The sequence below is a fragment of the Juglans microcarpa x Juglans regia genome, chromosome 6D (genome assembly GCF_004785595.1).
Source record: "Juglans microcarpa x Juglans regia isolate MS1-56 chromosome 6D, Jm3101_v1.0, whole genome shotgun sequence".
NCBI classification, from domain to species: Eukaryota; Viridiplantae; Streptophyta; class Magnoliopsida; order Fagales; family Juglandaceae; genus Juglans; species Juglans microcarpa x Juglans regia.
In genome coordinates, this window is record NC_054604.1 from 13,214,026 (window position 1) to 13,286,114 (window position 72,089).

The following is a 72,089-nucleotide window of genomic DNA, read 5'->3' on the forward strand; positions in this document are numbered from 1 at the left end:
CACAATTTTAGACCAATCAACAGAGCCCTCAATTCAGCTTCATTGTTTGTTCCTTGGCCAAAAGAACTAGAAAAACTAACAAAAAAACCACCAGCAAAGTCTCTAATAACTCCCCCTCCACCACAACTACCTGGATTGTCCCTACAACTTCCATCAATATTCATCTTGACCCTCACTGCATTCGGCTTCCTCCAGTAAATAAGTTGCGGACATGAACGGCGTTCACATGACTTGGGAACGCTAACTCCAAAATCCTCCATCATAGCAAGGTCCCCAACCAATACTCCATCTGATATATTAATTTCCTATACAATATTTATGAGACCAGCTTTGATACCTAACCAAACTCCATCCACCGATTCCATAAAATCCTCCATACGAACCTTACAATGTCTGAGCCATAATCTCCATGTTATCAAACATGGAATTACACCGAGCAACCTCCTTCTATAAGTAGATTTTTTTTTGCAATCTGAAACCAAGCACTAACTCTCGACCACCATGAAGAATGCTGACTCGAAACCATGCCCACTGCAGTCTCTGCTTTGGTTTAGATTCTTTTCACAAATTATCCTGAATTTAGAACATGATCCAGCATTTCTGTGAAGCCAGATGAGCAGCAATTGCACTTGGATGCTAAACTGATTCCCATGGACTGAATATTTCCATCCACCGATAAAAAATTATATCTAGCCTTCCAAACACAAACCGACATCTTTTTTGGCAAAAGTCCATGCCAAATCAGTCCATACCTTGCTGTAAGGGAGCTCTTATTCGAGTAAGCTCCCATGCATTTGGCAAAGAGAAATTTCCATCTGTTAGAAAGCACAGCGGAAAAATACCTCAAGCTCAGCTTATAAAATTGCTCCACAAGTTTCTCCAGATTGACAAATCACAAGCGTTTCCTCTTAGTAGTGAAGTGTACTACGTAGTATAAAACTAGAGTAACACTTAACAAATCCATAGCCTAAATATCTTATCAAGAGAGAGCTTTTGTGTATTTCAGATAGTTCCAAAAACCAATTGCGGAGGACTATATATAGTCCACCTACACACGGCTGGCCTTGAAGGCCAGCCATTACACTGCAATTAATTTTGCAGACGTTGCAAGCTGCAACGGTATGTAACGTATGGCATTAAGCCATCCGTTACAAGTCAAGTAACGTATGTCTTAATGCCATACGTTACTACAAACTGAAGGGAGGGGTTCAGCCCATGTGGGCGCCCCTCCTACCCTCCTGCTAACATCTCCTACTCGTACACAGTGGGCATGATCCCATGTTTGCATCTCTCTAATGTTCTCAATCTTGTTCATACAAATAAATAGGTCGTGCGACCACCAAGCACATATGTAGAAAGGTGGGAGTACATACACCAAATCAGTCTCAAGGAAGACCAGCATAGTAACATCCCTAAAGCGTCTGGTCATGTCCTAGACTCATTCGATCGCATCAAGATCAAGCATTTTTGAACCCTCTTGAGTTAAACAACTTAGAATAATGCTTGACTACCTCTAAATCATTTCACTGTGTTCACAGCCTTTAGATGTTACTAAGATGTAGCGTCATAGTTTGGCATTAGTAAACACTATCGAAGATACGATATCGAAGACTCTTCCCTTTGCACTCATATCACTCAATTTTGGTAGAACCGCTTTCCCAACAATGCCTCTTTAGACTGTATCAATCATGGCCATAGACAGCATGCCAAAGTAACAGACATCACAACCTCTATCTCATGACATAGTCAAAAGTAAAGGACATTTAAAAAAAATGAGACTCATACAGTGAGAAAGAGGGGAACCTTTTACTCGCTTACTCATATGGTCGTATAAGCACATGTAGTATGAAAGACATGCTACGGTGGATTTGTCTTTTTCAAAGAGCATATGTCTATATCAACACCGTACAGATCTTAGTCTAGTCACTCCTTAAGCGTCTAACTCGAATTCCTCTATTTGCACGCCTCCAAGGTGTCAAAGAGGAACTCGCATATGGCTAACTATAGGCTACATGGATGGTGGGGTAACCCAGGCATAGTCCTATCAATGGACCTCATCTTAGCTCCCACTAAGGCTACATAACTTTGTGTCAACCAACTTATCCCTTTGGACAAGTACATAGGGACACAATGTCTCATCTCTACTCGCTACTTAAGCGCTAGAGGTGATCGCTCGTGTGAGTGAGCCAATCTAAGCCTGTTGACATATCTTGTGTGTGTATTAGAAAAAACAATACAATAAAGACAAGAACTGAATCATATTGTATTAATATCCTAAAGGAAAGGTTACATCTCAATGTCATTTGAAACACAAATTACAGTTACAGTCTACGTAGTCCTAGATTTCTAACATGAGCCTCAAAGACGTCTCTTGCAATAGGTTTCGTTAAGGGATCAGCAACCATGCGACTAATAGAAAGGTGTTTCAGAACCACTTCCTTTTGCGCTATCATGTCTCTGATGTAGTGAAATCTGATATCTATGTGTTTGGTTCTTCCATGATAATTTGAGTCCTTAGCATATGCGAGAGCTGCCATGCTATTGTAGAATATTGTCACCGGATCTGAAGTATCCGTACCAATGTCTAAATGCTTGAGGAACCTCCGTAACCAAATAGCTTCTTGAACTACTACAGAACAAGCTATATATTCTGTCTCCATAGTGGATAAAGCTATACATGGTTATTTCTTGCTGCTCCATATAATGGCGCCTTTATTGAGCAAAAAGACATACCCAGTGATTGATTTGCGCTCATCTAGGTCACTGCCCCAATCGGCATCACTGTAACCTCTTAGCTGCAAATTTGAACTCTGATAGCACAACACATAGTCTGCAGTTCCCTTGAGATATCGCATAATCCTCTTGACTGCTTTCTAGTGAGCCAGTCTGGGGTTAGATTGAAACCTACTCACTAAGCCAACTGCATAGCATATGTCAGGCCGAGTACACATCATTGCGTACATCAGACTACCCCCAACATTAGCATAAGGGACACGGGCCATATTTTCCTTTTTTCTTTGAGTCTTAGGACACAACTCTTTAGACAAGTTCTTGCTTCTTGCAATAGGGGTGTCAATGGGTTTACATCCATTCATTAGGAAGCGCTCAAGAAATTTCTTTATGTAAGTCTGTTGGGACAAACACAAAAATCTCTTTGAGCGATCTCTGTAGATTTTAACTTCCAGAATGTATTATGCTTCACCCATATCCTTCATCTCAAAATTGAAGGATAACCATTCTTTTGTGACGACTATCAACCCTTTATCATTTCCAGCTGGTAGTATGTTGTCAATATACAATGACAACATAATGAAACCCTTCTTGAATGTTTTGACATAGACACAATGGTCCTCTGTGATCATCGTAAATTCATTCGAGAGAATGGCTCGATAGAATCTGAGGTACCATTGTCTAGATGATTGCTTTAGGCCATATATAGATCGTTTGAGCTTGCATACTTTGTGCTCTTGACCTTTGACCACAAAACCCGTTGGTTGATCTATATAGATCTTCTCATCTAGTTCTCTATTGAGAAATGTTGTCTTAACGTCCATCTGGTAGAGTTCCAAATCCATGTTTGTTACTATAGCTAGAATTAGGCGAATTGAGGCAAACCTCACCACTGATGAAAATGTTTCCTCATAGTCTATACCCTCATGTTGGGTATATCCTTTCGGTACTAAGCAAGCTTTGTACTTATCTATTGATTTATCCGACTTGCGTTTGACCTTAAGAACCCATTTGTTCCCAATAGTCTTATGCCCTGTCGGTAGATCAACCAGATCCCAGACCTGGTTAGTCTTCATAGACTCAATCTCATCATTAAGAGCTTTCATCCACTCATCTTTAGTAGAAGATGAGAGAGCCTCATGAATTGTCCTAGGCTCGTCATCATCATGCGGAGTTACCATAAAAGCTTCCCATTCAATCTCAAAATGACGATGAAGAATACTTTCACGTGTGCTTCTACGCGGCTGAGGTTGTTGTGATTGATTGACAAGTGGTGTGCTCCCACTCAGATTCAAATCCTTTTTATAATTTGTAGGAGTTTGAATAATTTCTTCCTCATTCTCAACTAAATTCCTTGGAACACTTTCCTTTCATTCCACAATCTCTTGAAGTTCTAAACTCCTATCAACCTCACCTTTACTTGGAAACTCATCTTCAATGAAATCCACATCTCGTGACTCAATCTCAGTCACACTTCCATAAGATTGTTCACCTATTAACACATATCCTTTAGAGTGTTCTTAGCACCTTATAAAGATACACTTCTTCCCTCTAGGGCTGAACTTCCCATACTTATGAGAAAGATCGTGAACAAAACCCATTGAACCTCATGGCCGCAAGTCACTCAAATTGGATTTCTAGCCGGTCCATAGTTCATATGGGGTGGAAGTTATTGATTTAGAGGGCACTCGGTTAAGAATGTAGGCAACAATCAAAAGTGCATCCCCCCCAAAAAGAAATTGGTAGATTTGTTTGCGCCATCATTGACCTAACCATCTCAAGTAGTGTTCGACTTTTCCTTTCCGCCACACCATTTTGCTACGGCGTACTCGACATCGTCAACTATCTTTTGATTCATTTTTTATCGCAGAGCTTTTTAAATTGCTTAGAGAGATATTCTCATCCTCGGTCAGTTCTTAGAGTTTTTAAACACTTCTCTAACTGATTCTCAACCATTCTTAGATATCGCCTAAAGCATTCCAATGCTTTAGACTTACGGGAGATTAAGTAGATGTGACCGTAACGTGAAAAATCATCTTTAAATGTGATGAAGTAGACACCTCCGTGTCTTGCCCTCACACTCATTGGACCACAGATGTCTGAGTGGACTAATTACAGTGGAAAATATGCTCTAGTGGCTTTTTCAAACGATTTTCTCTTACCTTTTCCCATTAGACAATGTTCATATGTGGGCAAGATGACCTTAGCAAGATTGCCTATCAGGCATTCTCTAGATAATCGAGCCATTCTATCTTGCCCTATATGGCCAAGCCTAGCGTACCATTTATATGAATTCAAATTATCAGATGCAGAAAGAAAAGTAATAGACTCATTTATATTTGAATAATCCAAATTCAATATCATAAAACCATCTTGAAGAAAAGCATTACCATATGGCCCAAATAAAAAGAAACATAATTGTTTTCAAATGCAATTCGAAAACTAAGTCTTAATAGAGTGACTACAAAAAGTAAGTTTCGTCGGATCTCGAGAGCGTATAGCACATTGTGGAGGAAAAGAGTGCGGCCACCCCGCAAGTCCAGCTTGTAGGTACCAAGTCTCAGCACCACCACGCTAGCTCCATTCCCCACCTTGATATTACGGCTCCCAGCTGTAATCCGACGATATTCCACAAATCCAACTCTGTCTCGCGCTATGTGTTCGGTTGCTCCTCAATCAACAGTCCACACAGGATATGAGTGAGCAACCATCATATGGCTAGTTACAAAAACAATACGAGACAAGTCAGAGTATACCTTCTTCGGCTCAGTGCAATCACGAGCGAAGTGGCTATTCTTTCCATAGTTGAAGCACTCTAATTTTGACTTATTCTTCCCGCGCTTACCCCTCTTGCTGCGCTGAGAAGTTCCTGACACCTTCTTAATTTGTCCAGCAGCTACCCATTCTTGGACTTCTTGCGCTTAGGCCTTGGTGCCTTGCGTGAACCAGAATCAGCCACATAGGCCGTATGATTGGGCTTAGCAGCCTCTAGGCGCTCAGCCTCCAATTCCAAGTGACGCGAGACATCATCAAAGTCTTTGATATTCTCGTTATGCATCAAGTTCTGGCTCATATTCTCCCAAGAATTTGGCAGTGATCTTATCACTGCCTGTTCATCAGTCAGGTTGTTTCTTGTCGACTTAAGTTTGCGGATCATGGTCGACATAGCCCTAAGATGCTGCTTCATCATGTGCTTAGAGCGCATCTTGTAGGAGTCAAACCTCATGGTTAATCCATACAACCTAGTGGCTGAAGTTCCACCAAACTTCAACTTCAAAGCTTCCCACATGTTTTGGGCGGTGTCATAGATCTCGAACTCACACATTAGATCATTGTGCATGCTGCTTAACATTATTATGTGCGCACACCGACTTTTCTTAGCACATTGAGTATAGGCTAGTTGATCTATCTTGTATTGTTCCGAGGTCCCTTCCTCGGGCGCAGTAAGGGAGTGAGATAAGGCCTCTAAGACCTCTTACTCATATAAGACATATTGGATCTTGTGATGCCATATCTCATAGTTTTCCCCATCTAATTTCTCCCTTATGTTTAAGTCGACAACAATACTCTTGGATGCCATTTCACTATAATATGCGAAGAAAGGAAATTACACACACACCTAAGAAATCTGCCGCATCCATCCAAGCTAGAAAGAAAATAATTTAGACATGTCGCAAGATCGAAAAATCGCTAGGTTTCAGAATCATCTCTTGCGCCACAATATCCAATTATTAAATTTCTAACCTAATTCCCCCACAAATTAAAAAAAAAATATATATGGGAGAATTAATCATCATAAATCTCAACCATACTCCCACTATCTTAAGTAGTCATCTAACCTTCGTCATATGTAAAGACATAACCTACTAAAATCGCAGTAACCTTTTGGGCCAATCTACAAGGACAGCTACTCCAACCACAGCAACTTGTTGGGTTAGTCTACAAAGATGGTTCATATAAGACCATTACAATCCATTTTTCTTGTTCCATCAGTGCATTTACAGTTCTTACTGGGGCCACCATGGTCTTTTGGCTATACAGTGCATTTACAGTTCTTACTGGGATCACTGCAATTCTTTCAGTCTATCATTTACACTTACAATTCTAACTAAGACTATTTAGTGGAAATTTTTCTATTTTATCATTAAAGACTAATGTATAAACATTCAAGCCTAACATTCATAGATGATAAAATAATCACATATCCACATGTTCAATTCATATATATATGTAATCACATTTAATCTAAAAAATTAAATAAAAGATCACATGTAATATAACATAATGGAATAAAAAATAGCATGAATATAACCATATATTTACATGTAATCATATTTAATTTAAACATTAAATAAAAGATCACATGTAATATAACAATATATCTAAGCATATATTAAATCATGCAAACAATTTTTTTTTTAATAGAAACGAAATAAATGTATAACAAATACATTTAAAACCCCCACCGAAACCAAAGGTAAGTCGCAACCCAGTAGTGCGCGCTGCCTTCGGCCGGTGGTCCTGGGTTCGAGTCCTAGGGGTGCCATTTTCATTCCTTTCTTTTTATTTTGTGTTTAAAAAAAATAGCTCAAACAGTGTTGGGCTTCTAAAAAAGTTTTTTTTTTTTTTTTTTAAGAAATAGAGAAGGGCCGAATAGCCAAGCCCAGATTTTTTTTTGGTTTTAAAAAAAAAAACACTAATGGGCCATGAGGCCTAGGCCCAGTGGAAAAAATAGATGACCTAAGGTCATCTTCTACCTCCAAAAGGCTACTGTTCACATGAACAGTAGCCTTAACGTAGCAGCACCGCGGACGCCGCTTGAGACCACCACAGGCAGCCTCAGCTGCATCCTCCACCGAAAAACTAACTCCAAGCAGCTGGGTGCTGCCGCACCACTTCGCTGGTGCGCGCAGCACCTTGCTGGGGCTTGCTGCACCACAATGGTGCTTGTAGCACCACTACGTTGGTGCTCGCAGCACCTTGCAGTGCTCAACCATGGTGGTTTTTAAAAAAAAGTTAAAAAAAAACTTTGGAAGCACCACTGGTGCGCACGGGGCCTTTTTAATAAAAAAAGAGGACAAAAAAAAAATATGGCACCCAGATTTTAAGCATATGCAAGAAAAAATATAAACTGGAAGCAATTATAAAAGCTCTGATACCAATATTAGAAAGCACAGCGGAAAAATACTTCAAGCTTAGCTTATAAAATTGCTCCACAAGTTTCTCCAGATTGACAAATCACAAGCATTTTGTCTTAGTGGCGAAGTGTACTACGTAGTATAAAACTAGAGTAACACTTAACAAATCCATATCCTAAATATCTTATCAAAAGAGAACAAAAAGAGAGAGAGCTTTTGTGTATTTCAAATAGTTCTGAAAACCAATTGAGGAGGACTATATATAGTCCACTTACACACAGCTGGCCTTGAAGGCTAGCCATTACACTGCAATTAATTTTGCAGACGATGCAAGCTGTAACGGTATGTAACGTATGGCATTAAGCCATCCGTTACAAGTCAAGTAATGTATGGCTTAATGCCATACGTTACTACAAACTGAAGGGAGGGGCTCAACCCATGTGGGCGCCCCTCCTGCCCTTCTGCTAACACCATCCTTATTCGGTATCCACACAGTGACATCCTCCCATTGTCTTCCCACTGGAATAGTCTGAACAATTTCAAGCGCCTTCACCTCCCCAACCATCTCTACCAATAGTTCCATATCCCATCTATTGTCCACCCATAGATCCTTTATAGACAGATTCGGCACAATAGGAGATCTCGCACAAACATTCAGGGCTCGTTTGTTTTCAGAGATGAGATGCGATGAGATTAAAGTTAAAAAGTTGAATAAAATATTTTTAGAATATATTTTTTAGTATTATTTTTGTTTTGAGATTTGAAAAAGTTGAATTGTTCATTTTAATTTGTATGGGGATTTGGAAAAGTTGTAATGATGAGATGTGATGAGATGAGATATTTTTTTGAAAACAAACGAGGCCAAAGGGCCACTTGAAAGCCACCGATCATACCAAAATGACCCATCACCCTTCTGAACCATCAATCTAACATTTGCAAAAACTTCCGGTCGTACTCGCATAATAGACTTCCAAAAGTGACTACTAGTAACATTGTTTGTTGCTAAAGCCAGATGCCCTTTCTTTACATATTTCACTCGAAGAAATTAGTCCATAAATTATCAGTGGATAACATACGCCATACAAACTTCATGTGAAGTGACTGCTGCACCTCTACTGAATTTCTCAAATTCAAACCACCTTTAAAAGTTGGCTTGCACAAATGAAACCAGGATCTCCACTTCCCTTTTGTCTTACCATCAACTCTTCCCCCCCCAAAAAGAAGAAAGTATGGAATTAATCTTCTGATGTACAACCTTCGGAACATTCAATACTGTAAGAAAATGAATAGCCATGTTGGAAAGAACATGCCTCAAGAGAATACGTTTGGTTACTAAATTCATCTCAACTCATCATTACAACTTTTTTCAAATTTCAACACAAAATATAATAAACAATTCAACTTTTTCAAATCCCAAAATAATAATAATATTAAAATCTAGTATTCTAACAATATTTTATTATCTCAACTCAACTCAACTCAACTCAGTTTAACATCCAAACGCAGCCTACGACCACCATTAGAAAGTAAAGACATCTTCCATCCCACCACTTTATTTCTAATTTTGGTACCAAAGGATCTAAGTCGCTAGCCGTAAGCCTACCCACCATAATGGTACTCCAAGATACATCATTGGGAAACTACCTTCTGCAAAACCAGATAACCTCTTTAAATTAGTCTTTCTACCCGAGTTGATAAATTTGAAAAAATAGAGTGCAGATTTTTCCTTACCTATCAACTGGCACGACCATCACTCATATATACCCAAAACCTTAAGAAGGTTTCGCAAAGATCTCCTCTCCCCATTAATAAATACTAAAAGATAATCCGTATATAGAAGATGTGAAACCAAGGGGCACCTGAAGGATGAGAAAAACGTTGAACCCTTCCTTCCTCAAAACTCTTTCTAAGCAAACGAGACATAAACTCCTCCATAATGATAAAAAGATACGGGGAAAAAGGATCTCCCTCCCTAAGCCCACTATTGGATTTAAAAAATCATTTATAAGTGTCATTCATCATAATCGAAAACCATTGTGAACCCATGCAATTTTCCACCAAGGATCGAACGCTAAGAGAGAAGCCAAAACCATCCAGAACCTAAAAAAGAAACTGCCAATTTACTCGATCATAAGCTTTGGACATCTCAATCTTCACCACCAAATTTCCACCTGCAGTTTTTTTGTTCAAAGAATGGACCATCTCCTGAGCCAACGTAATATTTTCAAAAATACTACACCTAGGAATGAATGCACCTTGTTCTTGTCAAAACTCCTAGGCTCCTTCACCTTTGGAATAAGAACAATATAAGAACACTTTAAATATGTTTAAAGGCAAGGTTTTTAACATCCTTTAATAAAATATCTTTTGCACTTTGCAATCAATACGAATTAAAAACTTTTAAGAGAAATGATATTTGCAGTTGTGGAGTACGCAAGTGCCGTGGAATTTCTTTAAAAAAAGTGAGTAAATATGGGATTTACATAAAAAAAAAACTAATTTTTTTAATTGTGAACCCCACTTTTTTAAAAAAAAATTGCGCAGTGATTGCGCACTTCATGACTGTATGTAACATTACTCTTTAATTTTGGCTAATTCCAGGTGCCAAAATGAAAATTAATAATTTGTTTTTTTTATCATTTGTCTTTGTGCGACGCCCCCAGCCCCTGCTTGGGATTTGACGGTGACTGAATGCGTCGGGATCCTTCAAAATATTGTCTAATCCTCAAAAGATTTCAATCTGAAGTCTTTAGGGCTTTTCAGGCTTTGTCCTCTTTTCTAGGAACTGGTACTTGCCATAGTTCCTGAATCACTTAAACTCGTCAATGAGTTTGGGTACTTCGATAATAGTCTGGTCTATGGTCTCCAGCTGCTCCTGGATGTAGGGCCCGAAAGAGCTCACTACCATCTTGGGCACTATCCTATCTGGAGGGAGTGTTGTCCTCTTCCACTTCGTCATCGGGGTTTCCTATACCTATTACAACTTCTACCATTTCTAGTGGGAAATGGTAGTGGAAACTACCACAGTAAGATTATCATTTCATATCATTTCAACAAATGAATATGAAAGCAGTCAACACAAGCATATAACACAAGTAAATAGTCAACACACCACAAACAACACAAGCGTATAAAAGCAAATCACAAATGAATACATGGACATGTACTTTGACGTAAAACCTTAACATATGCAACATAGACTTTCTCAAAATAACTTTTTCATCTTTTAAGCTCTTAACACATGTTCATATCATTTGAGCTTGGGTTCTTGTTCATATCATGCAATTTCCTTATCATTTCATATCATGTTATGTCGAAATCATGTCTCGTCATTTCATATCATATCATGGCATAACATATCATATCGTATCGTATCATGGCATATCATGTCATAGAGCTCAAATGCTTTGTTCATATCATATAATTCACATGATTGGATATCTCATGGTTCCCCAATGCACCGTGTGTTCCCCGCTAGTTATCGCATCAACCAATGATCCACATGATCGAGGTGACTAAGTCATATCATAAGCATATTCATTTACGGTAGTTCACTTATTTCGCCTTCACCGTATAGCACCCACTAGCTTTAGGTGCAATCTCGTTCTGGTATCCTTCCATAAGAACCATTCGAGACCCGTTGATTGTACTTCATCGACCTAGGGGTCTCCACTCGACTTTAAACACTCCAGAGTGGACAGAGAGTTCCAGTAGGGCATTTCCCCGTCCTAACATTTGGGGTCTTGATAAAACATATGTTGACTCTTTCTTTTGAAAATATAGATCTAAATGCATGAGACATGGACGTATGATGAAGATCGTATTCATGAAACTTGTAAAAGCCAAACCATGTAGTCCAAACAACAACATGCATCATGCATCATAGCTTGAAAATATCAGAGCATGCAATTAATGACAAATACATGTAAACATATTCAATTCACACATAGTAGCATCAAAATAGATTTTTAAAACCCTAATATGGTCTTGGCCAATTCATCCAAGCCTTCCCAAAGCATGTCATCACAACTCATAAGCTCATGCTTTCACAAAATCTTATGTCAAAACAAACATGTTTAGCATATATACAATGTAAAACCAAAACCCTTACATGGCATACTCAAAATTTTCTTCAACCAAGCATCACAAAACATGGCATTTCATTACTTTAACCAAAACCGATTACATTTGCATCAAGATAATAAGATTCAAGCAACGAAATACAAACAAGAGTTTACACAGTATATACAAGTGTTATCAAGAGAGTAAGTTGGAAGTTTACTTACAAAAATCCAATGATAATAGTAGCAAAAAAATCTAGAAATATAACGTCGCATATTAGAAATCAACAAACAAAAATCCTAGATTCCGAAAATGTGAGTGAGTGTGAGTGTTGTGGTATTTTTGAAGTCTCTTTCTCAAGATAAAAACCCTAGGGCCAAACCCTTTGAAGGTTAAAACCCTAGTTTTTCTTTTGAGCTAAAACCAAACCATACAACACTCTAAATCTCATGCTCCTACATTCAAAATGTCAAGAACACTTTAGGTTCCATCTTCCTCAAAGAGAAAACCCTAGTTTCTAAAATGAAAGTGTGTGGTCCTGTGGAAAACTTCAAAACCGAAAGTGAAGAAAATGGATTCCTCCACTTTGGCTGTGCATCATCATCATGAAAGGGTGAAAAGATCCTTACCTCCAAGTGCTATGCTCCGACTCGAAATATTGAGAGTGATATGCGAAAATGGTGGTAAGTTTAGTAGTGTTTGGCTAGTGAGAAAATGTGAGAAAGTGGAAACTAAGAGAGAGAAGGTAGTGGCCGAAATACTCTAGGGAGACAAGAAAACTTTTTGGGCAAAAGGACCTCCACTTTTTTCGACTTCCTCTATATATAGAACCTTTTCTTGCTTTTTCACCAACTAACGCATGTAGAACAAGTGGCAAATCTTTCTTCCATCTCCTTCATGATGGGATAGTATAGGGAAGACCAAAGGGTGGCTTGTGCGTGTGCCCTTCTTCCCTCAACACCGAAACTCATCTTGCCTCCATTTCCCATCTTGCCCTTCTTCCATTGTCTTGGTTCAATGCACTTAGTGTTCAAAAGGTTATTTCCTCAAAACTCTAATCTTCCTAAGATTTTCTTCCAATGCATCATGGGTGACATGTGGCGTGAGGAGTGTGTGGGTCTTGGGTGCCGAAACTGGCATGCCTCCTGAGGTGACTTTTGTGTAATTCCCTAGGTAGCTTTTTGGGTCTCTTTCTTTCCCTCCTTGTTGTCGTCGGCTAGCCCCTATGCTTCTTACAAAAATTATTCTAGAAACTCACTTTTTGTCTTTCCTAGGATGACACATCTTGGAACTCACAAAAGCTCCTTCATCCTAGCTTGACATGTGTCCATGAGAAGCTTGTGTCTTACAAAAAGTGGCGCCTAAGTCCATCATCCAAAAATCCCTATACCCTTTTTGCCTCTTCCACTTTTTCATCTAAGGGTCCAACACATGGATGACAAGTGTCACCTTAGTCCTTTTTCCAGAAAGACCAAAAACTTCTTCTTGAAGCCAAGTGGCGCCGCCTCCTTATCCAATGGGTTATCTTGGGCCTTCTAAGGCCAAGATTCCTAATGGGCTGAATTCCTATGGGCATATTTCTTATATTTTCCTCTTGTGGGCATTTCTAACTTAAAACTCTAAGATCCAATCCAACAAAATAGAAAGTGGCATAAATGATCCTTCTAACACTTAGCCAATAACGCAAATAAATAAATAAAAAGATAAATAATATCCAAAAGAATTACGAATAGAATCTTAGCAAAAATCCGGGGTATTACATTTTGTTTGAGTATTACTCCATATCCTAATTTAGAAGCGTCCGTTTCCACTATTTTATAGCTATTGGGTGAAGGCAACGTAGACACAATAATTGTTTAACATGCTTCTTTATTTGTTGAACAACCTTTATATGTTCTTCTCCCTATAGTGGTGGATTTTTCTCTAGTCTGCTAAATAAAGGATTGCATATTTTCCTTAAATCTTGGTAAAATTTAGAAACATAATTTAGAGTTCCTAAGAATCTTTGTTACTAATTTTTTATTTTTTATTTCATTTCGAAATTTATTTGCAAATTAAATCACATTTTTCTATTGATGTACTTTTTCCTTAAAAAATAATGTGTCCTAGGAATCTAATGTTTTCTTGAAACAATTTTATTTTAGTGGCACATATCACTAATACATTTTGTTTTACTAAATAAATGTATTAAGGTATTTACAGTATTCTTCTATCAACTTTGAGAAGATGAGCACATCATCTATGTAAATAATAGAAAAGTGAGTAAATTAAGTAAATATAGCATTCATTATATTTGCAAATCTTGAGGACGCATCTTTTAGTCCAAATGACATTACATTTCATTCTTAACTTCCAAATGGTATTGTGAAAGTTTCTATTTCAAACTTTTTAACTTTTAATCTAATCATTACCTAACTAATTATATCCAAACAGAAAAATCAATACAACTTTTATAAATTCTAAATCAAAAAATTATATTAGAAATTATATTCAGATAACTTTCAACTTTATTTATCAAGTTTTATGAACTCCAATGCAATATTTATTTTAAAAAGATATTTAAAATTTTCTCTTATTTTCCAAAACTCAATCTAATTTTTTTTTTTTTAAATTCTCCAATATTTTTACTGGCCAAGATATTTTTAATGTTTTTCATTACCAAACATGGCCAAGATATTCCACCCGGCAATCAACACCTTATCCCTCACAATTTGTTCATTCTATTTCATGCATGGATTAGTTGTTTAACGGATGGGCTTAGGTTTACTCTAACACCATGTTCTAGCGTTAAAAGGATAATGTGCATAATTAAACATTCATTATTTGTACGGCAGAGCAAAAATCTGAAAAATTCGACTCTGAATCTAGCTTTGTTCCGACTCTGCTCCGAACTCGATGAAATAGAGTCAGAGTCAATTTTTTTTTTTTTAAAAAAAAAAATTCAATTAGATTCGGAGGTGTCGCTGGACCGACTTTGACTCCGATCCGATCCGACTCCAACTTTGTCCTACGACTTCGACTTCGACTCTAAATTCAACTCCGATATTGTATATATATTATAAAAATATGTATTTATTTATATATTTATGTAATGACCCAGTCTATAATAATTCTAGGGAAAATTTTATTGGGCCAATAATTGGTTTTAAAAATCTAAAAATATTTATTGGATGAATTGGGCATATATAGGACTGAAGACCAGACTCGTTATAATTACTAAATTGTTAGTCCATGAAATTAACCCAAACTTGTTGAGCCCAATGCCGGTTTCTCCATGACTCTAAGCCGTGCACATCTTCACTTCCTATTAGGTTTCATGCCCCAATAGAATTCTCTCCCAAAAAGGTTACAACTCTACGAGTCATATTCATGTTAAATTTCTTAAATCGAGTCCAACTTGAACACTTCGATCGGCACCCTCTCCCAACTTCTCTATATAAATCTCTCTACCTTCTGTTATTCTCCCAGACGGTAGCACTTCATCTAAGTGCAGTTGTCGCAAGTCCTTTTCCTCCCCAACGTCCATCCCCTTCCATGCATGTGATCATCTTTCCCTAGGAGTAGGGTTTCGTTTGCCTCCTTCCAAGCTACAGTCATTGCCGCACCAGACTCAAGAGCCATCTCTCCCACGCTAAACCTCTTTGAGCGCCACCCCACATCGATGGCTAGAAAGCAAAATGAGAAGCCCAGCCAGCCCACAAACTGTGAGCAGCAGCCCGACCACCATGATGACACCGTGAAACCCACTGCACGAACAACCCCGTTCCATGAGCCGAAGCAGAGCATCTCCATAGCAAGCCAAACCGAGAGCCACGACCCATGCCTTGCAATAGTGTGGCCACGAAGCCACCGCCACAGCAATAGATGACGCTGGAGAACAGGTCTCCACGGTCAAACACCGCCCAACCCACACGTTGCCTCATACGTGAGACTTTCTCTATCCCTCGGTTTCTTTTTCTCCCCCCCCCCCCCCCCCCCCCCCCCCCCCCCCCCCCCCCCCCCCTCTCTCTCTCTCTCTCTCTCTCTCTCTCTCTTTCTCTCTCTAGCCAGCACCTAGTCTGCCTAGTCTTGAGCCACCGTGAAACCACCATCACGCCCCCACTATGTTACTGCTCATCCTCATCGGAAGCACATGACTAAAGCTCAACTACGTACCCATTGCCTCTGGGAGTAAGCTGGCCTTTCTTATACAATCTGTACGTGGAACACATAAAACGTGATTTGTTTGAAACTAGATTACCAAAATTTCCAGTGTAGTATTGACCAAAGAGTTTATTATTTATGATGATATTTTTATGGTAATAATATAGAAAATAGACGCTTAGACATGAAATATATTATCTCATGATTATATGGAAAAATTAGGTGAAAATCAAAGTATTTGAGGAGTGAGGATAGTTAAAGAGAATTTTAGGATTTTAATATATACATATATATATATATATAGGTTATTTTAGTATTTTAGGTTTTAATTACAAAGTCTTGTTTAATTAGAGATTTATGAAAATTACTTGCCTATATTATAGGTGATCCAATTTGGAAGTAAGTAGCTTGATCATAACATTCGGATTAGTACATGTTAACTAGTTACATATATTATTATTAAAGCTAGTTATTTGAAAGTCAATATTTATGTACCACGCATGTCATAACCTATGCAAGCACGTCATTTATCATGTTTCATTCCGTATGTTATAGTTATGTATGTATTATGCATCTCACATTGTATAAGACACATAAATTTTTATAAGATTAAGTGTAAGATAAAAATCAGATGGTCATTCAGATGCATGGTACCAATGCAGACAAGGTGGATCTGCAAACCACAGACTCAAGCGTTGTATAAAAATCAGATGGTCATTTAGATGCATAGTACCAATGCAGACAAGGTGAATCTGCAAACCACAGACTCAAGTGTTGTATTTTATCAGATCAACAATGGTTCCTCTTGTGGCCATAGGATGTGAGACCTGTGCACAACCTCGCACATAGAATTAAGTGTGTTGACCAGTCAGACAAGTCAGTTAATACAGATAAGTCAAAAAATTCAGACCAGTCATTCTTTATAGATAATAAACAAAGATTCTATATAATAGATAAAATCATTCTTTATACCATAAAGAATGACTTGATCAAGTCATTCTTTATAGATAATAAACAAAGATTCTATATAATAGATCAAGTCATGCATGTCATCAACATATTTATGAATAATCATGATTATAATTCTCAGCATGAAATATTTTATGAAAAAACTTATGTTTAGTACATTTATGCTATGATGGGTTTCTTATTGAGTCTTCAACTCATTTTAGTTTGTTTTATGTTTTTTAAACCACCCTAGGTTAGAATATTTATGAAGGTATAGCTGCAGGATGAGATTTGGTCCAGGGAGGCGTGACAGTGGCCTAGATCATATACATAGATTTTAAGTTATGACTTTTATAACATAGACTTCAAGAAATTTTAATAAATTCTTCCGTGCACTCTTTCTTATGATCTCAATATTTTTTAATAAAGAATGATTTTATTTATTATATAGAATTTTTGTATCTGGCGCAAGATAAGAAAATATTTTTTTAAGTCAAATTCAATAGTAGTACTCTGGCTCCCCAGATCTTTAAAAATGATTTTATTTTTAACTGTGGGGAGAATTTATCATATATACTAGTATAGTAATATAGTTATACAATCAGAACTTATATAGTTAAATTCAGAGCTAATTGTTATAAATAATATACTTATACAATAATGCAAATAGACTATTGATAGTTTAGTATATGTAAGTATCATAGTATTACTATCATACTTGATCAAGTATAAAAATAAGTTAGACACTAATATTTAAATAAGTCTAGTATAATAAGTTAATAACACATATACTAATTTACTAAAATATAATAACATGTAATTAGACACTATAGTATAAGTCTTGTATAGAAATAACTAATAAGTCTAATATAATAAGTTAATAACATATAATACTAATTTATTAAAGTATAATAACATGTAATTAGACACTAAAAAGAATATGTAATACTATAGTATAATAACATGCAATTAGAAACTATAGTATAAGTCTAGTATAAAAATAAGGTAGATATTAGTAATTAGTAATGAATGATTTAGTTTTAGTTTATAATTTTTTAGAAAAATTGAAAATTGAAAGCCCACAAAAAATTCTTTTTAAAAATGGGCTAAATATGAAGCTAAAAAATGAAAGTCGAAATTTGACTTTGCTTTGACAAGTTGGAGTCGGATCGGAGCTTACACAATTTGGAGTCGGAGTCTAAATTTGGATTTCAATACCTAAGTCATAGTTGGAGTTGGATTTAGGGGAATCCAACTCTGACTAAGTCGATGCTCACCCATAGTTATTTGTTTTGACAAAGGCCCCTCAAACCGCTACCTAATTTGCAATTATTCCCAAACTACCAAAAAAGTAAAAGGTTAATTACACTTTGCCCCTTCCAACTATCACCCAATTCACAATATGTCTCCAAAACTATTGATTGCATCAAAGTGGACCCTCTTACTTTCAAAACATCCCAATCCCCCCCTTCCGTCTATAATGAGTGTTAAATTAAATGGAAGACTCACCAACGTGCTTCTCACATGCTAATCCTTCAATGCAAAGACAAAATCACCCCTCACTCCATCGGCTTCCATTTTCCCAAACTAAACTTCATATCCGAAAATTCCTAAACTCCATGGCTAAAACGACTCGTTTTATTAATGCCCAAAAACAGTTTTGTTTCAAAGTGAATAACGTCTGGCTTGAAGCCATTGAGAGTTATGGAGAAATAAGCTGGGGCAGACTGCAAAGAAGGTGGCTGACGACGAACCCTAGCAAAGCTACCGACCACGGTGTGAGCTGCCAACCACGACGTCGGCGTCCCCTTCGAGCTGTCAGTGACTCCATTGCAGAGGAGTTTTTTGGTAGAGCTTTCTTTCAAATTGCTTTCTTCATCACAGGTACCTCAGTGATTTCTCCATCGCAATAAATCCGTTACTTGTATTGACAACAAATCTCCCGCCTTGATGTAGCTCAAGAATGCTATAAATGACTGTACATTGTTAGGTGAAAGAATTATTCGAGTTTATTGTAGCTCAAGAATGTTATAAATGATTGTACATTGTTGCTTAACAATGTTCTAGTTTATTTGCCATGATATTGATCCGATACCATGCTTAGACAATGTTCTAGTTTAGTTTGTTAGAATTATTTTCTCCTTCTGTATAAAGTTGCAATAGTCTGTAAGGAATAATATTGATTCAATTCTATAGAGTAGAAATTTTTTGGCTCATCAACCTGTCTTTTGACTATTTCCTTTCTACACTCATAATCCTGATATATTTCAGCAGGTTGTGAAAGATGTCCACTGGTTCATCTAGCACAAGCTGGGGTGGTAACACATTGCTGGATGACCCATTTTGCCGTTGCAATCTGCGGGCACGTCTAAAAGTGTCAACTATGGATGATAACTACAAAAAGAAGTTCTGGAAATGCCCATATTGGACTCCTGGTTGTCAACATGGGGGGTGGAGGCAGGTTTTGTACATTTTTTGATTGGGTAGATGATATTTTTGCTCCACGTGCGAAGATGTCGTTGGCCAGCTACGAGACAGAATCCGAATACGGAGTCAAGAGTTCAAGAGTGAGAAGTCCGAATTGGAGGCTAACTTAGTGATGGAGAGAGAGCGCAAGGAGCATATCCAAGAATTTTTGTATAAAGAGAAGGAAAAATCTAAATATTTGCGCAAGAAATACAATAACTGCATATGGTGTGGTGTCATTGTAATTGTTCTAGTTGTTGCTGTTAATAGCATGAAAATGTCCCATCATGCTGATGAAGGTCGACATTACTTGATGATAGCGTAGGATTGGTTAATGTAATTTTTTGGATGTATATTGACTGTGGTTGTTGTTTTGAATTTGATTGTTGTATTGGACATCACTTGTTGTATGTAATTTGGTTATGGAGTGAATTTTGTGGCAACAACTTACTGTGTTGATAATGATTAATAATAATGTCACCTTACATATAAAAATCTCTCAATTGGAATGTCACCATAACACCATAAATCCAAAAATGTAAACTATGGACCATTACAGCAAAAGTTTTCCAATAACAGTAATGTCATTAAACCCTAACTACACCATTACAATAGCAAGTCAATATTGCTAATTTAGTCTCTTCTGCTTTCCCTTTTTATCTTCGTTCATTCTCTCCACACGTGAAGATGACTCTACACCCTTCCCTTTTTGCACTGATGCATTAGCTTTGGCAGGAGGAACTTGGGTGTTGGGTGGCATTAATGCATTAGCCTTGGCAGGAGGCACTTGGGTGTTGGGTGGCACTGATGCATTAGCCTTAGCAAGAGGCACTTGGGTGTTGGGTGGCACTGATGAATTAGCCTTGGCAGGAGGCACTTGGATATTGGGTGGCAATTGACCAACTCTGAATTGCATGCCTCCCCTTCCAAGATTGCCCTAAGAACACAGTCTTCCTTGTGCTGGATTGCTTGTATCAACGTCTAAGTCCACAAACATAGGTCTACGTGTGCTAGTCTGTGAGTGGTGGTCCCCAAGTCTTGCAGACCGCCTCCTGGGTGGTCGTTTGGCCAACATCTTTACATGACCCACATTGGCTTGCAGTTTATTAGTTTAGCCTGCGTGACATGTTTGCCATGCTGCTTGCAAAGTCTCTGACAGGGTAGTCTGCACTGTTGGACTTGTTTGTCATGCTACCTGCGAAGGCGTCGATGGTGAAGCGTGCTCAGTTTGCATAGATTGGGTTGTTGGCTGTGAAGGCTTTGACATTGGAGGTTGTGAAATGACTTAGTACCACATTTAAATGTAAATTAACATTCTCAACATTTTCAAACAATATGTAAATGAATACTGTATAGTAAATAAGGAAGAAGTAGCCACTAACTTGTCATCTGGAATTGAAGGAGCTTGAAATTCTGTTGCAGAAGTGAAGGAGGGTGTGCCTGCGCTTCCACGCTAACATTTTCTTCTGTTGTGACCAACTTGATTACATCTCGAATAGGTCATATGCACACCAGTTTTCCTTAACTTGTTTGCTCCTTGTTGATCATCCTCATTTCTTTTTCGATGTTTCTTTGGCCTCACGGGTTGTTTCCTAACCTCAGGAGCAGTGGGCTTCTCGTATGTGGTAGTGAGCCACTGATCCTCAATTGGCATAGGATAAATTAAAGGCTCGTATGCTGCCCTCCACATCTCTACACTATAGTAATGGTGCACATATCCCTTGGGATCTTGGTCAGAATACACAATACATGTGTATGCATGCGAGTATGGAATACCTGTCATGTCCCATCTCAAACATGACCAGGTCCTCTTTTCCAAATCAACCACATATTGCCTACCAGCATTGTTAACTTCAAACTGACCACATCTTGCATACGTTGGAGTATAATAGATGGACAGGTCATGCATAAGTTCAAGCTTCGCAACTATCCGATGCGTGATTGTATTCTCCCATTTACCAATTGATTCTCTTTTCAATTGATATCATCCCATCAGTTTCTTCCGTATGGTCTCCACCATAGTCATAATTGGCTTATCCCGTGCTTGCAGAATATACGCGTTGAAACATTTACTGAGATTATTCACTACGAGATCAGACTTTGAAAATGTGTTAAACCATGCTCTAGACCATTGTGATGGGTCTATGACCTTCAGGTAGTTATATGCAGGCTAACTGAGGGCTTTCAGTTCCTCCATAGCTCTCTCAAAGTCCCTCTTGGTGTATGTTGTGGTTGTCTGCCACAATTTCTCCTTCAAAGCCACACCTTTGTGGCCGGCATCTCAAAAATTGGCATATAAATGCCTGACACAAATACAGCTGTCATTGTAAGGCACCAACTCCTCTATTGCTGGCTTTAAACCCTACAAACAATATTCAATGAGTGGCTCATTTAATAGGCTTTAGTTAATAGAATATATTGAAAGATTTATAAAATTACCTTTTGTCTATCATTGATAAATGTCCACCTACCTTTAGGTTGCTGTCCAAGATCGGATATAAGTGTCTCAATAAACCATCCCCAACTATCCTTTAACTCTGCCTCCACAATGACCATTACAATGGGGTACATGTTATCATTTGCATCCTGACTAACAACATATAGGAGCTGCCCCTTAAATGGTCCTTTTAAGAAACAACCGTCGAAACCAATCAATGGTCTACAACCAGCCTTAAAACCCTCTCTACAGGTTGCCAATCCTACGTACATCCTTTGAAAAATAGGAGGTAACTCAGGAGCTATTTGTTCCACCCTAACTAACAAACAACTAATTTGGTTCCTTTGTTTCAGGGTCTCACAATAGTCCCATACCTTGGCATACTGTTCTCTATGGCTGCCAAATATGGTAAATTGAGCCTTCACTCAAGCACAATACAACTTCATTTTAGGAACTTCCATTCCCCACTTTCTCTTAATCTCATCAGCAAGTGCATTGATAGGCACATTAGGTTGGCTTATAAATAATGGTATCATCTTATCTGCAATCCAGGATGATGTGACAATGGGGTTCTTATAACTCCTACTACAATCATGTCTTGGATTCATAAACTTTATCTGGAAAGTTTGTTGCCCTCTAATCCAAGACCCATAAACCCGGTAAGGACATTTAGGAGTATTGTAAACAACAGTAACCCTATCCCCATCATTCTATACAAACTTTATAGACTTGCTTATATTTAGATTCAACCTCCTTATTGTCTCTCTAAACTATGATGTAGATCAAAACTTCATTCCAACAGATATTTTTGGCTTCTCTAAGTCAACAGCTTGAAACTCAGAGAACTTAAAATCACGATGTCCTTCGTCGCCACTATGGACAGGAGATTGAAGGACGTCACTTGGTGTCATATTAGATAAGTTATCTGCTAATTGTGAAAGCAAGCACTGTTTAGCAGGTTCTGAAAATGAACACTAAAATAATAAACAAAAAAATAGAAGAGTATTTTATACCTATGTTATCCTCCTCTGGCCACCTTGGACCACTTCTATCCTGACTCATCCATTCATCCTTCTCATCCTCAGCATTTGAGGAAGATTGTGGTTCTTTATAATCAACTGTCACTTGAGATTCAACACCTTTACTCCTTGGTTGTGCAAGCTTTGACCTCGATATTCTCACTGTGTTGACATCAATGTCATGCAACTCATCCTCACTACTCAACACTTCTTTCCAAAATGGATCATTAAGTCCAAGGCGATGTGCTTCTGCTTCCTCCTCATCCTCACTCACATCCTCATCGACGTGATGATCATGCAAAGAAGATTGGTGCACTGAAGTTCGAGAATGAGACACAAGATACAAATGAGCCACTTGTTGATCTTGAAGCGTAGCCACTATAGACAACACATCATGGTAAGATGTAAGCAATTTAAGACCATTGTGCATCCCTAGCCAGGGTGTCTATTAAATTAGTCATGGATCGTAGTCAATTATTAGACCAACCATAAAGTAAACAAAAGTAAACTATTGGACCAAACAGATAAATTTCTGCCTTTTCCTGTTCAAGGGACCACCTCTGTGGTCCCTCTGTCACAACCCGACAATAAAGACAACAACAACACCCCCATATTATTGTGTTCTCAAACTGGGACAACTAACGCCACTCACCAATGCACTAGCGTCATATTAGGAAGCATACAACATTAGACCCACGCATGTGCAACATTGGACACAGGCATCCTCAAAATCGAAACATTTGTCATTCCAAATTACTCAGTTTCACACGAAAAACATACAAATTCGATGAAGACAAAGATGAAGTCATTTCGAGATGGAGTCACCTCTGCGACACCCACTGCGCAAAGAAGACATATACCAACTCGATGAAGACGAACATAAATATTTGATGAAGCCACTCAGATTGGTGTGAAGATGAATGAAACACCAATGCGAACATCAATTGATCGATGGTTAGTGGCTTCCGAGTTAGGGTTTTCGAATTTTGAATTTGAGGATTTTCGGATATGAAGTTCAGTTTGGGGAAATGGAAGCCAATGGAGTGATGGGTGATTTTGTTTTTGCATTAAAGGATTAGCATATGAGAAGCACGTGTATGAGTCTTCCGTTTGATTTAATGCTCATTGTAGACGGAAGGGGGTGATTGAGACGTTTTGAAAGTAAGAGGGTTCACTTTGATGCAATCAATAGTTTCGGATGCATTGTGAATTAGGTAATAGTTGGAGGGGGCAAAGTGTAATTAACCCAAAAGTAAAATATTCTCATAAAATTTGACATACTTAACCTTAATAAAGACATTAATCAAATAAAAAAAACTAGAAAATTATAAAAAATTAAGAATATACAAAATATGTAAAAGTCCAAAAAAAGGCCCAGTTTGTATTTATAACTTATCTCAATTCATCTCAACTCTTCTCACTACTATTCACTACTAATTCAGCAACTTTAACTCACAAATCTCACTACTATTCACAACTTATCGCAGCTCATCTCAACTCATCTTCAAATCCAAACAATACCTAAATAAACAAAAATTTAAAACTTATTTTTTAAAAACGAAGATAAAAAAAATAAAAAATGAAAAATTTAAAGAAGGAAAAACGGAAACAAATTAATTTTTGAAAACATTTTTGAAAATATTTTTGATTTTTGGATATTTACTTTTTGTTTAAAAAAGTAATACTCTTGAATTTAATAAATGGTATTTTGTCATCTTTTGAGAATTTCTAAGGGGAATTTTTTATTTTAAAGAGAAAAATGAAGTACATTACTATTGCCTTATATTGGGAATACTGTAATGATTGATACTAATCATTGTCGTATTTTGTATCTTAATTTTGTATTCTTTTCTTGGATTGAATGAAGACATATAAAAGCCATGTTATTTACCATTGTTCATCGTGATAGTTTGTTTCTGTGCATTCGGACGAATGCCCGGCGACAGGTTCAGTCGGTCAGACTAAAATGATGGGCTTGCTTCACATAAAGTCGGAGAAAGCAAGGCCCAATTAAGCCCAGCCGGCCCAGCAATGACAAAACCCTAGAGGAAAGCGTGGTCGACCGCGTCCTATATCTCGCTCGCTCTCCTCCCCGCACTCCATTTGCATCTGAGGGGTCTGCACCCAAGCTCTGAGGTTCGTAAATTTCCTCCTCGGTCCATACCTGCAGATCAGATTTTTTCATGCCTTACTAATATTGGTTTAGTTTTCTCTCATCAAAATTACGTCTCCCGCTCTGTACGTTTTCCCGGACGGAGCTTCTAATTTTGTATATTTTTGTGTTTTCAATATAACGTTCATTTGGAAATCTGGAACCTGACTGGGTATTCGTGATATTAAGAATAATCGCTTATAACTTTTTTTCTTTTTTGATCTATTTTCTTGGTTTTGTAATTCCAGATTTGTAGTCATTATTTTAAGCCTCTGATGAAAAAAGCGGATAAATTTTAGTGAGGTTTGATAATCTTCAGACGTGTGCATGTTTACACACGCGCGCACACACACACACACACACACACATTGTGTGTTTCAAATGATGGCTAGTTGTCCTTGAAGGACAATATTATCATAAACTATTTTTTGTTCTCGTATTTTGATTTTCACCCAGTTTGTATTGGTGTGCTTGTATGAGTATACGTTTTATATTTGAAACAAATAGAACTGATGTGAGAGGTTTCGGTATTTTAAATTGTTGTTTGGTTGGTGATTGATGACGATTACATGTCTGACTTTCGACTGTTGTGCTACTTATTCTCAGCGATGTGCTTTTCCTCCTTAAAATTGTAATTTGGGTTGACCATCAATTCTTTCTTCTGTGTTCGTTGATTTAAGTGTGAAAAAATTGTTGTTTTGTGGGCAGGTGTTAATTTAATTCTAGGAGGAAGTCCTCTTGGCAAATACCTTTTCATTTTCGTGCCATTTAAAGGCTAACCAAGATGGTATGTAATTTATCTTTTTTATATGGCTTCTTTATTTGCTGATTTTTCTTCTGTTTTCTGTTTTTGATTAATTCATAATTATTTTAATATTTGCAGGTGAAGTTCACAGCAGATGAGCTTCGGAGGATTATGGACTACAAACACAACATCCGCAATATGTCAGTTATTGCGCATGTTGATCATGGTATGATTTTCTATTAATATTTGGTCATATAATTTTCTCTAATGGATTACTTCAGTTTTTGAATGTTTTGTTCTTGAAAATTTATATTCTGTATATATGGCTAAACTGCAGTAGAGGGCTGGTCTAGGAATATTCATGTGTTATGGATGGTAGGAGGCATCATAATTGTTGATTGCAGCAGCCATAAGTGGGAGGTTTTAACTTACATTAGATTTAATAGAGATGTTGGTCTTGCCTTTTGTATTTTCAAACACCCGGTGATGTTTGCCTCAAGTCTTAGGTGATATCTGACAGTGGAGAATGGAGATGCCAATCTGTGTTTAGTGGCGATACTTGTTTTTGTTACGTAACTGCTTGTTCTATGATTATATGGTTTGACTGGAACACTTCTTATTATACAATATTTTTTCTTTGTTGTCCAGTTAATGTTGCTTCTAGCTCTTTGTTTTATCTGTTTAACATCTGATACACGTGATTGGGCCAGATGACGCAAAATTAATTTTTTTAAGGGGAAGGCCTGCTGCAGTAGCTTGTTGCTGGGGCCTCCGAGTGATGTGCGTCGACCATACAGTGCACTACTGCACAGGCCAGCTGCACCCCACCAAAAATGGAAGAAAAGCTCTTGTTTTATGATTTTTTTCGTGCATGGCATATAATTGAATAATGTTAGAACGTTTTGTTGGTTAAAGGTCTAATGATGTATTTAATAAAATAAAATTTCAGGGAAGTCTACACTTACTGATTCTCTCGTGGCTGCTGCTGGTATCATTGCACAAGAAGTTGCGGGTGATGTCCGGATGACAGATACCCGTGCAGATGAGGCAGAACGTGGCATCACAATTAAATCCACTGGTATCTCTCTCTATTATGAGATGACCGATGAGGCTCTGAAGAGCTACAAGGGCGAGCGACAAGGGAATGAGTACCTCATCAATCTCATTGACTCCCCCGGGCATGTTGACTTCTCATCAGAGGTCACAGCTGCTCTTCGCATTACTGATGGTGCACTTGTGGTTGTTGATTGTGTTGAAGGTGTTTGTGTTCAGACGGAAACCGTTCTCCGACAGGCCTTGGGAGAAAGGATTAGGCCTGTCTTGACCGTTAACAAAATGGACAGGTGTTTCCTTGAGCTCCAGGTTGATGGTGAGGAGGCTTACCAAACATTCCAGAGGGTTATTGAGAATGCAAATGTCATCATGGCTACATACGAAGATCCCCTACTCGGTGATGTTCAGGTTTATCCTGAGAAGGGGACAGTTGCCTTCTCTGCTGGTTTGCACGGTTGGGCTTTTACTCTGACCAATTTTGCCAAGATGTATGCCTCCAAATTTGGAGTGGATGAGGGCAAGATGATGGAACGGCTCTGGGGTGAAAACTTCTTTGACCCAGCTACAAAGAAATGGACCAGCAAGAACACTGGGTCTCCTACCTGCAAGCGGGGTTTTGTTCAGTTCTGCTATGAACCTATCAAGCAGATAATCAACATTTGCATGAATGATCAGAAGGACAAGCTGTGGCCAATGTTGCAGAAGCTTGGTGTCACCATGAAGTCAGAGGAGAAGGATTTAATGGGAAAGGCATTGATGAAACGTGTCATGCAGACCTGGCTGCCAGCTAGTAGTGCCCTGTTGGAAATGATGATATTTCACCTTCCGTCTCCTGGCACGGCCCAAAAGTATCGTGTTGAGAACTTGTATGAGGGTCCCCTCGATGATATTTATGCTAATGCCATCAGAAACTGTGATCCCGAGGGCCCTCTAATGCTCTATGTATCAAAAATGATTCCTGCATCTGATAAGGGTAGGTTCTTTGCCTTTGGTCGGGTGTTTGCTGGTAAGGTCTCGACTGGGCTGAAAGTTAGAATCATGGGTCCTAACTTTGTGCCCGGGGAAAAGAAGGACTTGTATGTTAAGAGTGTACAGAGAACTGTTATCTGGATGGGGAAGAAGCAGGAAACAGTAGAGGACGTGCCTTGCGGTAACACGGTTGCCTTGGTTGGGTTGGATCAGTATATCACCAAGAATGCTACTTTGACAAATGAGAAGGAAGTTGATGCACACCCAATCCGTGCCATGAAGTTCTCTGTATCACCTGTCGTGCGTGTGGCTGTTCAATGCAAGGTTGCATCTGACCTTCCCAAGCTTGTTGAAGGACTGAAACGTTTGGCAAAGTCGGATCCTATGGTCGTCTGTTCTATTGAAGAGTCCGGAGAGCACATCATAGCTGGTGCTGGAGAACTCCACCTTGAGATCTGTTTGAAGGATTTGCAGGATGATTTCATGGGTGGTGCAGAGATTATCAAGTCTGATCCTGTTGTATCCTTCCGTGAGACAGTCCTTGAGAAGTCTTCCCGTACTGTGATGAGCAAGTCACCCAACAAGCACAATCGTTTGTACATGGAAGCACGTCCCTTGGAAGAGGGGCTTGCAGAGGCCATTGATGATGGCCGTATCGGTCCAAGGGATGATCCTAAAGTTCGTTCCAAAATCTTGTCTGAGGAGTTTGGTTGGGATAAGGATCTTGCGAAGAAAATTTGGTGTTTTGGCCCGGAGACTACTGGCCCTAATATGGTAGTGGATATGTGTAAGGGAGTTCAGTACCTGAATGAAATTAAGGATTCTGTTGTGGCCGGGTTTCAGTGGGCTTCTAAGGAAGGTGCATTGGCTGAAGAAAACATGAGAGGTATCTGCTTTGAAGTCTGTGATGTGGTTCTTCATGCCGATGCCATCCACAGAGGTGGTGGTCAGGTCATTCCAACTGCTAGGAGGGTTATATATGCTTCCCAGCTGACTGCCAAACCCAGGCTTCTTGAACCTGTGTACTTGGTGGAGATACAAGCTCCTGAACAGGCACTTGGTGGTATCTACAGTGTTCTTAACCAGAAACGTGGGCATGTGTTTGAGGAAATCCAGAGGCCCGGTACCCCTCTTTACAACATCAAGGCATACCTGCCTGTCATTGAATCTTTCGGATTCTCAAGTACGTTGAGGGCTGCAACCTCAGGGCAAGCTTTCCCTCAATGTGTCTTCGATCACTGGGACATGATGTCATCTGATCCATTGGAAGCTGGATCACAGGCTGCGCAGCTTGTAACAGACATTCGCAAGAGGAAGGGATTGAAGGAGCAGATGACCCCACTTTCCGAGTTCGAAGACAAGCTGTAAAATTCGTCTCATCGTTCTTGATCAAGTCGTTTTATCCGAGGACACTATGATTGCATGGGATCATCCCTTGCTCGCTTGCATTAGTTTTTGTTTCCTTTTTTTTTTTGTTCAAAGTAATGGGCCCAATTGGAGTCAACCTTCATTATTTATTTCTTGTTTGATCTTTGAATACTTTTTTCGAGGTGAGGATGTAATTCTCTATTGAATTCCATTGCTATGTTTTGACGGTGCGTTCCATGTATGCAAATTGACTTGCCTTGCGTATGAGATTTACCTTTTTTTTTTTAATTTTATTTTTTCTGTTCGAATGTCATGTTTGTGCCATTGTCTATTGTGATACTCCATATGATATGGATAAATATAGGTAATTTATAGGATCTCATATTGTTTGAGAATGATAAGGTCTTGTTCTTTATAAGATTCTAATAGAATTCCAATTGTATCATTGATTAGTCTTTTTAAAGTATAGGTCATGTGGTTTGAGCCTTCTATTGGGGCGCTACAAATAGTTTCAAAGCATATCCTAATAAAAAATGTGAGATTTGAGCCATGTTACCTACAACAAACAGGCCCGATGAGGACGTCAGAAATTTAAGGGGGTAGATTGTGATATTCCATATGATAAGGATAATGGTAGGTGGTGTATGAGATCTCACATTACTTGGGAATGAGAAATTCTTGCACTTTATAAGGTTCTAATGGAGTTCCAATTGTATTATTAACTAGTCCTTTTAGAGTATAGGTCATGTGGTTTGGATATTTAATTAGAGCGTTACAAATGGTATCAAAGTCTATCCCAACTAGAAATGTGAGACTTGAACCGTGCCACCTACAATGGACAGGCCTAATAAGGACGTCGGAAATTTAAGAAGGGTAGATTGTGATACCCTATATGATATGGATAAGGATATGTGATGTATGGGATACCACATTGCTTGAGAATGAGAAGTTCTTGCTCTTCATAAAGTTCTATTGAGACTCTAATTGTATCATTGACTAGTTCTTTTAGAGTATAAATCATGTAGTTTGAGCCTTCCAATTGATGGGTTGCTTCTTGGAATGTTTCAGTGTTTCCCTTTCTGGTTGTATTAGGGGCTGTTTGGATAGTGAGATGTGGTGAGATAATTTTAGTTGAAAATTGAATAAAATATTATTTTTAATATTATTATTATTTTGAGATTTAGAAAAATTGAATTGTTTATTATATTTTATGTGATTTTGAAAAAGAAAAAATCTTCTTACAAGTGATTTCGTGCATCAAATCGCGTACCAATATTAAATGTAAGACATTCTTTTATTTTTTTGTAATAAAAAAAATTATGTGTGTTAGTACGCGGTTTGATGCTCTAAACTGCTTGTACCTAGCAAGTCTCTTAAAAAGTGATTTAAAAAAATTATAATAATGAAATGATAAAATTTTCTAGTGTCGAAACTTGTAGAAATTTTATTTTGCTGCAAAGTTGGAATATTTCCCTTTCAAATTTGTTTTGACTGGATATTTAATTTTTTTTTCAGTTGAAATTCTGTTAGATTTCTGTCAGATAAGTGCACGAGGCTAAAAAGTCAAGGGAGTGTATCCGGATATGGATTCAGACATCTAGATCTGCTTTCGGGTATATAAATGCACGTGTGTATCTGCCTGGTTTTGAATAAGCTTTCCCAATAACCGGGTATGACCCGGTTTTAAAATTTGGATATGTGGACTATCAGGATTCTAACCGGATATCCAAATTTTTAATGAACTTTTCTTTAAGGCCTTTTCTGTACCTTTTTAAAAAAAAAAATCTTTTAAAATACTTTTTTTAAATAACTTTTTTATAGTCTTTTGTTTTTATTTTTATTGAAAACTTTATAGTCAATTCAAAATTTTACAAGAAAAGAAATATAAATAATTTTAAAAAATACATGGAAAGAACCAATTACTGGCAAATGGCTTGACTCTCAGAAGAATACCATAGTCCAGCTACCTGGATTAACAGAGTCATGCCAATTATCAAGTACACCATGAAGATCCTTGAAAGAAACTTTTATGCCTAAGCTTGCACAGCAACACTCTTTACATGTCATGGGGTTAATAGTCCCCCACTGTACAGATACTTGCAGATAATTCTTACTTTAGTGCGATTCATTCTTACTATTGAACTTCGTAGTTCTCACATATTTCTTAATATAAGGGAAGATAGTAGGGTTTTGAAGGAGGTTGAATAAGACACCTTCTTTCTGGGGAGAGAAAATATGAGAAGTCTCTGTATCGAGTGAAGTCTGTCCAAATCTGTAGAGATTCCCTCCTTTGGAGTAGTTGAGTCATACTTACTTTATGTTACTTTTACCTTTTACGTATCCGAGTCAACTTCTTTAGGCTTAATCTCTTCGTTGCCTTATCTTTTGGTAATAGATTTCTAATGGGTTGGACCTTGTTCGTTTTATAATTAATAAATACTCGCGATTTTTAAAGTTGATTTGTTCAACAAGAAGGCGTTGAGAATATTCAACCAGCCGTAATCAAGATAGTTTATAGAAACTATAGACGAATAAAATTTGAAAACTTGCCCTTGATTTTCTGTTGTGGTGTAATGTGATGAAGATTTTCTATGAAATTTGTTCGGACAAGCGTTTCCACGATAATCGAGCCTGCTTATGGTTTTACGTCACTGTCTCAGAATAGAAGTAACAAAGAAAGATAAGTTATATACGTAAAAGGAAGAAAAAAAAAAAAAGGCAGAAGGAAACGAAAAGGCTGCACTCCAGGGAATACATGGAAATATGAATAAGATGTGAAGACTTCCAGCATGTCCCCAATGACGTAGCCAAGTATTAGAGGGACTGTAGGGCATTCTGGACATGCAACGGAATAAGGGAAGAAGAAAAAAAAGTATGAAGAAGTAAAATAGAAAAATAATGTAAGATACAATCATGAATTGTATAAGCGACGTGCACTTCTTTTAATAAAGAGTGAGATCTTTTATTAAAAAATTAATTTTTTTTTATGTGGATCCTATATTTACTCATTTTTCTTAAAAAGAGGGTACGATGTTTGCGCACTCTATAATTATGCCTGTTCATCTAGACAGGATTTTTGGCCCAATCCCGAAACAAATCCGGGCTAGTACCAGTATAGAAAAATCCGGATACACACGGTCCGGGTTCCCGGGTTTTTTTTTTTTTGTTCATTTCTAGTAACTAAATGGATAGAAACTTAAAAGAAAATTATATATTATGTCTAATGAATTATCCATTTTATATTTTTTTTTACTCTATTCTCCATGTGGCTTTTTATTGCTAGTCAAGGAACATATAGGTTTTCATTTTAAAAATCAAATAAATAGAATTTGAATGCTGCATCAACATTTTTTCATAAAAAATCATAATATGTAGGCTTTAATTTTTTTTTTTTTAAATGGAACCCGAATTCTAGGGTTTTAAAAATCAGGTTTCGATTCGGGTTTGACTTGGGCTAACCCGACCTGGATATATCCGGATTCTCGGGCTGGAATTCAGATGAACAGTACTATCTATAATTATAAATATCAAGAAAGAAAGAAAGAGAAGAATGCGTGTATGAGGAAAAGGAAACTGGCTTGCAACTCTACAAATAAACTAGGGCTCTATCATTCGGGAAATCAACAAAAAGAAAAGGACTGGGCGCCGCGGAGCATACGAGATTGGAGAGAAAAAAACTGGAGTTTTACCTCCAATTTTGCACTATGTTTACATTCTGAGAGTACTACAATTTTTATTTTTCTTTAGCTTCTTTTAAATATTATTGTGATGTTTATTTACGTAAGTTTATTTTTATGAACATGTCTAGGTAAGTTTTCAACATTGATTGAGGATGAAATCTTATTGAAGATTAGTAATATTATTTATGAGATTGATTTTTTTTTTCCAATTATTTAGGTGTTTAAAGATCTATTGTTCTTATATGTATCTGATTGAAAACTCTATCTGAAGTGCTTCTCTCTTGGTGCTCTCTCTGAGTTCTTGTGTGGAGGTTAGGGGTGTAACTTTAAACCGGTAAACCGGAAAACCAGTTCGGACCGGACTGAACCGGACCGGTTGGTCCGGTTTTGAATCGGTCCGGTCCGAAACCGGTTCCTATATTATGAAAACCAGCCGGATCTGTTCCGGTTTCGGTTCCGTAGTTTTTGGGACAGGACCGGATCGGTTGAAAAAATATATATAAATTAATTTTATATATTATACAAAATATTTATATATATAAGTTTTATATATAATATATAATTATATATCATATATGAAATAATTTCATATTATAATTTATAAATTATAACATAAAATGTTAATTTTAAATATGAATATTTGTAATTTATTTGATCATATGTTATTAACATAATTATATATAAGATAATGTTATTATAATTCATAAAATAAAAGTTTAATCTTAAAGATAAAAATTTAATTGATCATATGCTTTAAACATAATATATATATTAAATTATTAATAACATTTTATCATAAGAAGTAACTTTATTATATTTTTTTACATTTTTAAAAAATCGAAAAAGGGACCGGACCGGACTGGAAACGGGTAAAATCAGAGATACCGGTTTAGGAGGGTAACCGGGGCGTAATCGGTTTTGAAAAATGTAAAACCGGTACATACCAGTTCGGTCCAAGATTTTATCCAAAACTGGACCGAACCGGACCGGTTACGCCCCTAGTGGAGGTTTTTTCATTTCTCGTCTCTAGTACGAGTTTCTACTGAAGGATGGCCGAAGCTATCGAGTATTTGTATGCTAATTTGTCTCTGACAGTAAGGGAGAGTGAGGAGATTTCTTTGGAAGCCAGTAAGGTGGAGGAAGTACTTGAGAGTGGTGAAAATTGTTTCATCATGAAACTGCTAACAAGAAAGCATTATAATCATGATGCTTTCAAACAGATAATGCGCAAGGTATGGAGACCAGTTAAGGGAGTCAAGTTTCATGATTTGACCTCTGTGTTCATTATGGTTGAGTTTGAAGATACTCGGGATAAGGCCAAAGTGATGCGAGGGGGTCCTTGGACTTTTGATAAACAACTGATCCTTATGAAGGATTTTGATGGAAAGTTGCAGATGAGTAATCTCGAGTTAGTTCATGCACCATTTTGGGTCCATATACATGATTTACCTATAATGGCTCGAAATGCATATGTTGGTAAACTGGTTGGTGGGGTGAATACATGAGAATCAGAGTAAATTTGGACATATCAACTAAGGCGAAAGCGTATGGGTGTAGGGGAGGGCCAATCCTGTTTACTACGGTTTTTTATGAAAGATTACCTGATTTTTGCTATTACTGTGGTTTGGTAGGTCATACTCAGTATGAGTGTGATGAGATTGATGTGGCAAAATTGAAGGTTGAAAACCTTCCTTACTGTCAATGGCTTCGTGCTGGTTACTCAGTTGATCGGAGAGGGGGAGGGAAGGGTCCTGAGGCGAGAAAGACTGAGCCAACCTCAACCAGAAAACCACCAGTGGCAACAGTGATTGTTAGTCCGTCTAGCAACATTCATGGCAGATATGGGGTCGCGGATATTTTGCATGGAGTTACAATTGTTCCTACTAGAGTTAGGGGGAGATACTCACGGCTACGAAAGAGGTAGATATTTCTTCGGAGAAATTTATGGAGGTGACAAATGCCCTTTTAAATCTAGGGGTAACGAAAGACAAGTAGTTGGGGAAGCGCAGATTTGGCTCTGCGAGGCAGGATGGGGTAGTGGATGAAGATCACTTGACTGAGGTTCCTATTGAAGAGGTTTCTGAAATGGGCTTGGGCTCGGATGACCCAAAGGGCTTAAGTAAATGTCTTGTTGCAGGCCCATCAACTGCAAGTAAAACATCAAAAGCCGTTTCTTCATTTCGTCGAAGGCCAAGACCTAAAGAGGCATCATCATAGAGCCAGGGTTTAGACAGGAAGGATGTCACTGAAGGAGAGGCCATCAATGCGGGATTTCTGCAAAAAGCAAAGGTTAAAGGCAGGAAACAACAGGCCATCGAAGAAAATGAGGTGCACAATCCTAAAAGGTGTTCGGTGGTGGCAGAACAAGGTGAGCCTTTTATTTCTATTGAGATATAGACGACGGTTATACAGCCTCGCCAAATGTCATGAAAATTCTCAGTTGAAATCCTCGTGGGCCCAAGCCCACGAGGAATCCGAACCCTTCTTGATTTGGTCATGAAGGAAGCTCTTGATATTTGTTTCTTACAAGAAACCCGATTGTCTTCTAGACAATTTGATCTCTGTAAATTTAAGTTTGGTTTTAGTAACTACTTTGTTGTGGATTGTGTGGGTCATAGTGGTGGTTTAGCATTGTTGTGGAAAGATGAGATTGATTTATCCATTGTGAATTTCTCAAAACATCATATTCATGCTATGTTTATGGGTGTCAATGGGGATAAATGTCTTCTGACTGGTGTGTATGGATACCCTGATTCCAGTAAGAGGCATTCTGTTTGGAATTTACTAAAGAATTTGGGCTCTGGTTGTCAGTTTCCTTGGCTAGTCTTGGGGGATTTTAACGAAAATCTTTATCACAGTGAGAAGTATGGAGGTAGGTTAAGGTCTGATAGATTGTTGGAGGATTTTAGAGATGTGTTATCTGTGTGTAATTTGAGAGATTTGGAGTTTTATGGAGTCCGATTCACGTGGAGTAATAGGAGGGAAAGGGGGTTTTAATTAGTGAAAGATTTGGACCGTTTTCTTGCTAATTTTTTGTGGTGTAATTTGTTTCCTAATATGTAGATTTAGAATGGGGTAGCCTCCTATTCAGATCATATCCCTCTGTGGTGGGATTTTGATAGTGGGTTTATAAAACGATGTCATAGAAAGTTGTTTAGATTTGAAACCATGTGGGTTGGGGGAAAGGGAATGTGCTAGTATTATAAAAAGAACTTGGGATCAAATGGAAGGTTCTACTTCACTTACTAAGGTCATGGATTCCATTTCCAATTGTGCTTCTGATTTGGGAATTTGGAATCAACGTTCTTTTGGGAATGTGCAAAAGGAATTAGCTAGTGCTAAAAGGAGATTGGGGTTTTGCAAGAAGCTGGTCCATCTGGTGTTTTAGTGACAGAACAACAACAAGCAAGGGATGAGGTCCAAAAGTGGCTTGAGAGAGATGAAATTATGTGGAAACAAAGATCTCGAGTCATGTGGCTGAGAGAGGGAGATAGTAATTCTAGTTTTTTTCATTCTAAAGCTTTTGCTAGAAGAAAGAAAAATTATATTTTGCAGCTGCAAGATGAGTCGGGCAATTGGAAGAAAGGTGTTTAGCTAGATAATTCAGTGACTAATTATTTTACAAAGTTGTTCTTTGCTGCAAATGAGCTGGATATGGAGGCAATTATTACTGGGGTAGACAGTCGAGTAACAGATGAGATAAACAGAGATTTACTAAGACCTTATGTGGCTGAGGAGGTTAAAGCTGCTATTAAATAGATGCATCCATCTAAAGCTTCGGGACCAAATGGGATGTCTCCAATTTTTTTTCTAGAAGTATTGGTCAATGATAGGTAAGTCTATTATTGACTCAGTGCTTTTGGCTTTGAATTCTGGAGAATTTCCTAGGAATGTGAACCACACTCACATTACTTTAATTTCTAAAAAATTTGGTCCCTCTAAAGTAGCTGATTTTAGACAATTAGCCTGTGCAATGTGCTCTATAAGATTTTATCAAAATTCATTGCAAATAGGTTGAAGAAAGTACTGCCCTTTGTCATTTCTAAAACCCAATATGCTTTTGTACCCGATAGACAAATCTCTGATTATATCTTGATTGCATATGACCTGTTGCATTTTTTGAGGAATAAGAAAAAAGGAAGAAAGGGCTTTATGTCACTAAAACTTGATATGAGTAAGGCATACAATAGAGTGGAGTAGCGTTTTTTGGAGAGAATGATGGAGGCTCTTGGTTTTGCACAAGGTCTGATTAGTTTAGTCATAAAGTGTGTGTTAGAACCATTTCTTTCTCCATTTTGGTCAATGGTTATCCAATGGGGCTTATTATTCCAAGTCGAGGAATTAAACAAGGAGATCCATTGTCTCCTTATCTGTTTCTCTTGTGCATTAAAGGCTTAATTAGTTTGTTGAAATGGGAAGTTAGTAGGGGTTCGCTGAGGGTATAAAAATTTATAGGGGTGCTCCAAGAGTTAATCATTTGTTATTCGCCGATGATAGTGTGATCTTTTGTAGAGCGGATGTGGTTACAAATGAGAAGCTTCAACATTTTTTGAGTACTTATGAGAAAGCTTTCGGCCAGTGCATTAATAAAGATAAGATGGCTTATGTTTTTAGTCGAAATGTTCAAGAAGATTTATAGGTTCAAATTATGCAGCTTGGGGGGGGGGGGGTGGGGGAGTCGTACACAACAGTTTGAAAAATATTTGGGTCTTCCTCCAATGGTGGGTAGATCAAAGAAATAAGCTTTTTCTAGTGTTAAACAAAGGCTATGGCAGAAACTACAAACATGGAGAGGAAATATGTTGTCACAAGGGGGGAGGGAGGTTTGGCTTAAAGCTGTAGCAATATCATACACTATGAGCTATTTCCTGTTTCCCAAATCTTTTTATTCTAAGTTAGAAAGGATGATGGCTTACTTTTGATGGGGAAATCAATCTAAAGAATGGAAGATTCATTGGATTAGTTGGGAGAAGTTATGTGACTCAAGGTTTCCGGGGGAGGGAGGGGTTTGGTTTTAAAAATTTAAGGCTCTTTAATTTGGCTCTCCTAGCTAAACAAGGTTGGCAACTTTTGAAGAATGAAAATTCACTTTTGTTTAAAGTGTACAAAGCTAAGTATTTTCCCAATACTAGTTTGTTTTAGGCAAAAGTTGGATTGCGTTCTTCTTATATTTGGAAGGGGATTTGGGAAGCTAGTAACTCCATCTTAAAGGAAGGATGTAGGTGGCGTGTGAAGAATGGAATGAATATAAGAGCTTTTAAGGATTCTTGGTTATCGAGAATTAACTTGTCTGATGGTTACTTTGATTTTTCAAATGTTGATGCAGATATGAGGGTTAATTCTTTGATAGATGAGAATACAAGATGGTGGAATGTTAATAGCTTAAGGGCTCTCTTCAACCCAAATGAGGTGAGCCAAATTTTGAAGTTGAATGTATGTGATAATGTAGAAGATTTTATTTTTTGGATACATGAGAAAACTGGTATGTATTCGGTAAAAAGTGCATATAGGATGGTTCAAAAATCTGAAACTCAAGGTAGGGGGGAAGCTTCAAGAAATAGCAATGCAACAACTTTTTGGAAGTGTTTGTGGAATCTGAAATTGCCTAAGAGGATGAAGATTTTTGCTTGGAAAGCTTGTTTAGAAAAGCTACCAACTTTAAAAAATTTAAAAAATAAGTATGTTATTGATAATGATACTTGTCTGTTTTGTGGAAAGGAAAGAGAGGATGTTGCGCATGCAGTTTTTTATTGTTCAGAAGCTACAAATGTTTATTCACAGCAGATAAGGTTGCATAGGAATGTGTTGTCAAATTGCAATTTTTGAGATTTGGCCAATATGACTTGAGATGAAGGTTCAGATGAAAGTTTGGCAACATTCATTGCTATTGCATGGGCTCTATGGTATAGAAGAAACTTGTACATTTATGGGAAGGTCTCTCTTGGAATAAAGGTGGTGGTTAACAAGGCTTTATCTTTGAAATTTGATTTCAAGAAAATTCAGGTTTTGATGTTTTTTCTCCTCAAATTACTAAGGTGATTTCTTGGAGACCTCCTCCTATAGGCTTCCTTAAATTGAATGTTGATGGGGCAACATTTCATGAACAACATACAACTGGTATTTGAATGTTGTTACGGGACCAAAATGGTGATGTGTTAGTTGCTTGCAGTAAGTTGGAAAGGGAAGTAGTCTCTTATGAGTTTATAGAGGCTATTGCTATGTTAAGGGGGTTGCATATGTGTGTTCAATGGGGGTGCTCCAAAGATATTGCTTGAAACTGATTGCTTAATTCTTGTTGATGCTTTGAATAATCATGTTGAGTACTACACTGATTTTGATTTTCTTCTTCAAGATATTCGGAGAATGATGAATTGTTTTCAAGAGGTTAAAGTTTTGCATGTCAACAGGATGGGTAACTCGGTAGCACATCAACTAGCAAGACATGCATGGAGTATTAGCGATATTGAGAAGTGGTGGGAATGTCCTTCATTTGTAACTCAAGCCATTTGGTTTGATAAAAGCTTTTGTAGGGACTTGTTTTATTGATTCAATGAATGGATTTGATTATCAAAAAAAAAACAGATCTATTGTTCTTGCTTCATATCAATTGAGAGAGATAGAATTCTTGATATGAATTCAATCATATTTTTCACATGATCTAGAATAATCTTAATTAGTTGAGAGCCTGATTCATAATTTTGTAAAAAATAAAATAAAATATTTTTTGTATTTTTTTTAACAGATACAAATGATAATTTGATTTTATATTTTTAAACGAAAAAAACAGTTTAGATATTTTCTTAAAAAAAAGTTTCAATGATAATATTTTCTATGATAACAAGATTCATTTCTAGATTACCATGTAGATTTATGGGAAGAATCAATTATCATAAATATATTAGTATGAATTAAAGAGGTGGATTCCAAAACCTTAGTTTATTCTCCATTAGTAGTTTATTCATTTTCTAGATTAATTTGCATCTTTAAAATTTATTTTAGTTCTTTTATTGGCTTATTAAATTAATTATTTCTTGCTTTGATTAATTAATTGTTTATTTTTGAACTTCTTAGTTTATTTTAGAACTCAATTTTTTTGAACTAGATTAGAATCTATTTAGTTTATATTTGATTGGTTTGCTACATTTTTTACAAGTTCATATGGGTTTGACCTTGTTCTTGTTAAACTATACTTCGTTATGATATGTGCACTTTCGAGTATAATTAAAATATCACAACAGCTAACACTCGGCTTTGTTGTGACGCCCCCAATCCCTGCTTGGGATGGAACGAAGACTTAGAGCGTCGGGACATGCAACACAATGTTACATAACCCCATTTATGACAGTTAATATGCAATGCATCCTAGTATGCAACTAGCAGTATGCAATAATCGCAGCCGAAATAAAAGGTTAAGGTGAAAAATATGCCAGAATAACTAAAAAATCCCAACTTCATTAGATAATCATCATATTCGAAATACTAAAGTTGCATAGACTTATATACAAAGTCATAACATTCTCTTAATGCGATCTAAAACATAAAGGATTTGGGCTATGAACATTAAAATTAAGTCCAGCTTCTTCTCCAGATCCGACTCTACCTCAATCATGCAAATCCAGTGCTTCATCAATCTCGTTCAGGTTGATTCCTGACACAAGTTCTGGTCCCATAAAAGGGTGAGATTCACCTGAAATCTTAGTAAGTTAAACAATTAACTGACACAAAGATAAATTAATCATGAAAAATGATAAATATGCAATGCATGAGATGTAGAAAATCGATATACATGTCTTCCATCTAGATTTCTCAACATTTTTTAAAATTATGTAGACACGAGTTTTTACTCAGTAAGTAATTTCGTCATCATTTTTTAAAAGATATAACTTCTTCATAAAAATTTCATCATAAACTTTCATCATCATAGACTTACATCATTATCTTAATTAATAACATAACGTGTGGTAATGTCACTGTTCCCCATATGCACTGTGAGTACCTGCCATTGACCGTAGTATAACTTACGCTGAAACTACGTTGTCTATAGACTCATTCTCAATGCATTGATAAATATAACAAACATCATAAAATTCATAACGTGTACACCCACTAGCGTTAGGTGTCATAACATGTTGACTTCGCTCTGACGTTCTTTAAAAAGAACCCATTCGAAACCTGTTGACTGTTCTTCGTCAACCCAGAGATTACCACTCCATTATTAAACACTCCAGAGTGGACATGGGAGTTCCACTAGGATAATTCTCCAGCTTGGCCATTGGGGTCATGACAAAATCATTTTCATGCTATGTTTTAAAAAATGTTTTTCATGACATGTGCATATGTAGCAAGTTTCATGAAAAATGACATTTATATGCAATATACTAAAAATGGTAAAAATATCACATGTCTTGTATGTATGCACACAATGTATCATATAACATGATATTTTATGCTCAAAATGATAATTGAAATATGAATAAACATTTATAAATAATTCATAAATAATTTATCAAGGTGTAAGTTAGAGGCCAACTTACAAACTTCCAAAAAAATTCGAAATTAGTGTCGTAGCTGTGTTAATAGTGTGTATACTGAGTTAGGGTTAATACTCTTATGGATAGGTTCAAAATCAAAGGCTTCAAAAAAAAATTAGGTATTTATAAAAATACCCATAGACTTTCAAAAATTGTCATTTAGGCCCTAAATTTTCACTTATTGCAAATGAACTTCAAATTTAACCAAATTTCATGGACTTCATATTTTTGGCATTCTGAAATCATTTATTCCCTTAGATTTTCAAAATTCAAAGTGGAACTTATCCAATTAGTCCCAACCCGTGGCATGCATCCTAGTTGATGCCTATGTGTATGTTTAACTATTGATCCCTATGAATGCATGCATATGAGATTTTCTTTAATCATTAATGATCACTAACATCATTAGGGACATTATGAAATTCTAATATTTGAGTAATCAATTTCATCCCAACACTTAATCAAAGATAATAAATCCTTAATCACCAATATGCTTAAAACCGATTCATGCTTGATGATCAAAACAAGATAGATTTAAAACCTATCATGACATGCTTCTAATCACAAATTTAACCTTCCATAATCATGTTATGATAATGATAGATCATATCAAATCATGCGTAGGACATGCCATAGCTAAACTTCCAATTAAAAACATTCAATCATTCAAACCTTCCTTTAATTGACCCGGTTTTGCATTAAGCATCATAACCTTCTCAAAACTCAACCAAATTTCATACAAACACTTGGAAAAAAAAACTTGAAATGCTAGCTAATATCAAAAGGAAGAAAACTTACAAATTTCATGGCCTTGCAAGCACTCTAGATTGCCTTACACAAGAACACTAAAAAACTCACCAAAACTCACTCGGTTTGCACTCTTTTGATCTCTAAGAGGGGCAAATGCTCTCAAGGCTCAAGATGATTCTTGGAGCTATGGTGTGGGTGAAATGAGAAAGGGAGGGAAGTATTTATAGGTGGCCAAGGGGTGAGGGACGTTGGCTTGGGTGCTTGGTGATTGGGTGAGGTGGGAGGTGCTCAAATGTGAAAAAAATCAAGATTTGCTTGTATGAGCTTAGGTCACTTGTGCAGAATGAAATAGTGCCCTAAACCACCATCATTTTCTCTCCACAGTAGCTGCAAGGGTCTTGTAGATGACTCCAGGTCATGGGGCATCATTGGATGGCAGAAGATCCCTCAAACCACCCTTTGAAAACAGGTGGATGAAAGTGGTTTTGTGGTGGCAGAAAATCAGTTCGGTTTTGGATCTTTTTTGGCAGAAAAAATGAGTGAAAATCCTTCATGATGGTCATGGGACTTCTTGGTGATTGGGTGGAGAAGGAGATGGGGTGGGGTGGTGGTGCAAACCATGACAGGAGGCTGGTTCAAATTCAATCCAAATGGTTCCTACACAAAATAGACCAATGTGCACCTGGTTTGGTTCTTTGAGTTGGTTGATGCAATCAATTTTGTCCAAGACTCAAACTAAGTTTTGGAGGGTTTCATAAGGTGTTTAAGGACCATATTACCCTTGAGGATAAACTACAAAAATGTTGGGCCCAAGGGCAAAATAGTCCAAGCATTACAAAGGGCAATGCACAAAACTGATTGAAGCATGGTTTGGACTTGTTATGTCATTTTTCTTATTGAAATGTGGAATGGTTTAGCTAGGGTATTAAAATGGTCTTATCATGGTTTAAGGGTGTATTAATTCAAAAAAAATTGAATTAAAAAGTTTAAGAAAAGATTAAGCATAATTAAGCTTCAAAGCATAACTTAAAGTGCACTAACTTGAAGTATGATGGTTAATGGCCTTAGCCAATTTTCAAAACTTAATTAAGGTAATTTGAGTGTGATTTGGGCTTAAGAAAACCAATGGTATGGTGTATTGGACCTTTGGTCATTGAATGATAAAATGAGTCTAAACATGGCTTTGGGGCATATGAGCTTAAAAAGGGTCAAGGGTCCAATCTACACTAAAAGCCTTATGCCTTCCTATACTTGGGCCAAGACTAGTCTTGATTTTCTAAGAGCTTGGTTCAAGGTTTTCTTGAGCTAGGCCCATGAATGTACTTGGGTCCTAAAAAACCTAACCAAAATTACTAATGGGCTTGCCTCTCTAATCCTTAGCTCATTAACACTAAGTACCAACATTAATGCTAATCTTACTATCAACCTTAATAAAAGTGATTAACCCATAATTACAAGCCTAATATAGAGTATTTAAGGGTTAATCAAGAGTTAATTAAGCAGGGTGTTACATCCTCCCCCCTTAAAACAAGATTTCATCCTCGAAATCGGGGTCAAATAAAACATGCAATGGGTAAGGGTTTAATTGTTGACTCACCAATTGCGCTATACCTTAGGGCTCGATGTGGGTCTCCCATCACTATCCCCAGACACCTCGTCCTGGGTGTGGTAGTGGTATTCATCCTCCCCTGAATCATAAATGGTGTTAACCCTCTCTTGGTGTTGTCTCCACTGGCTAAACTCCTCGTCCTCACGCCAGGGCTTTCCCTCCTCTTGAAAGGGATTGCGACTCAGAGAAGAGTCAAATGTATCTGATGTGTCAAGGGGAGTAGGGTCAGGAATGAGTGACTCCTACTCATACTGTCGCTGCTCTGCCGCCCTGCTCAACTCTGGTTGGTCTAAACCTACTGAGAGAGCCAATCTCATACGTTGTCTAAGCGATCTGGCCCTAGTCTCTCCCATCCAACGAATGGGGTCATAAGGCTGACGCTCCTCGTGTAGCCGTGCTCTCTACAGATGGATGCATCCTCTCCTATCATAGTCGAGGATATGAGTCCTGTGATGCTCTAACCTCTCCTGCTGAGCCAAGAATGAGTCATCCATGTGGCCTAAGCGTCTCTGTCTCTGCTCCGCTCTCAGCCTCCAAAGTCGGCTGTGAGTCATATACATCTGACGGGTGGTCCTGTCGTCACCGGCCATGTCGCAACTGAAAATGATGTGAAAGAATGTGGATCAGATAGGTGAAATGCCAGAAGATGCCATGCATGAATGCGAATACCATGATGCGATGCTAAACAAGTCACATGCCAAACAAATAAGGGTATTTGCTTCTCATGTCAACTTCTTTTTCCCATGTGGCCTCTTCAACATCATGATTTCACCACAAAACCTTAACCAAGGGGATTTTACGATTCCATAGTTCCTTATCCTTCCAATCAGTGATCTGAATTGGAACTTCCTCGTAGGTTAGGTTGGGCTAAAGTGAAATATCCCTTGTGTCATTAACGGTTGGAATTTGCTTTTCGAAACTCTTCTTAAGAGAAGATACATAGAAAACATTATGGATTCCTTGCAATTCAGTGGGAAGATCCAACCTGTAAGCGACTGCTCCTACTTTCTCCAGAATTTCATATGGTCCCATGTATCCTGGACTTAACTTCCCTTTCTTTCCAAACCGAAAGACTCCTTTCATGGGCGATACTTTAAGATAGACCCAATTGCCAACTTCAAACTCGAGGGTCCTTCTTCGACGATCAGCATAGCTCTTTTGCCTATCCTGGGCAGCCTTCATCCTTTCCCTTATTTGGCCGAACTGATCCTTCATCTCTTGAAGAATCTCCGTACCATAGATCCTTCCTTCTCCTACCTCATCCCAGTATAAGGGAGATCTGCACTTCCTTCCATATAACGCTTCGTAGGGTACCATTTGGATGTTGGCTTGGAAGCTATTATTGTAGGCAAATTCTATTAATGGCAAGAGCTTTTTCCATTCATCATTCTCTTGCAAAACACAAGCTCTTAGCATGTCCTCTAGGGTCTGAATCGTCTGCTCAGTCTGCCCATCAATCTGAGGGTGATAGGCACTACTAAATTTCAACTTTGTGCCTAGAGCGTCTTGAAGGCTTTGCTAAAACTGAGAAGTGAAATGTGTATCTCTATCAGATACAATCGTCCTTGGGACTCCATGTAACTGCACTATTTCAGCAACAAACAGCTGAGTCAACTTCTCCATGGGGTCGGTATTCTTAATTGCCAAAAGTGGGCACTTTTCATCAAACGATCGACCACGACCCAAATAGAGTTGTTTCCCTTTGAGGTCCTTGGTAATCCAATTACAAAATCTATGGATATGTCCTCCCATTTCCATTCTGGGATTGGGAGTGGTTGTAAATCTCCAGCGGGCCTCTGATGCTCTGCCTTGACCATTCTACAAATCGAGCATCTATTAACATAATCCGCTATGTCCTTTTTTAATCCTTCCCACCAAAAGTGTTGCTTCAAATCTTGATACATTTTGGTGCTCCATGGGTGGGCTGTGTATGGAGTCTGATGTGCTTCCCTCAGTATCTTATCCATGATCTCTTGATCAACTAGGATAACTTTCCGGTCTTTGTAGTATAGCAACCCATCATTTTTTAGGGTGAAACTTTCGGGTCCTTCTTCTCTATCTGCCGTCGAATTTCTACCCATTTGGGATCTTCCAAACGATGCTTCTTCACTTTTTCCCATTCTATTGGTACAATTTCTTGTACTGCAGTGAGGGATACTTCGGCAGGAAGATCCTTGATCAACAACCTTCTCATACTATGTAGAAGGGGCTCTACTTCCGAGGCAAGACCTATGGAATTATCCCTTCGTGTCTTTCAACTTAGCGCATCTACCACTATATTAGCCTTGCCAGGGTGATACTTACACTGGTAGTCACTAATAGTTTCTAACCACCTTCTCTGCCTCATATTCAAATTATGCTGACTAAACAAGTACTTGAGGCTCTGGTGATTAGTGTAGGTTTCACATTTTGCGCCATATAAATAATGCCTCTATATCTTTAAGGCGAAAATTATAGCGGCTAACTCCAGGTCATGGGTGGGGTAATTCTACTCATGGTTCTTCAGTTGTCGTGAAGCGTAGGCGACAACTCGTTCCTCTTGCATAAGCACGCACCCAAGTCCTGATTTGGATGCGTCACTAAATACTACATGGGGTTTATGAGGTTCAGGTAGGGCTAGTATCGACGCAGTTGTGAGCCTTTCCTTGAGTTTCACAAAACTCCGCTCACACTTCTCTATCCAGACATACCTAGCATTCTTCTTAGTTAGGGTAGTGAGGGGACCTGACAACTTAGAGAATCCCTCCACGAATCGTCGATAGTACCCAGCTAATCTCAAAAAACTCCAAATTTCGTGCACATTCGTTGGTCATTTCCAGCTTACTACAACTTCAATTTTGTTGGGATCGACTGATACTCCTTGACTTGAAATCACATGCCCTAAAAATTTTACCTCCTTAAGCCAAAACTCGCACTTACTGAATTTGGCATACAAATGGTTTTCCTTTAGCTTTTCTAATGCTAAAAAGGAGATGCTACTTGTGATCCTCTTCACTGCTTGAATAAATCAATATATCGTCGATGAATACAACAATAAAGTTATCCAGATAGGGTCTGAATACTCTGTTCATCATATCCATAAAGGCGGCAAGGGCATTGGTTAGACCAAAGGACATTACTATGAATTCGTAATATCCATATCTGGTTCGAAACACCGTCTTGGGGATATCCTTCTCCCTAATCTTGAGCTGATGATAACCAGACCTTAAGTCTATCTTAGAGAACACCGATGCTCCTTGCAATTAATCTAGTAGGTCATCGATACGTGGTAACGGGTACTTGTTCTTCACTGTTACTTTGTTCAATTCCCTATAGTCAATGCACATCCTCAATGATCCATCCTTCGTCTTAACAAATAGAACTGACACTCCCCAAGGTGATGAACTAGGTCGAATGAAGCCCTTCTCCAATAGCTCTTCTATTTGCTCTTTTAGCTCCTTCAGTTCTAGAGGGCCATACGGTAAGGGGTTTTATGGATAGGGGCGTTGTGGGTTCTAGTTTTATGGTGAACTTGATTTCTCTATCGGGGGGTAGTTCGGGTAGGTCGTCAGTGAAAACCTCAGGGTATTCCTCAACTACAGGTATCCCTCGTATCTCCTTATCATTACCAATACGGTTTGTTATGAGGGCTAAGTAGGTTGTGCCACCATTAGCGATGCACTTCCTTGCCTGCAAAGCTGAAATCAGAGAGAGGGTAGCCTTCACCATCCCTCCTATATGACAAATATGTCTACTCTCGGGCGAATCGAAGATTATCTCCTTATTTCGACAATCTATCCTAGCGTAGTGTTTGGACAGCCAGTCCATCCATATTATAATGTTGAACCCTAATTGATCGAAGACGATCAAGTCAGCGTCCATCAATCTTCCCTTTAGGGTCAGATGACATTTCTTCAACACACAGGTTGATGGGTACCAAGATGGGCCTAGTCTTAAAGATTCTTTGAAACTTCCAGATGGGCCAAGAAGATTAATGAGACAATGCAAGGATTGATGCAATCCACTTGGGACGAGTTTAGCAAGAGCTCAACATTTAAGATGGGCTTGAAGGATAGAGATCAAGTTTTGATTCATATGATAAGCTATAGAAGAGGGCAACAACATGACTTAAAGGCTTTGGGCACTTGAAGGCTCTCAACTTGTTTGATTCATTTAACGGACATATTTTATTAGTTTACAATAATTGAGTTTATTATGTAAAAGACTTAAGGGGGGCCTATGCAAGGGCATGTTGGAAAAGTTATTATTTTATTGAACTAGGGTTAGGGTTAGTACTGTAGCCGAGTTACTGTAGCGCCGTACTGTAGCCGCGGCACTATTCACTCAGGGGTATTTTTGGAAGTTGGGGCATTATTTTGGCTAGGGTTTTAATTAGGTTTGGTTTAAATACTCTATGTGGCCTCATTTTAATAAGTTTATGAAATTTGATGAATTTATTCATTGTAAGTTGAGTTTATCTCCTCTTGTTCTTAATTGAACTTTTGAACTTATCAAAGGTAAATCACAATCTTTGTGGCGTTCCTCCTTTGTAATCTGGGTTCTTGAGACGGGTTATTCAACTGGTCTAGATTTTAATATAATCTAGGTTCTTGAAACAAGTTCTCATCGGGTCTAGGTTTTCCATTCATTGACTTGAATTTGGCTTTCTTGGAGAGTTTTCAAATTGATTGTGGGTTCAAGGGATTTGATTCTCGCGGGTTGAATGGATTTCATTCCCGCGGGTTCATATCATTTGGTATCTAGAGCAAGGTTTCCAATCAGATCTGATTCTATCTTTTATTTCTTGCATATTTCATTCTAAGGTTTCATTGATCTAGGATTGATTACCAAAAAAAAAAAAAAAAAAATAGTGGCTGCTGTATTTCTTCACTATTTTTAGGGTTTCTGAATCTCATTGTTCTAGGGTTTGTATTGGCTAAAATCTCTTATTCTAGGGGCAACCGTATATCACTTGTGCTAGGGTTTTTGTGTTATTGTTAGGGTTTTCTCAATTACTTATTCTTGATTGTGATCAAATCAGTTGGTGAAAAGAAAAAAAAAAAGAAAAGAACAGAAAAGAAAAGAAAAAAAATTTGCCCAGAAAAAAAAAATCGTCCAGAAAAAAAAAATCTGAAATTTTTCTTGAGCCTTATCATCAAAGGGGCTACATACATTATTCTAGTTGGTATCTTGTCTTATAGTAACTGTTTCATTCGTATAATTTTCTTGATTCACGTGTCATTTTTTTCATTCCTTCCATGTTACTCTTGTTCTTGTTTCTTGGACCTAATTACTAGTTGGGATAAAACATGGTTGCTTTGTCTTGATTGAGTTCAATTAGTTCTTAAAAAACTTGAGTGGAAAAACTATTGAGGTAAAAGGCAAGAGAGTGTGAGACTATTTTTGGGAAAAAGCCAGTTAGAAGTGAAACACGAATGGAGTGCCATTATTCGAGTGTAAACACGTAAGGCAGTGTGTGAGGTTTTCCACTAACATTCTTTTGTGCAGCACTTTACAATATCTCACCGGAGTGGCTCTTCGCCAAAGGGGATAGTAGATAACTCATCCTTTGTGTTGCAATCTATGCAACAACAGTTTGAACGGTTGAATTTGGTGGTGGGTGAAGTGAGGGATAGGATAGATCATCAAGATACGGTAATTAGAAATCTACAGGGCAGGAAAGATAGGAGGCGAAGTGAGTCTAGTGTTGAAAATGGGTATGAGAAAGAAGAGTATGTTGATTCTCTTGTTACTAGGCGTGCACTCAATACACAAATTAAGATGTATGATACATTGCAGTAGAGCGAGAACATTTTTCATACTAGATGCCACATCAACAATAAGGTATGTAGTATGATCATTAATTTGAGGAGTTGTATTAATTTGACTAGCACTATTTTAGTTGAGAAATTGATTTTACCTACCTTGAAACACCCTAGACCATACATGTTGCATTGGATGAGTGATTGTGGAGAGGTTAGGGTAAATAAGCAAGTGCTAGTTTCCTTTTCAATTGAGAAATACCAAGATATGGTCCTTTGTGATGTAGTGTCAATGCATGCTGGCCATATTTTGTTGGGGAAACCGTGGCAGTTTGACAGGAAGGTGATCCATGATGGGTTAAGGAACATGTACAGTTTTGAAAAGGATGGAGAAACAATCAAACTTGCTCCTTTAACTCCAACACAAGTCCATGGGGACCAATTGAGATTAAAAAGTGAGGTTGCTCAAAAAAAAAAAAGAATGAAAATGAAAGTGATCAAAAAAGAAAGAGTGATAGTGAGAGTGATCAAAAAAGAAAAAGTGAAAAAGAGATTGAGCTCAAAAGGAAGAGTGAAAGTGAGATTGAGCTAAAAAGCAAGAGTGAAGGTGAGATTGAGAAAAAAAGAAATAGTGAGGCCGAAAAGGAGAGAGAGAGAAAAAAAAAGTGCGTGAGGCTAAGACCTCAAGAAAAAGAGAGAATGAGTTGGAAAAAAATTGTGAGGTCGAGAGTACAAAAAAAGAGGAAGAAAAAGAGAGTGAAAGGAAAAGAGTGAGTGAAACAGAAAAAATGAATGGAAAGAAAAGAGAGAGTGAAGAAAGTGAGAGAAAAAAAAGAGAAAAGTGAGTTTATATGCTAAGGCGAGTCTTAATATTAATGAACTTGACCTATCTTTGCCTAGTATTGTTGTCTCTTTGTTGCAGGGATATGAGGTCGTGTTTCCAAGAAGTGTGTTTAATGGATTGCCACCTATTAGGGAGATAGAGCACTACATTAATTTTGGGCCAGGTGCGACAATTCATAACCAACCTTTCTTTCAAGAACTTGAGTTCTTGACACACATGAAGGGACAAGGTAAGCTGCTGACTATAATGCATGCTAAGTGGGAGGACTGTATTGATACTTTTCGTCATGTACTCAAGTACACACAAGGTATGAAAAATTTTGTGGTTGATGTTTTAGCAAAAAGGTATGTCCTTTTCTTCATTTTAGATGCAAAATTGTTGAGACTTGAATATGAAAAGGAATTGCATGCTAATGATGATGACTTTGCTAGTGTGTATGGAACATGTGAGAAAGCATCGTTTGGTAAGTTCTATAAACTAGATTGGTACTTGTTTAGAGATAATAGATTTTGTATGCCTACTAGTTTTATGTATAAGTTGCTTGTGTGTGATAGACATAGTGGTTTGTTGGGTATCCTTTCAGTAAGGAAGACTTTTGTTGTATTGCATGAACGTTTGTGGTAATATCATTTGCCATTCAATGACGTGTTGCATGAACATTTGTGTGAGTATCATTTGTCATTCATTGATATGTTGCATGAACGTTTGTGGGAGTATCATTTGTCATTCATTGACATGTTGCATAAACGTTTGTGGAAGTATCATTTGTCATTGATTAACGTGTTGCATGAACGTTTATGGGAGTATTGCTTGCCATTCATTGAGTTTGCATATAACTGGAGTGATCATTTTGGGATAACGAAAGCTTTAGGTGTGTTTCACGTACATTTGTGGAAGTATCATTTGCCATTCATTGAACAGTTACATGAATGTTTACGAGAGAATCATTTGCCATTATTAGAGTGTGCATATAATAAAACCTTGCATACTACTATTTCTTATTCTCTGTTTGATATTGTTTATGGTTTTAATACACTTACTCTTTTAGATTTGAAGGTTTTGCTTGTTGATGACAGGAATAGCTTGTATGAACATTTTCAATTACTAGAGAAATTTAAAGAAAATGCATATAAAGTGGATCTTCCAGATAAGTATCATGTTTCTACTATTTTCAATGTTACTAACTATTTTCCCTTTGATCCAGGTGGAGATTCGAGGTCGAATCATTTTGAAGAGAGGAGGAATGATGGGAACCAAGATGGGCCTAGTCTTAAAAATCCTTTGAAACTTCCAGATGGGCTAAAAAGATTAATGAGACAATATTGAATGTTATTTGTGAGTTGAGGTTTCTCCTCTTGTTCTTGATTGAACTCTTAAACTTATCAAAGGTAAATCACAACTTTTGTGGCGTTCCTCCCTTGTAATCTAGGTTCTTGAGATGAATTCTTCAACGGGTCTAGATTTTGATATAATCTAAGTTCTTGAAACGAATTCTTATCGGGTCTAGGTTTTTCCATCCATTGACTTGAATTTGGCTTTCTTGGAGAGTTTTCAAATTGATTGTAGGTTCAAGGGAATTCATTCCCGCGAGTTCATATCATGTTTCTACTATTTTCAATGTTACTAACTATTTTCCCTTTGATCCAGGTGGAGATTCGAGGTCGAATCCTTTTGAGGAGAGGGGAAATGATGGGAACCAAGATGGGCCTAGTCTTAAGATCCTTTGAAACTTCCAGATGGGCCAAGAAGATTAATGAGACAATGCAAGAATTGATGGAATCCACTTGGGACGAATTTAGTAAGAGCCCAACATTTAAGATGAGCTTGAAGGATGGAGATCAAGTTTTGATTCATATGATAAGCTATAGAAGAGGGCAACAACATGACTTAAAGGCTTTGGGCACTTGAAGGCTTTCAACTTGTTTGATTCATTTAAATGACATATTTTATTAGTTTACAATAATTGAGTTTATTATGTGAAAGACTTAAGGGGGGCCTATGCAAGGGCATGTTGGGAAAGTTATTATTTTATTGAACTACGGTTAGGGTTAGTACTATAGCCGAGTTACTGTAGCGACGTACTGTAGCCGCGGCACTGTTCACTCAGGGGTATTTTTGGAAGTTGGGGCATTATTTTGGCTAGGATTTTAATTAGGTTTGGTTTAAATACTCTATGTGGCCTCATTTTAAGAAGTTTATGAAATTTGATAAATTTATTCATTGTGAGTTGAGTTTATCTCCTCTTGTTCTTAATTGAACTTTTGAACTTATCAAAGGTAAATCACAACATTTGTGGCATTCCTCCTTTGTAATCTGAGTTATTGAGACGGGTTCTTCAACGGGTCTAAATTTTAATATAATCTAGGTTCTTGAAATGACTTTTCATCGGGTCTAGGTTTTCCATTAATTGACTTGAATTTGGCTTTCTTGGGGAGTTTTCAAATTGATTGTGGGTTCAAGGGATTTCATTCCCACGGGTTCATATCACGGGTGCAGGTGATCGTGCTTCCGTCGGGAATCGACACTACTATAGCTTGAGGTAGTGTCTGAGTAGAAAAGTTACACGTACGCACAAACGTCGCAGATACAAACGATTTCGAGGCGCCGGAGTCAAATAAAGCGCTAGCCGTAAATTCGTATAACGCGATTTTTCCTAAGGTGTAATCAACTATTGAGTACTAAGCAGCTATTTAAAAAGATAATTTCTAAAGAGGGGTATTCAAGGAAAATACCAGTGATAACGTCTATTTCCTCGTCCTCGGGGATTTCCTCACTGATATCACCAGGGGTGATGGCGTAAATGCGGGCTTGAGCAGGTGGCCTCTGATTGGGCCGTTTGTTAGGAATTATCTTTCCTCCTTGAACATTCTGGGGGCATTCCCGGATCATATGCCCCGACTGTCCGCATCGGTAGCACACTCCTAGGCCCACACAACATTCGCCACTGTGGTTCTTTCCACATTTCTTACAGGTTACAGGTGGAGCTATTATAACGCCTTTTCTCTTGTTAGCTCCTTGAATAATCCTCTTCTTAGCATTATTCTTGCCAGCAATGAAGGTAGAAGCCCTCTTTCTCTCGAGGTTGATCTGAGTTGTCACATTTCGCTATTCTGCTTCCACTATTGCAGCCACATTAACCAACTCTTGGAAGTTGTGGATGCAGAATCCAGCAACATAACTCTGAATTCTAGGATTCATCCCTGCTTGAAACTTCTGGGCTTGAATTTTCTCAGTAGCAATCAAGTGTGGGGCAAACTTTCCCAACTCCATAAACTTCGCAATGTACTGCTCAACAGTGAGATTGCCTTGTACCAATGTGGCAAACTCCTGAGCCTTCTGGGTCTTCCTTGATTCTGGGAAGAAACGATTTTCAAATTCCTCCTTAAACCTCTCCCACGTCAAAATGGTGATATTTCCCAATTCTCTAATCAGAAGTTGCCTCTTGGTGTCCCACCAAATTCCAGCTTCACCCTACAGCAAGTGCTCCGCGTATTGTACCTTTTGTTCCTCAGTACAGCCGCTGATCTCGAAGGTCCTGTCAGGATCTAATAGCCACTTGTTAGCTTTCATGGGTCCCTCAATTCCTATGAAATTGGGGTATCTATATATTAGGAACTTCTCATAGGAACACCTTCAGTTCTCAATCAGCGGGCATTGCTGGTTTTGCCTCAAGATTACTTCCTGCTGCTGCTTCATGGTCTCCGTCATTAGAGAAATTGCATTCGCCAAATCACGTCCTCCATCGAAACAACGATCCTAATCTCTGGGACTGTTAGATCCATCAGCGTTCCTCTCTAGTCTACCACGTGTTATCTCGTCTTAATCCTTCCGACTCCTGCGATATATGCGTATATGACCGAGCTCTAACTGTAGGATTCAACCCTATGCAAGACTAATGATTCAAACCTATATTTTGGCGTAAGGTTCCTTAGGACATGTGGGTTTACCCAGAGACAACCTGTCTCTGATACCACCGTTGTGATGCCCCCATCCCCGCTTGGGATGGAACGGAGAACTAGAGCGTCGGGACATGCAACACAAGGTTACGTACCCCCGTTCATGACAATTAATATGCAATGCATCCTAGTATGCAACTAGCAGTATGCAATAATCACAGCGGAAATAAAAGGTTAAGGTGAAAAATATGCCATCAAAACTAAAACATCCCAACTTCATTAGATAATCATCATGTTCAAAATACTAAAGTAGTATAGACTTATATACAAAGTCATAACATTCTCTTAATATGATCTAAAGCATGAAAGGACTTGGGCTATGAACATTAAAATTAAGTCCAATTTCCTCTCCAGATCTGACTCCTCCTCAATAATGCAAATCCAGTGCTCCATCAATCTCGTACTGGTCGATTCCTGACACAACTTCTATAATTCCGAGTTGAATGATAGTGGTCCCATAAAAGGGTGAGATTCGCTTGAAATCTCAGTAAGTTAAACAACTAACTAACACAAAAATAAATCAATCATGAAAAATGATAAATATCCAATGCATGAGATGCAGAAATCAATATACATGTCTCCCATCCAGATTCCTCAACATTTTTTAAAATTATAGAGACACGGGTTTTTACTTAGTAAGTAATTTCGTCATCATTTTTTAAAAGACATAACTTCTTCATAAAAATTTCATCATAAATTTTCATCATCATAGACTTACATCATTATCTTAATTAATAACATAACGTGTGGTAATGTCACAGTTCCCCATATGCACTGTGAGTACCTATCGGTGACTGTAGTATAACTTACGTTGAAACTACGTTGTCTATAGACTCATTCTCAATTCATTGGTAAATATAACATAACGTCATAAAATTCATAACATGTACAACCACTAGCGTTAGGTGTCATAACATGTTGACTTCGCTCTGACGTTCTTTAAAAAAGAACCCTTTCGAAGCCTGTTGATTGTTCTTCGTCAACCTGGGGGTTACCACTCCATTATTATACACTCAAGAGTGGACAGAGGAGTTCCACCAGGATAATTTCCCATCTTGGCCTTTGGGGTCGTGACAAAATAATTTTCATGCTATGCTTTAAAAAATGTTTTTCATGATATATGCATATGTAGCAAGTTTCATGAAAAATGACATTTATATGCAATATACTAAAAATGGTAAAAATATCACATGTCTTGTATGTATGCACTCAATGTATGATATAACATGATATTTTATGCTCAAAATGATAATTGAAATATGAATGAACATTTATTAATAATTCATAAATAATTTATCAAGGTGTAAGTTATAGGCCAACTTACAAACTTCCGGAGAAATTCGAAATTAGCATCATAGCTGCATTAATAGTGTGTATACTAAGTTAGGGTTAATACACTTATGGATAGGTTCAGAATCAAAGGCTTCAAAAAAATTAGGTATTTACAAAAATACCCCTAGACTTTCAAAAATTGCCATTTAGGCCCTAAATTTTCACTTATTGCAAACGAACTTCAAATTTAACCAAATTTCATGAACGTCATATTTTTGGCATTTTGAAACCATCTATGCCCTAAGATTTTCAAAATTCAAAGTGAAAATTGTTCAATTAGTCCCAACCCGTGGCATGCATCCTAGTTGATGCCTATGTGTATTTTCAACTATTAATCCCTATGAATGCATGCATATGAGATTTTCTTTATTCATTAATGATCACTAACATCTTTAGGGACATTATGAAGTCTAATCTTTGAGTAATCAAGTTCATCCCAACATTTAATCAAATCTAAGAAATCCTTAATCACCAATATGCTTAAAACCGATTCATGCTTGATGATCAAAACAAGATAGATTTAAAACCTATCATGACATGCTTCTAATCACAAATTTAACCTTCCATAATCATTTTAGGATAATGATAGATCATATCAACTCATGCTTAGGACATGCCATAGCTAAACTTCCAATTAAAAACATTCAATCACTCAAACCTTCCTTTAATTGACCCGATTTTACATTAAGCATCATAACCTTCTCAAAACTCAACCAAATTTCATACCAAGACTTGGAAACAAATCTTGAAATACTAGCTAAGATCAAAATGTAGAAAACTTACAAATTATGTGGCCTTCCAAGCACTTTGGACTGCCTTACACAAGAACACTAAAAAACTCACCAAAACTCACTCGGTTTGCACTCTTTTGATCTCTAAGAGGGGGAAATGCTCTCAAGGCCCAAAATGATACTTGGAGCTGCGGTTTGGGTGAAATGAGAAGGGGAGGGAATTATTTATAGGTGGCCAAGGGGTGCGAGACGTTGGCATGGGTGCTTGATGATTGGGTGAAGTGGGAGGTGCTCAAATCTTGAAAATTTTCAGATTTGCTTAGGTCACTTGTGCAGAATGAAATAGTGCCCTAAACTACCATCATTTCCTCTCCATAGTAGCTGCAAGGGTCCTGTAGATGACTCCAGGTCATGGGGCATCATTTGGATGGCAGAAGATCCCTCAAACCACCATTTGAAAACATGTGGATGAAGGTGGTTTTGTGGTGGCAGAAAATTAGTTCGGTTTTGGATCTTTTTGGGCAGCAAAAATGAGTGAAAATCCTTCACGATAGTCATGGGACTTCTTGGTGATTGGGTGTAGAAGCAGGTGGCGTGAGGTGGTGGAGCAAACCATGGCAGGAGGCTGGTTCAAATTCAATCTAAATGGTTCGTACACAAACTAGACCAAGGTGCACCGCACCCGATTTGGTTCTTTGAGTTAGTTGATGCAACCAATTTTGTCCAAGGCTCAAAATGATTTTTGTAGGGTTTTATAAGGTGTTTAAGGACCATATTAACCTTGAGGATAAACCACAAAAATGTTGGGCCCAAGGGCAAAACAGTCCAAGCATTACAAAGGGCAATGCACAAAACCGATTGAAGCATGGTTTGGGCTTGTTATGTCATTTTTATTACTGACTTGTGGAATGGTTTATCTAGGGTATTAACATGGTCTTATCATGGTTTAAGGGAGTATTAATTAAAAAAAATTGAATTAAAAAGTTTAAGAAAAGGTTAAGCATGATTAAGTTTCAAAGCATAGCTTAAAGTGCACTAACCTAAAGTATGATGGTTAACGGACTTAGCCAATTTTCAAAACTTAATTTGGGTATTTTGAGTGTTATTTGGGCTTAAGGAAACCAATGGTATGGTGTATTGGGTCTTTGGTCTTTGAATGATAAAATGAGTCCAAACATGGCTTTGGGTCATATGAGATTAAAAAGGGTCAAGGGTCCAATCTACACCAAAAGCCTAATGCCTTCCTATACTTGGGCCAAGACTAGTCTTGATTTTCTAAGCACTTGGTTCAAGGTTTTCTTGGGATAGGCCCATGAATGTACTTGGGTCCTAAAAAGCCTCACCAAAATTACTAATGGGCTTGTCTCTCTAATCCTTAGCTCATTAACACTAAATACTAACATTAATGCTAATCTCACTATCAAATTTAATGAAAGTGATTAACCTATAATTAAAATCCTAATTTAGAGTATTAAGGGTTAATCAAAAGTTAATTAAGCGGGGTGTTACATTTGTAAATTGGGTGGGAGGATTGCTCAACCACTTTGAAATTGGGTGGGAGGATTGCTCGACCACTTGACCGAGGTGCGAGTGTTAGCCTTGATTGCATGTGTTGCTAGCACTAGGTTTTGTAAGTGGGTGGGATGATTGCTCAACCGCTTGATTGAGGTGCGAGTGTTACCCTGATTGCATGCACGTTGCTAACACTTTTTGCTAAATAGCAGGAGGATTGCTTGACCACTTTGTTGTGGTGCAAGTGTTAGGCCTGATCGCATGTGTGTTGCTAACACTTGGCTTTGTGAGTGGGCAGGATGATTGCTCGATTGCTTTGCTGAGGTGTGAGTGTTAGCCTCGATTGCAAGAGCGTTGCTAACACTTGGCTTTATAAGTGGGTTGGAGGATTGCTTGACCACTTTGCTCAGACTGAGTGTTACCCCGATTGCATGACTAACACTCGACTTTGTAAGTGCATGCGAACATTGCAAACGTGCGAGTGTTAGCCTTGATTACATATGTTTATAACACTTGGTTATGTAACTGGGCGGGAGGATTACTCAACCGCTTGACTGAGGTGTGAGTGTTGGCCCCGATCGCATACGTTGCTTACACTCGACTTTGTAAGTGGGCATGAGGATTGCTCGACCGCTTTGATGAGGTGCAAGCGTTAGCCCCAATCACATTCGCGTTGCTAACACTCATCGTAACTGCGTTGCTGAGGCAGGAAGAGTGCTCGATCGCATTGTTGAGGTGAAGGCGGATGTGCGCCTTGTTTTCTTTGGTAGGGCGTCTGTGTGCTTTAATCTAGGAAAACTAGCTGTTCTAAGAAGTTTTCATAAAAAAGCTAAACTGGTTAATGTAATCAAAGTCACAGGTTTGAGACTTGCAAACTTGGCCAAGTGGCGTAATGTTTGGCAAGAATTTGATTTTTGTAGTGCTCAAGTGAGGCTCGAGGCACCCAGGCAAGGCTTGAGGGTGACATGGTCCTTTTGTTGCTTGGGTGAACAATGTCATCACTTGGGAAAAGTGTTTTGGGTCTAGGCGAGCGTTGTTGCTCAGAGTGACTTAGTTGCTCGGGAGGAGCGTTGGTATTTTGGGCAAGTGGTGTTGCTCGACATGTGCCTCTATTCTGATGAAGATAAGGAGATGAGGTGCCCAAGCACTGCTAAAGGGTGACGTCATGGCTGGTGTTCCAGGTTAGGTGGAAGGTTTCCCAGCTTTTTGTCAGGTGGGGGTTGATTGCCATCGTGCATCCTCTTTGTTTAGTTTATTTGCCTTAGGGCTCTTGTTTGGGATGTGGATTGTCTGAACTTGCTTTTTGTTAAGACTAGCGAGCAAGTGATTTCTTGCTTAGTCATCCATTGGAGTTCTCGTGGAATCTTGTTGAATATTGTGGAGAAAACAGGGCCATTTAGTAGTTGCTTCCAATTTTTGCTTAACTGATATTGTTCATTGTTGAACAACTTTTGCACGGTAGTAGTTGCTTGCCCTAGAGTATTTTTTTTGTTGTGACAGAGATCGTTCGTCCCTATGCAGTTCTTTGTTTTGCTTGCATGGGGACTTATGGTGTGGTCGAGCCTTAAGTGCCTGAGCATTGTTGATTAAGACATGCACACTTTAACATAGTTGTATTGGAAACTACTTTGGTTGAGGATGGTCTCGAGAAAGCCATGCATTTTTTCTTCTCGTGTGGATTCTCAATGGATTCTGAGAATGTGTGGGTGGTCTTGTTGGGTGCCAAGGGTTGTGTATGGTCTCTTGCTCACCCTTTGTTGCTCCAAAGAAAAGGGAGATGGTTGGAGCACATTGCACAACCTAAAGTAGATTGGTTCGTGCAAGAGGCAATGGTGCAGGTTGCTTGTGAAGATGACAGTGGCCCAACCTATAAAAAAGTGGAGAGAAGTGGTGGCAACCAAATGTGGTAGACAAAGCTTCTATGGCGAGCAAATACATTGGGCCTAAAGGGGCGAGATACTGCCATTGTGGCGAGTTATTCTCAAGTTCGTGCAACAAATCCGACCCGAAAGGTAGAGTGAGGCATTCGGAAAATGATCATACATGTGATAAATAGACCGTGAGACATAGTAAAGAGCTCACCTGGACTAGGTGAGGTGTGGCCATGTCCAAGGCAAGTTTGCAGCAGTTGGTTGGTACCCACCATGCCCCCGGTTCACCTATCGGTGAGGGAAGGATGAGGAAAATCCAACTGCCCTTGCCTACACCCTCTGGCTTAACGGGCATCATGCTCACTTAGGTCTCTTGCGCCCTAATGGGAAAGCTACATTCTCGCCTGTTTGTGTCATCAAGTTGGCGGGTTGTTTACCCTCCAACATTCAACCCATGTGTGTATGGTGGGAGGTGTTCTCTGCACTGGTGGGTGAGCGGGTGAGGTATTGGCAATTGTCAGCAGTTTCTATTGCCACAAAGGTGTCGGGCAACAACCTTGGGTGTGTACATTCGGTGTGTGTATTGTGGTTCTGAGCTCTCCATGAGGTAGGGAATACCACGGTGCGGACAAAAACCACCACTAGTGATCTTTGGTGTCTTTCAAGGAGGGCCCCATGTCGGTTGGTGCCCTTACATGGCCACTAGCATGTGTGCAACTAGCAGGTGGTTTACCAGCCAACTTCAAATGTGACTTAGCCCCATCTATGGCGACAAAGTCCACTGTCGGTGATCTCTGGCATCTCTCATGGTGGGCCCTGCACCTACCGGTGTCCTTTCATGGCCACCAACTTGCATGCCCATCCATTTGAGTTCCCTGGGTGCACGTCGGCATGATGGTTGTGCCCCTTTACATGCACAGTGCAAGCCTTGCAACCCAACTCTCTCTCTCTCTCTCTCTCTCTCTCTGGTAACAGTTCTAATAAGAACAAAAAGCCAGACGAAGGAGAAAGCAGCGCGAAAGGAAACTTATATGCTTTTCTGTAGGAGATCTTGCAAGCTAGAATTTTATCCTTTGTTTTCTTAGAGTGATAAATCAATCCCACAAATGGCACCAAACTATTGATGCATTTTTTTGGCATAGTCAAATCCCAACAATATTGTTGAACGGCGCATAATGATTGCTTGGGTGTTGATGCGGTGTTCAGATGCTCATCCATGAAGTAAATAATAAATAAAGCATATGAAATATAAATAAAAGAAAGACAAAAAGATTTAAGTGGTTTGGCATAAAAGCTTACAACCATGGGTTGTTTGGAGGGTGAAATCTAATATACTTGATGATTGTACAGTCTCTCATGGCCTCACATATCTCTAAATACAATGGAAGAAATTAGGGTTTTGAAGTAGGTTGAAGAAGACACCTTCCTTCTAGGGAGAGAAAATCTGAAGGGTCCCTATGCCTAGTGAAGTCTGTCCAAATCTATAGAGAATCCCTCATTTTATAGAGGTCTATTTCCTTCTTTGCAGTAGTTGAGTCATACTTGCCTTAGGTTGTTTTTACCTTTTACGTGTCTAAGTCAACTTCCTTGGGCTTCATCTTTTCCTTACCTCATCTCTTGGTGATAGACTCTCAATGAACTGGACCTAGTTAATTTTATATCCTACACACATAATACACTACAACTCAAATCATAGGCATCAAGATCCCAATATTGAATGGTGTTTCAAGGTCAAAGAATACTTAACAAAGATGCAAAAGCCAGTTTCATTGTTGTTCTCCCATTTTCTCACACAAAACTCTATCCTCCATTAATTTCGCATACTATTCAGTTCTCACATTTCCACTTGACATCAGAAAATCCAAGCCACGTCATGGGATATCATCATCATAAGAAATGATAGTATTAGGCTTCTCTTTGGGAATAAATATTACATCTAAAGCAAGAAACATTTTGTTAAAAAATCATTAAAGGACTTCATCTTTTAAACTAAATGAATAGCAAGAAACATAAATCTGTCCATAAACGATATCCGTGGTGTACTTTGCTGGTAGGTGTATAGAAAATAGATTTCATTGAGTAAAAGGTATCAATCGTGGGTTTTTTATATTTTTATATTTATTTATTTTGTCAGTGTGTATTACCAAATTGGTCTAAACATCTGTAATACCTCATATGATAAGTATAAAGGTAGGTAGTGTATGAGATCTCACATTTCTTAGGAAGGAGAAGTTATTGCTCTTTGTAACGCCCCAATGAGACTTCAATTATATCATTGACTAATCATTTTATCTTTATCGTATGGGTTATCGCAACATCGCAGTGGAAAAGCTTCCAAATTCGGCAGACTCAATATTAGCCCCATGATCATTTGTATAATAGACTCATCAAATTCAACATAAATCAGAAGTTTTTTTTTTTTTTTTTATTCTTTACCATATCTCCAATAATATTCGAGAACGAAAATTATAATCCTAAACATGAAAGCTACCAACATTTTAGTAATTTACTAGATGAGCAAATGAAACACAAGACATTAGCAGCAACAACAACAAATTAGATGCCTTGTCTTCTCTTCAACCAGAACACCATATTCCTCTTCATAAGACTTTTAGTATTTTACTAGATGAATAGATGCATCCTTTTTGCTGCATGTTGTTGGCGCTGTCAAAATTTTTTTTGAAGAATAAAATGTTCCATAATCAAATATAGATTATAAAGCATCACGAAGAAAAAAATATAATAAAAATTATAAATTCATACGTGATGATAACAAGGAACAAAACATAATGACACAATCCTTATCATGAACAAAAAATGTTTAAGTTGCAGGAGTTAAAGGAGGAGGGTTACCTTACGAAGAAAAGAAAAATGAATAGATTAAGTTAAATGGACAAATTAGTAATAAAAAAAAGTAAATTTAACTTATAAAATATTTACCTTCGATGTCAATGCCGTCCACATACTCTTCCAATTATCGACTATTAATTGGTTTGTTTCCTAACCAATTTTATATGCAAATTAAGGCTTGCATAGTCTCTGTTGCCAATGAGATTCTAAATGGGTCCAATATACATGTGAGGAACTAGCATCGGAACATCTTTGGATAATATTTGATCTTCCACTACTTAGCCCATGAAACTTGTGGTATTGCTCAATCAAATGATTGAATAGCAATCTTACTTTAGCCCTAATTCTATGTCCACACCCAATCCCTTCGCACCTTTTCAACCGAAATGTCATAGACTTAATCTTAGATCGAGGGCCAAGAACAAAAGCTACATAAATAATTATGTTTATTCTATTTGTGTTCCCCTGATATTTCTCAAGCTTAACCTTTATATTAGATGTCATGCTCATCAGCTTAGCATCATCACTCTTACACATATTGTTCAAAGTGTGATCAATCATACGAAGTTTCTAAAATAATATATTTGATGTCATGTATAATGAACCATAACTTTTCAAGGTAGCATCATAAAAAGCTTATACTTGATAAATATCTAGGCACTTTGATAATATTCAAACTTAGGCGTTAAAAGTAGTGAATCCTCTATTCCCATTAGCACAAAAGCTCTTTCATACTTTTCAGCAACATTGCGGTGCACTTGGTGATGACTAAACTGCTTACACCTTTTGTTGAACCCAATGTTTCAAGCCTCGTATAATTACATATCTGCAAATGAATTTTGATGATAACAAATGAATTTAAGCATAAAGGAATCTAAAGCTCAAGTTGTCTACACAATGAAGCTAAGCACATCAATGAACCAAGTATGAGCAAGAAAGGGAACAAGCTCGCAAATGAAGCTCTCAGAGTAACTTTATACATCTCTTGATAAAATCTGAAATTGGATTAAGGCTCAACATTAATATTTTCTCATAAGCATCAAATTGCATTTTCCACATGTGCATGACATATTTAAAAATTAAAAGTTTGAATTTTGAAAATTTGAAAGATGATTGATTGTCGTTTTTCACGTGTGCATCTTTTGTTTGAAAATTTTGAAAAGTGATTGATTCTCTTTTTTACATATGCAAAAGGAAGATGATTTTATTTGAAAAACCTGAAAAGTAAATAGTGATCCTTTCGTCATATGCAAAAAGCAAAAGATAAGGTTTGAAAATTTTGAAAAGTAATTGATGCTCTTTTTGATGTATGCAAAAGGTAGATAATTTTGTTTGAAAATTTTGAAAAGTAAATAATGTTTCTTTTGTCATATGTGAAAAGTAAAAGATTAGATTTAAAATTTTTGAAAAGTGAATGATGATGTCTTTGACAATTGCAAAAATGAAGAATTTTTATTTGAAAATTTTGAAAAGTGAGTGATGTTCCTTTTTGACATGTGAATCTTTTTAAATTTGAAAATGAAGTCTGATATGCCTTTAAATAGCTCAATTGAGATCTTCAAATTAAGAACGCAACACAAGAACACATCATTGCAAGTTTTACAACATTCATTCAGAACATTTAATCTCTATTCTCTAAGCATTGAGCCTTAACCCTTGTTCATTTTGAGAGAGATATAGTTTTCGTTGTATTGATCTTATTTCACTCATTGAGAAGTATTTTTTTGATAACCTACCCACTATCAGTTCCTGTATTAGTAAAATGGTGTGTATAATCCTTATGCGTGCAGAATGTATTCTATATAGGGAATAAACATTGAATCACTACGCGTAAGGTGATTGCAAGTGTAGAGGGTGTTCTACACGGATTCTTCGTAGCAGTACTACACAAAGGTGTAATAGGTTTCTATCTCCACCTAAAGGAGCTTGGATAGTGAATTTGGGAATCCTCGAGGGGTAGCTTAAGGCGAGGACGTAGGCAGTGGGGCTGAACCTCGTTAAAATACTGAGTGTGCTTCCTCTTACCCTTACTCTTTATATTTACTGTTGTTTCGTATTTTGTTCATATTTTATATTATGTATTTGGTTTATAATTGCTAATTTTTTTAATACAACTCAATTCACCCTCTTGTGTTAGTCATCTGGGCAACACCTTTTTATTAAAATGCATTACTTGCAGTGCACCTAGTGATGACCAATTCTTGAGGGGTCAACATTGCGGTGCACCATGGCTAATGGTACAATGAGGGTCACTAACCCTAACATATAAGGGTCAACAGTGTGTACTAGCCATGTAACACCTCGAACCTTCAAGTTTCTAAATTAGGAAAGTTAGGGTTACACTAGAAGTAGGGTCTTTATTTTTAGAAAGCAAACTTGGACTTGGCCCAACAACTGAGCCCGAGCCCATTAGGATCAAAGGAGGGCGAGTAAGCCCAAAGCGTTATGCTTGCCCAAGCCAATTGAAGAGCCCACGGGAGAAAGCACCATGAGGACAGGATTCAACATGGGTAATCATGGATAAACAGTCAAAGTCGGCCCAATTCATTCCCATTTGAATGATGTATTCGATGGAGAAATTGGCAGAACTTTATGTCAAAGAAATTGTTTAGACTTCACGGGGTCCCATCTAGAATAATGTTGGACAGAGATGCTCATTTCACCACAGCATTTTGGAGAAGCGTATAGAAGGAGTTGGGAATAGAGCTAATGTACAACACTTTTCATGCTCAGGCAAATGGTTAGTCTAAGAGGACCATTCATATTTTAGAAGACATGCTCCGAGCATGTGCATTGGACTTCAAAGGGAGTTGGGCCAAGTACTTGCCACTGATCAAATTCGCGTACAACAACAATGACCAAGAGAGCATTGAAGCAACACCGTATGAGGTGCTATATGGGGGCAAGTGTCACTCGCCTTCGTATTGGGACGAGGTAGGTGAGAGGAGGATGTCCAGCCTAGAGCTGACTCAGACCATGTGCAATAAAATAGTAGTGATCTGGAAAAGGTTATCAGCAACGCAAGAAAGACAAAAGAGATATGCAAACCACAAATGCAATGAACTCCATCTCAAACCAAGAGACAAAGTATTCCTCAGGATAGAGCCTATGAAAAGACTAATGAGATTGAGCCTGAGATATATTGGACCATTCGAGATACTAGAGAGAGTTAGAGTTGTAGCCTATAGGTTAGCGTTATAGATGAAACTGCCCGCAATACACGATGTATTCCACGTCTCTACGCTATGAATGTACATCCCCGATCCTTTGCATGTATTGGAGTACGAGTCATACTCTGCTCAAAGCCCAAGAGGATCTCATGTATGAGGAAGCATCCATAGAGATTCTGGAATGGAGGGAATAGATACTGTGCAACAAAACAATACTAGTGGTGAGGATAAAGTGGAACAATCATTCGGAACGCAAGGCCACCTAGGAGCAAGAGGAGGACATGAAGAGCACATATCCTTCACTTTTCGACAAGGGCATGTACAAATTCCAAGAATGGAATTTTTATGAGGAGAGATTGTAACATCCTAAATCTTCAAGTTTCTAAATTAGAAAAGTTAGGATTCAACTAGAATTAGGGTTTCTATTTTTAGAAAGCAAATTTGGACTTAGCCCAACAACTAGGCCCTAGCCCATTAGGGTCAAGGGAGAGCAAGCAAGCCTAAAGCACTATACTCACCCAAGCCCATTGAAGAGCCCATGGGAGTGAAGGATGGTCGAAGATCCTAGGTTAGTACAAAAATCAACTTCAATTACAACTCCTAATCCGAGCATAACTCATAATTCAAACACAACTCCTAGTTTAACCATAACTCCTAATTTAAACTCAACTCCTAATTTAATTATAACTCCAAACTAATCAAACATCCGAAGGCAACCACATCTCTTAGGCTAGCTGAAGACCCAAGGATTGACCTAGTCCAAGACAAAAATCCTAGATGTCCTAGCACTAGTTGAAACCTTAGGATGACTAAGACACCAAGCCCATTTCAAATTCCTTACTAGGACATAACACTAGAATTCTCATCTCATTTGGACTTGCATCTCACTTACTCCTCAAGTATTGCACCACACCCTCTTGCACTCTCTACAATTCACACCGCACCCTACACACTTCACCAGCCACACATTCGGCCACCACCACCTAGTCTCCACGCTGTGCACCACCCCACTCCGTCGGTAACTTTTTTTTTTCCCTCACATCAACACACACACATATGTCACGGATTAACCACCCCATAATTGAACATTCACACACATATCATGAGTTAAAAAACCACATGCCAAGAAGAATTAGGGTTTACAAACTTTAACCCTTTTGGCCATCCCTTCATTTTGTATGACTCGGTTTGTCCTAGGTAAACATCCTCTACATTAGATGTATTAAAATCCTAAGCATGTCATGATATATTAGTGTGAATAGGAAAGATGTATTAAAACCCTAAGCATGTCATGATATATTGTGCTATGGGTCCAAGAAAAAGTTTTCTAGTGATCCTAAGTGGGTTTGGACATCGTACATGGTAATTTGGCAGGTTTTTGAAACAGATGCCACGTGGTGCTCTCCCAAAAGGTTACTTTTATTGCACCCTAAAATCCTAAATATTCATATGAGTCTAATTGTGCAATTATTTTCGTAAAATTATACTCCTAAGTTCATGAATTAAATAAAAAAGGAATTATGTCACTGTAGTGGATCGAGATATAAATATGCTTAATGGACTAAAACATAATCGATCACTTGATTAGTGAAATCCTTCCAGAATTTCACGACAGTTCTAAGACTAAACAAATTAGTCTATCAAATTTATTTCGGGATGTTACAGTGTTCGATGTGTGACTGGGTAATATATTTTATAACTATTTATTCGTAAAGAACAGAAGGTAACACAAGGCTAATGTAAAGAAAAGAATATGAAATTCTATGGCTGCATGTGCTCATAAAGTTAATGAGCTAGCCATATGAGGATGAGGATGGTATCATGAGGTTGGGATGTATGGCAACTTCAGAATGCATCCTTGGCAGTGCACCTAGTGATGACCCATTCCTAAGGTTTAGTTCTATTCCAGTAGCTATGGCTAGACCCATTCCTGAGGTTAAAGTAGCGAATGATTAATGATTGAGGTTAAAGAAATAAATGCTTATGCTTTGAGGATGAGGTAAAATAATGTTTCTTAATGCCTGAGGTTAATGTTTTATTTACGCTTTAAGCTAAACTTTTCTTAAAGAACGATGTTTTTTAAATGAAAATCTTATGTTTAGACTATGTTTACTGCATGATCTGGTTCTTACTAAGTATTTGACTCATTTTATTTGTTATAAATATTTTCCCACCCTAAGTGAGAAAGGTTTTGAGGATGTTGTAGACGAGGATGTTGTATAGGAGGCTAATATTGACAATGAGGCTTGAGGCTTAGAGAGAACTTATTTTTATCGTTACTATTAAAATCATTTACGTTTCCGCAATACATAGCACAAGTTGGACTATTATATTTTAGATAAATGATATTGTACAAGATGTTTATTTTTTGGCCAATGCTAGGGAGCCGGATTTCGAGCTCCCTTTTTTTTTGCCCGATTGGCTTTTTATTTTATTTTTTTAGTTTTTTTTCTTAGTGATTAATAAAATAGTGTTTAATAATATTGTGAATTTTTTTATATTTAAAAAAATATAAGTGTTAAAAAATTATGTGGAAAAAAAAAACCAAAAATTCTTTAAATATTTTTTTTTCACATCATTTTTTAACACTTTAAAAATTTAAAAAAAAATTAAAAAATATACAATATTATTAAAAAATATTTTCTTAATCACTAAATAAATAAAAAAACTAAAAAAAAATAAAAAGCCCAATCGTGCTTTTTATTTTTGTGCATGACTGAACTGTATGATTGAGGAATGTATATATATATGTGTAAATGTGCATGAATGTGAATGTGACTGCATGATTGAAAATCTATATCCTTATATGTTTACAGTATGAAGTAGTTCTTACTGAGTATTCGACTCATTTTTGTTTTAAATGCATGACTGTCCTAGGTGATGCTTAAAGTGAGGTTTTAGTATGAAGGATAAGACTTGGCTCAGGGTGAAGAGGTAGAGGCCTAAATCATGTACATATGGTCTTATTTTATACTTTTGATACAAAAGCGTTTATACGTTTTTGTATAAATGTTTCCACATACTCTCTTTTAATTCTATAAAGTATGTGTTATTTTTATTGTAACACTCAGGTCCAGCACCAAGCTAGTTTCTAAAATTATTTTTATAAGGGATTCATACGGATGAAGAACCCAATTAATTTTTTAGTATTATTTTTTTTATTAATTGCGGATCCAAATTGTATTTTGACAAATATTGAATATTTTTTAAATGGGCCTGCTATTTTAGTAATTTCCTTAAATATTTTTGGGTTGGATGAAAAATCTTTTTATGGGCCGAGAAAAGTTATGGAACAAGTATATTTTTTTAAAAGGATGAGTCAAGGCCTAAAACTCAAGAAGGAACCCATTTATTAATTTCTTTTTGTTCACTACGAAACATGGGCCAAATATTTGAAATGGGCCAAAAGCCCAAGTCTGTGAAATCTGTTATCAGCCCCCCAGGCATGCATGTCTGTTTCTTCTGCATGCTTGTTTGTTTCTGCTAGGGTAAATGACAACACTTTATTTTCACATGTTACACAAGTTCATGTACAGCCCCTACAGACTCCTCTTCATGCAAGGCTTCATCACGTCCATTTTCCACGGCATGCATGATGCACGTCTCCACGCCATGCACGTCTACTTTCACTAGGGTCTTCAACAGTAGCTATATATACCACAATTTAGATAAAACAACTATCTTTTTCCCCAGAATAGTGTTGCTGCAAACCTCCACTATGGCCTCATTTCCCACGTTGCTGCACTGTGCATAACCAAGGCCAGTGGCTCTTCATGGACACAACCACCTCTCAGGCATCATGTTCTTTATTTTCTCTCATCCTAGCGTCAACCACAGGTAACACCTCGTGAGACACCGAGCACACAGATCGTACGGCAAGAAACCATCACCAAGAGCCAAGCACGCCAAAAAAACCACTCGAATCCTGCCGTCCAGCCGTCGCCCACGTCCAAACTCTGGCCCAATTGCACCGCGGCCTCTGCCTTGCACCATTGTAGACCCACGCCACCCCAGCACCGCCCAACACCAACCCACAAGCCCCTACTCACAACCTGCACCCCAACACTCCTCTATTTCACCACAAAAAAGCAGAGCATCCCAAAGCCATCCACAGACCTTCCAAACGGACACCAAAGCCACCAGCCATGGCACTGTGAAGCCTAACGACCCCACCAGCCCCTCCACGTCGCTTCCACCTACACAGAAGTTGCCGACGAGCACTACACGTACGTCACCCCAGTTGCTTTCCTCTCAGGCACAACTGCCCAGCTGGCTGACGTATTCACCCCTGCCGTTCAGCTCTGCCCGAGTGCTCTCTCGCACACCTCTTTTCCTCTCTGTAAGGCCATGCCCAAACTCCCCCATTGTCTTTCCATCCCTTCTTCACTCACTGTAGCCTCTCTCTCTCGGATTCTCTCTCCTCTCTCTCTCTCTCATCACTCTCTCTCTCTCTTTCTCTCTTAGTGCGTCGTCGTCGCAATCACCATCGTCCACCTCATCCAGCTCCGTTGCGGCTCCTTCTCTCTCGATGAGTGTCTCGCACGTTCCCTCCCTCACCATATGTAGCCCCTGATATTTACACACTATTATATATTTTTACATAAATACCCTTACGACCACACGTAGCCTCCAATGAAAGATTTTAACTTTAATTACATCCCTACCCTTTATTTGTAACTCATGGTAGATGATGTTATTCATGTGGGTACGTTGAATCCCATTTTTTTTTTAATTATTACAAAACACCTATAATATCTTCAATTGGGTTGGGCTTGAATTTAAATAGATGAGTGATTGTGTTGGAATTATTGTAAGTGAAGGTTAAGTGGATATCAATGAATTTGGGAAGTGATGATATTTTAAGATTACGAGAATTAAAGATATTTTTAGGAGAAATAGGTTATTTTAGTATTTCAAGCTTAATTATCAAAATACGTGTTTAAGTGGAGATTTAAGCAAGTTACACATTTGTTTTATAGGTTACGATTGATATTCGTTCGGCACTGTTGTGAGAAAATTCATAAAAAGCCAAAAAGTACAGGTAAGTGGGGTTCCTATACTAGACTTTACATAATTATTTTCGTCATGACTGGTGTAGATATGAATTTATTTTTAGCATTCTGTTTCTAAACTATGCAAAAAGAGCGAATATGGAATTTATCAAAATTTGTGCATGTGATGTGAAGATGTTCTGAATCAATTTTTAAATATGTGAAATGATCTGAATTTGTTTCCGTACTCTGTTGTGATATGATATGGCATCTAAAAACCTTTGGCATGACTTTTTTATTCTGTTTTCGGTTCTGTTCAGTTAAGGCCAAGCCACAAGTGATAATAGTAGTATACGACCTTAGCACGGGTGATAATAGTGGTATATGGCCCTGCCACGAGTGATAATAGTGGCATACGACTATTTCACAAGTAATAATAGTGGTATACAGCCCCACCACGGGTATAATGGTGGTTTATAAACCTATCATGGAGGTTAAAAGTGGTCTCTGTTCTGATGTGATGCTCTGATATGATATGAAGATGATGTCTCAGATTATGACATGCCAAATGATCTTATTTTTGAATAAGAATGTTTATGAAAGTTTCACTCTGATATTTTTGACAACATGTTTTGATTATGCATTCTGGAAGCAAGTATTCTGATTCTGTATTTTGAAAGTAAATGTTTGGTTTTGCATTCTGAACTCTGTAAATGCTCATGTTTACATATTAGTATATGTTCTTTTCTTACTGAGTTGTTGATAACTCACCCCTTGTCTTCATAATATTTTTCAGAAAATTTTGATACCTCAACTGGAAGTCAAGAGTAGGAAGTATTAGTAAGGTTTGATGATCGTAGAGGAATAAGTGTCAAAAGGGTACAAGTATTTATTGGAGGGTCTTATTTAGTAGGTTTATAATTGTATGTTATTTTGGTTCTTTGAGTCATGAATATTTTCGGGACTTTGTGGAGTTTTAATTTATTTCAGTGAGGTATTTATTTGGTGTCCTAGTGAAGGAACATCTATATTTGGGTTGAATAAATGAATTTGTATTTTATGGGATTTGGAATATATAAATATGTTATGGGAGATAGTTTTAGGTTTCAGGAGCTAACTCTCCAGACCTTTGGGAACATGGCGTTACATTTATGAAATCAATCTTTTGTACTTGGTGCTTCGTAAAAGAGTAAAGACATTTTGAAGGTGAGGTTAGTAGTAAACAGGTCCCACCATTTTCTAAAATTCATGGTATACCATGACCCTAGGTGTTATACGTTATGGCCAAGAC

The 72,089-nt window shown here is 37.8% G+C and overlaps 3 protein-coding genes and 1 long non-coding RNA gene across 4 annotated transcripts in view; 1 reads left to right on the forward strand and 3 right to left on the reverse strand.

Moving 5' to 3' along the window:
- Positions 1-21,007: 21,007 nt before the first annotated feature.
- Positions 21,008-22,618, reverse strand: LOC121234181. The gene is made up of 2 exons (XM_041130014.1): positions 21,927-22,618; positions 21,008-21,849 (listed from the first exon to the last, which is right to left on the reverse strand). Exons 1-2 carry the CDS (start codon positions 22,194-22,196, stop codon positions 21,769-21,771), a joined length of 351 nt encoding a protein of 116 aa, XP_040985948.1. The 5' UTR covers positions 22,197-22,618; the 3' UTR covers positions 21,008-21,768.
- Positions 22,619-24,999: 2,381 nt separating this feature from the next.
- On the forward strand, positions 25,000-29,497 carry LOC121234182 (elongation factor 2-like). The gene is made up of 4 exons (XM_041130015.1): positions 25,000-25,079; positions 25,804-25,882; positions 25,979-26,066; positions 26,790-29,497. Exons 2-4 carry the CDS (start codon positions 25,880-25,882, stop codon positions 29,228-29,230), a joined length of 2,532 nt encoding a protein of 843 aa, XP_040985949.1. The 5' UTR covers positions 25,000-25,079; positions 25,804-25,879; the 3' UTR covers positions 29,231-29,497.
- A 23,993-nt stretch (positions 29,498-53,490) lies between these two features.
- Positions 53,491-54,093, reverse strand: LOC121235394. Its single transcript, XM_041131742.1, has 2 exons — positions 54,064-54,093; positions 53,491-53,856 (listed from the first exon to the last, which is right to left on the reverse strand). Exons 1-2 carry the CDS (start codon positions 54,091-54,093, stop codon positions 53,491-53,493), a joined length of 396 nt encoding a protein of 131 aa, XP_040987676.1.
- An 8,586-nt stretch (positions 54,094-62,679) lies between these two features.
- Positions 62,680-72,089, reverse strand: part of LOC121234183 — a 10,350-nt gene continuing 940 nt past the window's right edge. The window contains exon 3 of the long non-coding RNA XR_005934338.1: positions 62,680-62,711. This is a non-coding gene — a long non-coding RNA (uncharacterized LOC121234183). The remainder of the gene's footprint in view (positions 62,712-72,089) is intronic.

Excerpts from the sequence above, each read along its gene's own strand:
- LOC121234181 (XM_041130014.1), bottom strand. The coding sequence starts at position 22,196 with ATGTACGTAGGATTGGCAACCTGTAGAGAGGGTTTTAAGGCTGGTTGT. Across the intron at positions 21,850-21,926 it reads TTATCAATGATAGACAAAAG|GGTTTAAAGCCAGCAATAGA; the intron begins GTAATTTTATAA and ends TATTGTTTGTAG.
- LOC121234182 (XM_041130015.1), top strand. Across the intron at positions 26,067-26,789 it reads TATTGCGCATGTTGATCATG|GGAAGTCTACACTTACTGAT; the intron begins GTATGATTTTCT and ends ATAAAATTTCAG.
- LOC121235394 (XM_041131742.1), bottom strand. The coding sequence starts at position 54,093 with ATGACGGAGACCATGAAGCAGCAGCAGGAA. Across the intron at positions 53,857-54,063 it reads CCATGAAGCAGCAGCAGGAA|GGTGAAGCTGGAATTTGGTG; the intron begins GTAATCTTGAGG and ends CACTTGCTGTAG.